Source organism: Mytilus californianus, unplaced genomic scaffold (assembly GCF_021869535.1).
Source record: "Mytilus californianus isolate M0D057914Y unplaced genomic scaffold, xbMytCali1.0.p SCAF_3, whole genome shotgun sequence".
NCBI lineage: Eukaryota > Metazoa > Mollusca > Bivalvia > Mytilida > Mytilidae > Mytilus > Mytilus californianus.
Genome location: NW_026262679.1, coordinates 116483959 through 116556047, shown reverse-complemented (window position 1 = coordinate 116556047; position 72089 = coordinate 116483959). Strand labels below are relative to the sequence as shown.

General features: G+C 32.5%; 2 protein-coding genes and 1 long non-coding RNA gene across 4 annotated transcripts; 2 read left to right on the top strand and 1 right to left on the bottom strand.

The window, feature by feature from the left end:
- The first annotated feature begins 37038 nt into the window (after positions 1-37038).
- LOC127735915 (uncharacterized) lies at positions 37039-41066 on the top strand. 2 transcript variants are annotated; one of them, XM_052246354.1, is made up of 2 exons: positions 37039-37157; positions 40085-41066. In XM_052246354.1, exon 2 carries the CDS (start codon positions 40092-40094, stop codon positions 41046-41048), a length of 957 nt encoding a protein of 318 aa, XP_052102314.1. In that variant the 5' UTR covers positions 37039-37157; positions 40085-40091; the 3' UTR covers positions 41049-41066. The 2 variants fall into 2 exon arrangements, with proteins under 2 accessions (XP_052102314.1, XP_052102313.1); XM_052246353.1 differs by lacking the exon at positions 37039-37157 and adding an exon at positions 37164-37444.
- Positions 41067-56971: 15905 nt separating this feature from the next.
- LOC127735914 (uncharacterized) lies at positions 56972-57796 on the top strand. The gene is made up of 2 exons (XR_007998655.1): positions 56972-57492; positions 57534-57796. It is a non-coding gene; the product is annotated as an uncharacterized LOC127735914 (long non-coding RNA).
- A 496-nt stretch (positions 57797-58292) lies between these two features.
- Positions 58293-68237, bottom strand: LOC127735913 (conoCAP-like). The gene is made up of 2 exons (XM_052246351.1): positions 67905-68237; positions 58293-58719 (listed from the first exon to the last, which is right to left on the bottom strand). The coding sequence occupies exons 1-2, from the start codon at positions 67995-67997 to the stop codon at positions 58300-58302; spliced, it is 513 nt and encodes a 170-aa protein (XP_052102311.1). The 5' UTR covers positions 67998-68237; the 3' UTR covers positions 58293-58299.
- Between the last annotated feature and the right edge of the window lie 3852 nt (positions 68238-72089).

The window sequence follows — 72089 nt, the reverse complement described above, 5'->3', positions numbered from 1 at the left end:
GGATAATTTGGCTCAGTATAACATATCAAAATAATATTTATATGAATATATGAAATGTATCTGTGTTACCCTACTTAAGTGAATGTGTGTAAACGTAATAAATAAATGTGCGCAAATGTTATGCACTGAAAGATATTTAACTTCGTATACATGCATATGATTCGTTCCAGTTTTTTTAAATCAACATGTAGCAAAGTTTCACATTTAATATTAAGATGTAAATAAACTCATCATAGATACCAGGATTGAAATTTTGTATTTGCGCAAGACGCGAGTTTTGTCTACAGAAGACTCATCAGTGACACTCGAATCAAAATAAATATCAGTGAAACAAGAATCTTATGCAATATTTCGTTAGCAAAATGCGTTTTCAAACTCTAATTAAATCAGTTATACTGGGTGGTTACTGAAGTAAATTAAACAATAATGACTGTTGACCTACATCTCGAAGAGTAACTTTACAATTAAGTGGTCCAAAAGCTAAATTATGGAGTTTATGATTAAATGTTACTTGAATGCTTAGATTTTTCAATATCACATTGCTGAAATTTTTCAAAAATCTAAGACGAAAGCATCAGCATAGGAAAACAAGAGGAGTTATATATTATTTATAGAGTTAGTAGTCTTAGAGCTCCAATAAAGGAAAAAAATCACCTTGAAACCTGGGACATTATATATTAGTATAAGTATGATAGTCCCATTTGAAACCTAGCATATTTTTATTTTTATATAACTTTATCCTTTTAAACATTTAAATACAAATATTAAAATTGGTTTGAACGTTGTTTTCAATTTAGACTTGTTTACATTTTTTCGTTTGGGCTTGTATTATATTTGCCTTCGGATTTATATGATCCGTTCATCCTATTACGACTCTTCAAAATTCAAGAGTCTATCCTAAATTTAGGTAAGTTATATGGCCTTCCAAATACCGTTTCGATTCCTAACATCACTGAAGAGACATAAATTGTCGAAATCCGGATATGGTGTACTAATTTTTGCACCTTTTGTTTGCGGTATACCATCTTTCCCGCAAGTTTATTGTTTTCTTTTTGGTATTAAGTTAATAGTTAAGATCCATTTTGTTACATCTAGTGATCCGTTTTTTTGGCAATTGCCAATTGAAGTCAGCAGGGTTTAAGAACATCCGTTGTTTGACCTGCTAGTCAAATGCATTTTGTTAAAATATACTTTTTCACTTTCATTGGTCTTTTAAAAAATGTTGTTTGTAATGTATTTAGACTCCTCTACCAAGAAATTTATTTTGCATGCACACGTATAAAAATTGCGGTTTTTATCCAACGCAATCATAAGTTTGAACGTTGTTTTCAATTTAGACTTGTTTATATTTTTTCGTTTGGGTTTGTATTATATTTGACTTCGGGTTTATATGATCCGTTCATTCTATTTTGACTCTTCAAAATTCAAGAGTCTATCCAAAAATGAGGTAAATTATATGGCCTTCCAAATACCGTTTCGATTCCTAACATCACTGAAGAGACATTAATTATCGAAATCCGGATATGGTGTACTAATTTTTGCACTTTTTGTTTGCGGTATACCGTCTTTTCCGCAAATTTATTGTTTTCTGTTTGGTATTATTTTAATAGTTAAGATCCATTTTGTTACATCTGGTGATCCGTTTATTTGGCAATCGCCAATGGCAGTCAGTAGGGTTTACGAACATCCGTTGTTCGACCTGCTAGTCAAATGCGTTTTGTTCAAATATACTTTTTCACTTTTTTGGTCTTTTGAAAAATGTTGTTTGTGCTGTATTTGGACCCCTCTACCAAGAAATTTGTTTTGCATGCACACGTATAAAAATTGCGGTTTTTATCCAACGCAATCATAGGTTTGAACGTTGTTTTCAATTTAGACTTGTTTGCAGATATTAAAATATATATTAATGTTATTTGTTTTTTGTTCTTTCTAACTATTTGTACTGTTTTCTGATGTTAGCAAAAACAACCAATTATGAAATATTTTGTTATTCAAAGTGTCAGCTTGTTAGTTATTGACATCGACATGACACGTGCTTCAATCAGTTTAGAATTTTCTTTGTTAAACAATTCCTATTTATGTTTCTTTGCTAAATATAAATGAAGTGAACATGTTTACCTTTACAAATTGTGACTTGGATTGAGAGTTGTCTCATTGGCACTCATACCACATCTTCTTATATCTATGTGTATATGCAGTGGCAACATTTTATTTCCTTACAATTACAAAAGATAGAATATTTGATGTATCTCTAAATATGTTAATCTCTTGTCAAATTAGTGTCAATTTATTCACTTTTGTAATATGTAACACAATGTGACGTCACATGATTAATTATGTCGTAATTGTCAACTTTTATGAATGATTTTCATCCACAGTATTTAGGGTCAGCGACCGACTTTCAAAGTCAAAAGTCATATTTCTTAGTAAGGTAAATGAAAGGATAATTCTTCAATGATAATTTTGCATCCTTGATGTTCCTGAAGTTTTTTTTCTTCATTAAGATAGTTGTATTAATTTGTTAAACTTTAAAATTTATATTCAATTATAGAAAGGAGGAAAAGAATAATACAAGAATAGATACAAAATATTCAAATACGTGTAAATATGTAGATTTATAAACGGAAATTAATTTCAATATGATTATATACACATATCATTTGGTATCTATGATGAGTTTGTTGGTAATGTTGTTTCTACCTAAATCTATTAACATTATCCAGTCAATATATACATAGTGTTAGATTTAGATCACAGAACGATGGACAAAATGTACTGTGAAGATCGGAATCAAATATACAGACTTATACTGCAACTAGAACACTTCCTGTTGTCTTTATCTACCAAATATAGAAACAAGGGGATATTTCGTGCAATGTCGATTCTATGTCACGTCACTTTTCTTCACAATCTGGGGTTCGTTTAGGGATGCAAAATAAGTTTTATTTTTGTGTTTACATTTTCATAAATACAAATGAATCAATTTCATGCCGAAGGATAACAAAAACAATTTGATGTCAATGTCAGAAAAATATCAACTTTTTTTGTGTTTGGCTTTAAACTGTTGAAGGTCTCCGTAAATTTCGTCCTTCGCCATGCAGTTTATAGTACATAAATAAGGAGATGTGGTATGATTGCCAATTAGACAATTATCCACCAAAGTTCAAATGAAGTGGATGTAAGCAATTATAGTCAACCGTACGGCCTCCAACAATGAGAAAACCCCCATTTCATATAATTGGCTATAAAAGGCACCGTCATGAAAAATATTAAACAATTCAATTGAGAAAACTAAAAGTCAAACATGTTTGTGAGCGCTCAACCCTCCCCTAACCTGGGAAAGTGGTGTTACAGCCCAACATAAGAACAAACTATAAAAATTAGTCGAAAAGGGTTTGATATATATTAAGCCTCATACAAAAAAGTTTATATTGTTTATACATTGACCTATTATTGTATGTATATAGACAGATTCTTTCATCAATTTATCCTTGGTTTTCATTAATAGTTTCCACGTTATACCCATTACATATAGAGTGGATACGATACCTATACAAGGCATGATGTGATTATGCATAAATAATATGTATTATTTTAAGAACTATTGACTGTTTCACGACTTTGATGTACCGTTACATAACATAGTAAGATTTTGTTAAAGATACAATCATCTCTCTATATATTTATTATAAATTTGCATAGTTACCTACAACTAACATTACATTTGAATAACATTTTCAATGCATTGCACCTATACAGAAAAGTTAGCAATATAACAACATAATTTAAGGTATAAATTGCCATGTCTTGGTGACACCGTATTCATGCATCTCGTCCACTACGTGTCAAACCCTCACTTGAAAATAAAGCATCACATTTGCACATATAGCTATTGAAAAAGTCCAGTTCCCAATAAAGCGTGTATTGCATAAATGTGAAGGATGTATATTGCATTTAAAATAGCGTTTGATGCATCAGAAATAGCGTATGGTTTTAAAATTTTTGTTCGTTTTATATCGAATTTTTGAATTTGCAATTCTCTCAAACATGTTATATTGTAGGCCATTTTGAAAGGTGCGAATCGAGTAGAATTTAAATGGAAAAGAGCATATGATGTATGGGATGTGGTGTATGGTGTAATGGTTTTATGGTGTTTTGTGTATGGTTCACGATGTATGGTGTAATAGTGTATTGGGTAAATGGGAAGTTTGCATCATTCAAGGAGAGTTGTAGATGACTATAATGCACATTAAGTATGAAATGAAACAAAAAAGTGTATTTACTAGTATTAGAAATGAGAATTTTACAAAGACATATGGATACCCCACTACTTAATAGTCCACTCCATACATTTAAAGAAATGTCGTTACTGTGACGGATGTTGACATGTCGTTATGAAGTTTACAAAATGTTCTGATATAGAATTTCCCATATTTATGTATATAAGAGCGTTTTTGTTGTTGTTGGGAACGATTTATTGTAGTGTTAATTGTATACTATAATCTATGTACATGTATGTCCCCTACATAAAATGACTCTCTCTCTCTCTCTCTCTACCTAATTCTATATCCTCTACGTTACACAACACGTTTTTTTTGTTTTTACGGCCGTAAATTAATTTTGATTTTCATGTGGAACATCATTCATGAAATAACAAAGAAGTACATTGTAGTTTGAATCAAGTGAAACTATAAAAAAGTAAAACAAAAAATACCAAAATCCAACGTAAGTTCAAAAAGGGGAAGTCCATAAAAACTGACAAAATCAAACGTTATGAATCAACGGAACGAGTGAAAAACAACTGTAATATTCTTGACTTAGTACAGGTATTTTCCGAAGAAAATGATGGGTTAAACTTAGTTTATAGCCATCTTAATCTCTTGCTTGTATGACAGTTGTTTATTGTTCAGTTATATTGAAAAAAATAAAAATAAAACGAACTTCCTTAACATTTAAACTTAAATATAAGTAATAAATCTTTATTTGAAAAATGTTTTAAATTATTTTGAATGGATGTGTGTATTTTGTTTTTGGATATTTTAAAATCGGTTATTTTGATTTATTTTGAAATGGTGAATCACGGTCTTAAATGCTCCAAGATAATATCTTAACAGTTCAGAATCCTAAAGGAATATTGGTTATTTCGTTGATAGAATTTCCATTGTTTATAAATGTTATTAAACATTCAATCACAACGTTATGGCAAAAACGTTATTGAAAAAAATAATACCCCAAATGTTTTAGATTTCAAAATGGCACTAGAAAGTCTGAGAAGATACATGGATTGACGAGACGTACTACAACGAAAGGACAATGTGCAATTGATCAAATTAATAATCATCTTGAATTTAAAAGAGGGTGGTAAAGCTGGGCGCTTGCAAGGAAAAAACGTGAAATAAGACATAATTTCACATTGAACGTGAAATAATTTCTGTCATGAACGTTGCACGAAAAATAAAGACTTTCATGTGAACCTTTTGTAACTGATTCGCTGTATTCCTGTTTATATAAACTCTCTGTTTTACTTGATATTCCCGATTATGTATACATATCCATGATATAATACATGGTTTACGGCTTTTACAAAAGTATATAACGATCTTCTTAACTTTTAAAATGCAAATATCCCGCCGACACGAAAGCTCCAAAATAGAAGTGATAACATCAAATGCCTTTTCACTTTGTCAAAAAAACAAAATTTCTATTTTTTTCTTGACGATCCCTGCAAAGTGTTTGAACTTCATATGAAAAATACCGAACACGCAAAATAAGTATTTGAAAACCACGATGCACGTACAATTAAATAAGCAGAACACATTGAACGAGGCACCTGTTTTGCACGACTAAACGTCAAATAAAAAAAATAAAAACACGTTGAACGTGAAATAAAAAACGGCGATCACGTTGCACGAAAATAACCCTTTACCACCCTCTTAAAACAGTGTTTTCATTCACTGTTCGGAACGCGTTATTTGTACTCCGGGAAACAGCCACCGATATTACAATGTGAGTCGATATATATATATATATATATATATATATACAAGTCTAAATTGAAAACAACGTTCAAACCTATGATTGCGTTGGATAAAAACTGCAATTTTTATACGTGTGCATGTAAAACTAATTTCTTGGTAGAGGGGTCTTAATACAGCACAAACAACCCAAAAGACCAAAAAAATATATATATATACATAACTCCGCTACATGCTCACACTAGCGGATGTAATTTTATTTCGAAACAACTATTATTCTGAAAATTGAAATGTTAAGATTTATGTAACTGTTCGGAAGTTTTTCAAATTATTCATTTTACTATACACTTTCGTGATACGTGTTTGGTCCTAAATGTTAAAAATGATACATGTCTTCCAAATGAGACGGTGTGTTCTCTAACTTATCATATACTAACAAGTTATGTAAATGCATTTTTGACGCCGATCCCAATATGACCTCCAGTGGAAAATTTTCCAAAAACAGAGGCGTATTATAGACACTGCTAACATAGATATGCGGTGTGTGACTTCTATTTATTTAGTTAATAGTTTTGTGCATTAGTAATATGTGCGCTTTGTATATATAAATACTATGTATGCCAAGAAAGAAGGGGTTTTAAACTTTTGATTCTATAACTACGAAAGTTAGTGTCCCTAGGGCATGAAGATTACTGATGTCCGTTCATCCGTCCATTAGTTCGAAATTGATTGTTATCTAAAATACTACAGTTCTCGTCAGATTTGAAATCAAATTTATGTCAAGGGCTAACATCGGCTATATAAAAGAAGAAGAATTAAAACATAAGGGTTAACTGATCGTAAATTCAAAGGCAAAGTAAGCCAAAGGTTTCCATCAGCAATATTTCGAATAATTCAAAAATCAGGTCCGCTCAATTATTTACCCCTATCACTCCTATATTATTATTCGGAGTTTGGTTAAATTTATTCAGCAAGTATTATGTTTTAAATAATATCAAAATCAGTGGTAATAGAATATTTTATGTTACTAATGTATAAAGTTTGAATCAGCTATAACTAAGACGAGTTGGAAAGTCAGCGTCGTTCTTTTTCTTTTTTTTTTTTTGAGGGGGGGATTTTGTATGAAGAAATGAAAATAAAGAATCGGGCCTGCATTTCTGATTGTTTGAATGTATAGGCGGGGTCATTCATTTAACTACTCCGTATCAATCTTGTTACTCTAGCTTCTTCGCTTGTCAAAATAATCATTCAGTGATTTATAACTTAAGACTTCATATGTAGGCAAAACATGTGATCGATCCTATTTGTCTCTTTGAGCAAATACAATTTTATAAACTAGAATCATATTTAAACATGTCATACGAATGCAACTATTTCATTGGCAAATTCAAAGTGTAACAAAAGCGTAAGTAATCTGGTTGTCTCACTAAATCTATCGACAATAATGTCAATGTATCATTGATTTATATCCATATTTTCAAGGTTATGCTGCTTTAGAAGCTTCTAATATATTACTTTTCAATACATACATTTGTAATTAAGAATCATTTCTTTCTAGTCTTAGTTCAATAATGTAAGCTTAATGTGTACTGTAACTGTCTTTAAATTAACTGCATGTCACATAAGTAAATAAAGGCAACAGCATACCGCTGTTAAAAAGTCATAAATCGATTGAGAGAAAACAAATCCGGATTACAAACTAAAACCGAGGGAAACACATCAACTATAAGAGGAAAACAACGGAACAACAGAAACACTGAAGCGCAACAAAAACAAACGCCAACATACATAGAAACGAAATATTTGATAACAACAGCCATATTCCTGACTTGGTACAGGAGATTTTAAGACAAAATGGTGGGTTGAACCAGGTTTTATGGCTTGCAAAACATTCCGCTTATATGGCAATGTTAAAAGATATCGCCAAAATGACAACACTACGTGACGGAAATACAGCACAAACAAACGCAAGAATACTCAGCACAGAGAAACGCACAAATAAATAATATAATAGTAGTTACAACATGTAAACCGCAGAATAACAACGAACATCTTCCATTAATGACAGCACAGGACATCACAAACAGTGACGTATTTTTGTAACGAATATATAATCTTGAAATTCATACAATTATGTTCACAATACTAGTCCAAACAATTATCATGACTATGTCGGTATTGAAAGGCTATTTTAAATAAATGCTTTGACGACGTCATAATTATTTGGACTAACACAAAGACTTTATCCATGGAAAATGGAAATTAACTCGACTTTACTGATATATGTCCACTAAAAAATGTACAATAGTATACTTTTTTATAAATAAGATCATTCCTGTATCGAATAGATCTGTCTGGTTACTAGCACTACCATTATAGCCTTTCTTTACACAAAACAATGGTAGCATTTTGGGGAAATTACCTAAGATTCGATTTTATAAGTCTCAAGGACACTGTGAATCTGCAAAACCTCCACTTTGAAACGTGTCGGAAAATGCCTGTACCAAGTCAGGAATATGACAGTTGTTTTCCATTCTTTCCGATTGTTGATTATTCTAATATTTGGTTTAGTCTGTTTTTATGGACGTTTTTTATTTGTCTTGGAGTCCGGTATTTTTGTTAATACATTTTGATTATATAAGTAAAACATATACAATTCAATTAATTGAAATGTGATTGTTTTTAAAGTATGTTACAATAGTGACCTTTCAGTCAGATTAAGGTGACATTTTTATTTCCCACTTTCATTATGATCAAGAGTTCCATTTCAATTATCTGAGTTGCAAGCATGGGACTCAAATATGCACATGTTTGTTATTACTTTTACCAAAATCCATTCTTTAATGTCAAATAAGATAAGAATATTTGCTTAACCAGAAACAGTCATTTTCTTTTGATTTAAAAAAATGAAAACTGTTTATTTACCATTATCAGGTAACTACTATAATATATATATATAGTAAATGTTAAATGTTTTGAAATATTTTTTTGTCACATTCTGTTGAGAGATTGTTTATCGTTAATATGTTTGTAATTTGCTTTTTATAAACTGCTTATCAACGTCTAAATTGTTTGATGAGCATACAAATGATTAGCATATATATGTTACAGGCATTTTGTAACATGAATGAATTTTCAGGCAATTTATAGAATGCCTAACCTTGACAGGCATTTTATAAAATGACTAAAAATACCTAGTCATTTTTTAAATGAATGAAATTTTAAAAAACAATTCAACAAATTACCTGTTCAGTTTCAGGAAATTTGAAGAAAAGGGATATAGAAAATACTAAATGGTTCGTTAAAATTAACAACTTGGAAATTTGGTATGTCCATATAATTAGTTCTTTTTAGTGAAAGTAAGTTAAGTATGTACTCACTCTGATGATAGTGATTTTACGATCTTCTTGTCACGATGACAGAACAAATTGTTCTTACAATAGAACAAAATTTATAATCGAATTTTTAGAAAATCTAGATTCAAAACAGAAGTGTGCAAAATGAAGCCAAGAAAGTAGAATTTGTTTTGATTGACTGATTGTTGTTTGTTTGCTTTAAGTGGCAAATATTTCATGCATGTATAGGACGAGAACAAATTAATAATATGTTAAATAGGTCAGGTGTGCAATATATTGATCCGCATAAAGTACAGGAGTTTTGATTGGCCCTTGAAATGAAGGTATGCTGGATAGGGAAGAAAATGGTGCCTTCAAGTAGGCAACCTATGGAACGATGAAAGAGTTCTTAACATGCAGAGAGCATATTACAATCCTTACATAAGGGCATTCCATTTGCCCATTCAGAAAAAAATAAAACATCCTGCACATCTATACGGATTATATTAATATGATTGGTTTCACCATACAAGGCTGTGCATGATTGTGATGCAAAGTGAAAAATGAGTTTCTCCACCTCTACTGCCTTAAGATAATTATTTGGTCTTTACAGTCTGATGAATTAAGGGGACAGTAGTTTACCGGTGATAAAATCGAGATAGCCGTGAAACAAAACCTGAGGAAATCAAATGAACCCCATAAGAAGCGAGACCGTTTTCGTTAAAAGGGTTAATTTCACCTCCTATGTATGCATCATCCGCCATGCAAAGATCTGCATCAACCTGTTGAATTCTCTAATAAGCCAAACGATCTAAGTCACCCGAATCATGTTAATCATCTAAGGGGACACATGAAAAAGAAGATGTGCATATATATGCTGTTAGCAAAACCTCATGTTTTTCGAACAATAAGTGTTTTATTAGAAAAAGTATTTACAGAGCTGAATGTGTCGTGGTCCGGTTTTCACTCAATGTGGTTGTAGTGCTAAGACCAGATGTAACGCCAAACAATGTATTTGCCAAAATTCAGGACAAATGAGAAACAGAACCTGCCTTTAAATAATTCTATTAAAAACAAAACAATAAATTATCGATTTATGTGCTTGTTGGAATTTAAAAAACTCAGTAAATTTTATTTCAAATTTTTAAAACTCTTTAAATGCAAGCGTTAAAATGCAGTAATTATTAGATAAAATGCAATCTGTTGTTTAATACTTTAAATGGCTCAGTTTTTGTGAACATGTCATTCTATGAAATAATTTCAGGCATTTGGCATTTTTTAAATGCATCTAAATTTTTCCATGAATTTCTTGAAATCCCTTTCAATTTTTCCAGGTATTTTATAATTGAAAAATAAGTCAATACATAAAATACCTGAATCTTTTCAAGCATTTTACAAAATGCTAAAATTTAGAAAATTTCTGTAACATATATAATGATAATATGTTCTGGTTATCTTGTTCTAACGAGTCTACATCGAAATATTTAGTAAAGTCGAACAAATTGATCGTCATGCCCCAGAACTAACGTAAACGTTATTTTGCCAATCATTTCATCAATAGTTGTCATGAAGAGATCCCATTTCGACCCTCTACCTTTGGCTTTCAAATGTTTGGGTATGAGCGTTCCTAATGTAGGTAAATCCAGAAAAGAGCTTCGAACGTACACAACTGATAAAGTGTTTTACATGTATTTAATTATTTATGTACATGGAAATTTGTCTTAAATAAGGGAGGGAAAAAGATTTAATCATTCGTACGAAAATTGCATCTGACTGAATAAATGTAGTGCTTTACAAGTAAAGTAAATATTTGTTTTCATATATGTTTACCAATGATTAATGAATAGAGCTTAATTAATACTTAATGAATGTCATTATAACAACAGTACAATACAAAGATACTTTGTGCTCGTAATTTGAAGGTGGAATATTGAAACAAAATAGGAATATGCTATTTTAAATAGAAATCAGCCTTAAAACTTGATCGTTGTAAAATTTCTGATTCTCCAAAGCACGTTTAAAAGATTTGTTTAGACTGGGGCGATTTAGGGGTTGATATATTACATGTATGTAGACACCTGTCATATTTTAAGACCGTATATTAACCCATAGATGTCTTTTTGATGTGAGTGTGTGCGTATGTGTGTGTGTTTAGGTTAGTATATCATTGGCATAAAAAATTCTCTTTAAATCTATTACAGGTCGACAGATTCTTTTTGTTTTATTTCCCTTCTCTTTGTGGAAATTATAGATGTCTAAAATGTACCAAGCAACACTCTCTCCTTCAAACTAAATATCAATATTAAAAAATAATTTACGAAAACGTCTTACCTTTACTTTGTTTCTTTTACACACGTGATTACAAAGGCTAAATGAAGAAAACCATGTAACTTAAGATTGAAATATTGTGTAGTGAATAAATAATCATACATTAAGTAAAAAAATATGGTCATTACCTCGTATTACGTTTGTTTAACGTAATTTATCGCAACTAAAAATATTATACACTTTGCTTAATATATCATCCTTGACGTAAACAACAAATGTATATATTTTTATTTATATTATGTTGTTTATATGACTAGGATTTTTATAATTTTACAGAAAAATCATGAAAAAATGCAATTACTTGTTGTATCTTTGATATCTTTAGGATAAAGATGTTGATGTTGATGGTAATGATTCTATCTTTATATTTTGTTATTTGTTTTTGAATAAAGGACTAAATAAATAAATAAATAAATTTTATGTTTAGAAGTTAACATCATAAGCCAAAGCTTATGTTCCTTAGGGGTATAAAAATCCCGTATATACACAGTACGATAAACAACATAAGATAAAAGAAAATTATTTACACACGTAAATACATTTTCTATTATCATTTACAACAAATGCTTAACATCGTGTTCAGAAATTAATTTAACATTTATCTTTAAACTGTTTCAGCGATTTGCAATTTTTCATTTCTAAAGAAGAATTTTTCCATATATTGCACCAGATTACACTACTGTCTTTTTTCATAAAATTGAAATCTGTTCTCTAAAAAAGAAGGTGCAAATCTATTTTAAGATTTGAAAATCTTTCTAATATTATTTTTTTTTTCTCAATATTAATCCATGTTTAATGGTCATGGTATCATTACATCGGCTTCTAAAATAGCCTTTGATGGCCTCTTTATATAATTTGTCAATTTTATATATACATAAATTAATATCACATGCGCTATAGTGTGTTACAAATAATCAAATATTGGTAAAATAAATGTATTAAAATAAAAAAAACAATGCCTACGTGCATGTAGGTAGATACTTCAGTCTTGTAAGAGCTATTCAGATCAAAATTAGCGTGTCAGATTAAATTTGGTTTACTAGTGTGGCATTATTATATAGAAGAAATAGATTCAAAATTAATTATAAACATGGAAAAATAACAAAGCTAAAATATACATCCAAGACTTATTTTTTTTTTATTTGATCCTTTTTATCTTAAATCGCGATCAGATGGCTCCGCTAATTTACGTTATTTTAAACTGTTTGACATTACAGCAGATTCTGACAGTTCTAGCTAATAACATATTTGGATAGTTCTATCCTTTAACGGATTCTAAAAGTTCTAACCTAGACCAATTTAACTCTAAAACTGTTCTAGAACTAGTACTGTCTAGACCATATTTTTACAAATTATTTTGACAGTTGTTCTATAAAGAGAGGTATAATTGATCCAAATTATAACACTACAATGCCTGTTTAAAAACTATAGCATTTTACAGTTATTTCGCAAACAATTTCATAAAAATTTATGTAACATCCATTCTCTTATTTTGTAACAATACTTCATGCATTAGAAATATCGATGGCAGGTCCCTTATAAGTCCATTAGCAAATGAATAAAGTCCATTATAATAAGTCAAAATACAAATGGATATATCCCGGTGTCAATATCAACATATGGACTCTACATACAACCATTCTTAGTGTATATCAATGAAATAATACCATTTATAATACACGTAAATACTCAATAGATATAAATTAATAAAAGTTTTAAGAAATGAGTTTTAGTAAAGGTGTATTTCAAATAGAAAATGCAAAAACAAGCAATTTGATAACTCGCAGAGTGTATTTTTCACGACCTAGAAAAAATGAAGGTTGCGGTTAATGTGGAAAAAAAAACGGTTATAATATTTTACGCGAAAATTATAGCTACATTACCCATTAACTAACTTTGGTGTTGAACTCACGATTGTCAATGTTACTATGAAATGTCCCTGTGCATTACAATTGGACCCTACTACACGTAACAACACCACCGACCGACTTCATGCCGGATAATCTTAAACTAAAAGTAGCCCAACAGTTCAACACACATCAAAACACAAATTATCATCTTTGACACATATAAAATCAAACTGGATTAGTGTGCTATAAAAAAAGGAAGGCCACGAATCATCATTCCAGCCTAAGATCAGTATATCCGGGTGTTCCATTAACGTAACCGAACCGTCCCTGCCACAACCCCTTGCAATTGTATCCCAGGTTGACGGATACAATGTAATGTATACCAAAGTCAGACGAAAACTGTTCAAGTCAAGATGTAGGGACAAACATTGGACAGTGAAAATCGCATGGTGTTGAAATGTAGGAATACTATAGATTGGAAAAGAGTAGACCTGAGTATGTCTTGCGTGAATACTCTAGATTGGCGAAGAGTAGATATACTCTATGTTGGTGAAAGAATACCTGATTATCTCCTGCCATGAATACTTACGATTGGTGAAGAGAAGACTCAAGTAGCTCCTGTCGTTGGGAATACTCTAGATTGGTGAAGAGCAGACCTAAGCATTTCCTGTCGTGAATACTGTAGATTGGTGAAGAGTAGACATAAGTATCTCCCGTCGAGTATACTCTAGATTGGTAAAAAGTTGACCCGAGTAACTTTCGTCGTGAATACTCTAGATTGGTGAAGAATAGACATGCGAATCTCCCGCCGTGAATACTTTGACTGGTGACGAGTAGACCTGAGTATCTCCTGCCCTGGATACTCCAAATTGGTGAAGAGTTAAGCTGAGTATATCTTGTCGTGAATACTCTAGATTGGTATGTCGTGAACTGGGAACCGTGTCAAAGCAACGTTTCAAAAACTTACACACGTGAATGAAAACATTAATTGTGGAGAATCAAAATTTCGACACGAATACAGACGCTATTTCAGCAGATTGTATGCAGTAATTGTGCTCTACATTGCATAAGAAATATCTCCTCAGTTGTGACCTGCATGAACTGATCCGCAAACGAATGTCTGTCTCACAAATTGATATATCATCATTGTTTCACTAGCTTGTATCTGATCTCTGTATTTGATGTCTTCTTTTATAAGTCATTATATTTTGTTTGTAACTTTTCACCGAATATGTGCCATATGACCATTACTTTATCAACTGGTATTAACTGTGCATGTTTGATCAACTGAAATTCAACCCGTTATTCAAAATTCTAAAACGGACATGGTAGAACTTAATCTACATATAATTGCATCAAGAGGAGTAACTCGAAAACCACTTTCATCTTTCAGTTTAAGTCCTTGTCAAGTTGCGCCATGTGAATATATGTTCCCGAAAAACAAAGATAATAAATTGTATCATGTGTCCTTTGAGAATGAGAATGAAAGCAACCCAAAAACATTAACTAAAAAGACCACGTCTTCCACAAAAGACAGTTGTCTAAATATTAGTTAACCGTCGGAAGGACAGAATATCGAATACTTAAAACGCTATTCGGTTAACCGAACATTTATAAATTTTGATAGTTTCGATATAAACGTATATTGAACTCATAAAAACAATACTAATAATAGAATACCAATAATAACATCGTTGAACTCAATCAATCAGATCAATTATACAGTACATTATTGACTTTATTTACATTGAATACATTCTTATTTCACGGATGTCATTCGGTTTATCGAGAAAAAAGATCGAAAAAGAATACCTAACGGTGTTCAAGTATTACGATTGGATCGTGAAAGCTCTGGTATAAGATCGTGAATTCAATCTTATCGAGAAGACATATGCAAGGTCAATTAATAATCTGATATAATGAATTATACGGACAAATTTGCCAAAAGAATAAAACTGTCTGTCAAAATGGTTTAACATGATGATCAGTATCTGAGAAAAATCAAGGTTCAAAAGTAAACCGTTCTTACAAAACTACAAAAGGCAGATTGCTCCTCGACATTTCAATGACATTAAACATGTAAACAAACAAGATTGTTTTCATAATTCGAATGACTAAACAACTTTTCTTTGAAAAATGTCATTCCATTTTAATGATTCAAATGGTTCTTACAGTTAATTTGTGTTAGTGTAATCAGAAATTTTGCAAAAATGGAAATATTTACAATATTTGAAACTGATTTTTTGGATCGTGAAAGATCGTGTACCGCTTTTTGAAAATCGTGAAAAGGATCGTGAAAGTTCTGATGCTACGATAACGCAGCCAGAAAGTAAACAATAAATTAGCCAATATTGTCATACGATGTATATATGAACGATTCTCCTTATTACTGAAGGTAACATCCCTTAAACAAAACAAAAAAAAAAAAAAAAAAAATAACGTACACATGCATATATTTCCAGGGCGGATGTATTAAGTATTACAGATACATATATACTTTTATTTTTTCAAAAATTTACGCTCCTGAAGTCCTTTTATTTTGGAGATCTACTTATCTAGACACGTTTTTAGTTATTTTAGTAACTTTGAAGGAAAAGTGTTGAATTAAAAAAAAGTGAAACAAAATGAAAGCATTAATGTCCATTCTTATCAAAATAATTCCACGCTTCAACTAGTTGCAGGTTTATCAATTGGTAAAAAAAATATTGTTTTTGATTATTAAGCCTGGTCCGGCGCGGGACGTTTGCGCTTTTTGACAGGACATTTGCGCTTAAATGTTAAGGACATTTGCACTTTTTAAAAAAGGACATTTGCGCTTTATCAATAGGACATTTGCGCTTTCTCAACATTACATAACAATCTTTTAATATAAAAAAAAACACAAAACATTCATACATTTATATACAGCTAAAAGCATCAATTTTTCCCTTCATGCTTGTGTCAGATGAAAACGACAACACTCCAAGATGGTTGATGGGAGAAAATCCTTATAACAACCATGACTCTTTCTAAAATTCAAAACGTACAGCAGGTGGTTTAAAGATTAAGATTCGGTCTTCACAAATTGAAACAATCTTAGATAAACTATGATGGTACAGTTCATCAAACTATCCATGCAACAGAATAACCACAAGTGGAACATAATTTCCAATTTTAATCCACTAATAAGGAAGCTAATTGAAAAATTTCGGTCAAAATTTAATTGTTTCATCCATAAAAGTTTCGTTTTTTCTATCGTTTACCGAGAAACCGGTGCATGACACTTGCGCGCATTACCATTACATTTGCGCGAAAAAATCATTACGTTTGCGCACAGCTTTTGACTACATTTGCGCGAATTCTTTTAGAGGTAAATAAGGTAGATTATACTTATCCAATAATTATTTTCGAGCAAGATAAGTCAGTTGTATTACGCTTACGCACTCAGTCCTGGAACAATATACAGATAAAAATGAAGAAAATAGTAAATCTTAAGATTAAAAGTACTAACACGTCGTAACATGCTCAAAAATATACGTAGTACGCTTGGATTCTGCTGGATGCCCAAAGTCTTGAAGGAAAATGGGAATCCGGCGAAATACCTTTGCAATTATTTATGCTGCATCTCTACATGAAATATCCCCTGTGTTTTGTCTATACGGAAAATAATTCCATTGTACACAAATCCCCCCCAATTTGTTTCTGTCAAACGAAACTCCATGTGTGTGTCTTGGTGTAATATTACAAACTGAATTTCATTATTCATAAAATTGTCACTCGGTGAAATAAGGAAACAGAATGATATTTACTCTGAAATATTCGCAAATGTAAGCAAAGGCTTCGCGCAAACGTAAACAGAAATTAATCCCATAATGCGCGCAAATGAAATGCGCCCCCAGAAACGTATACTATATTCTTTATAATATGTCTGTTTTACCCGATATTTTTTTTTCTGAATTTCTCGTTTGTTCGGATGAACTTTCAAAGAATATGTCAACATTTATATAGGTAAAAAGCGCAAATGTCTTGTCAATTTTGTCAAGATGTATCAAAGTTAAAAGTGCAATTGTCCTTTAGTGTTACAGGTTTAAAAAAAACGCACAAACGTCCTGCGTCTGTCTAGTCACGCATTGTCTTTCACGATCGAGATAATGCGTTGCCCGATCTTTCACGATAAATTTTTATGAAAAATCAACAACATTCGGTGTTTTTAAAAACAAAATGAACGGTTTCAAGGGGAAAAAAACTTTTATTTTATTGTATTATCGGTCACACCAAAGATTCAGTTTCAAATATATCATTATATATTGGAATGTTGTCATTATAGGTACAAAACGTGCTCTTTTTTTAATAAATCCCATAGACTTGTGTTGCTCCTTTTGTGTTTTCTCCTAAAGTGTTGCATATTTTATTTATCTTATTGCACAGTATTATTGAGAAAGTTGAATCATTTTGACAGACATAATTTTTTTCGGATTTGTTCCGCGTTTTGAAAATACAACAGATTTTTCACAGATTTTGAAGTAAAATTTTAATTAATTACATTCACGATCCGATCGCAATGCTTGACCACCGTTAGGTATTCTTTCACGATCATTTTTCTCGATAAACCGATTGACAGCCGTGTATTTTACATTAGTTAATTAGCACGAAGACACTTTTTCATGTATCAGCTTGGAACAAAAACTAAGTAAACATAATTTGTAAAGGTTTGCATAAAAAACCAACGTGCATTGAACAGTTGTAAGATGATCAATACAGAATGTTATAGGAAAAGGTGTGACGATAAAATTTAATACATCATATTACATAAGGTATAAAACCACTTATTCATAGCCCCATTGCTTTCTATGTTAAATTCTGCAATTTCAAGCATTAATGGCTACTTTGTCTTAAGTTCAAATAAAGTGGCAGTTATTTCATGTCAAAACTGTACCTTATCCTGACTTGTGCTGAAAAAATCAACATACCTTTAATTGCATTTTAGAGCGTACTGGTTCCCGGAAGTTTGATTGTACAAAAACAGGAACTTCTGATATGAACAACAGGCCAAATGAGCCCTCCTATTAAAATTTCATATACTTCTTTATTACAACAAGGGTTCTACAGTGATCCCAAGTCCCCAAGCGTTCATTTGATACTAAAACTACCCAAATATTCCCACTATTGACAAAAATACAGCTATGCGTAGGAACTATTTTGTTTAAAATATGTACTACTTTCTTGTATGTTCTTTCCGACCGGGCCTGAATTAGTGGTTCTATACCATAACAATACACCGTGATAATGTACGGCATGCATTTCTTTGATTGGTTGAATGATTTATCGTTGTTTGCGTAACGTCCAGTGGAAAATAGTTCGTGCATGTTGATGATGAGAACAAATAAACAATTAATTCAACAGGTATGTACTGCAATAAGAGTCGATCGGAATAAAGGGTCGGACATTTGGATTGCACCTGGAAAATAAGGGTATGTTTGAAAGGGACCGAAATTAAGCCTTGTATTATGCCACTCACGGACCCCTCAAAGAGTTGCTACAAGGGTTATTAACGTCCGAAGAGCGCTTCCTCTACACGATGCATCGGATTTAATATCCCAATTCAGAAAGACGTAGCTGCAAATGCATACATCCCACACAGACAAAAGAACGCCCCACTTTTGCAAGTGTTTTACAGCAGGTCGGCAGAAGACCAAAAGCTACCAAATTTCGATACCCCTGTCAGCCTTGTTGTACATTTTGTTACTTTTCTATTTAAGTATTAATTTCAATTGTAAAAATATTTCTCACTAATTGAATCCTATTGTAAATTAAAATATCTATAATCCAATATATGTAAGAGTTATTTACAGAATATGTTTTTAGTAAAGTTTGCGTCATTTTGGTCAGTTGCATGAGAATGTTTACATTTTGTTCATTATTTAAGACACTATTTCTAATTAACGAACCAATGTTATTGCATGACATTCAAACATCTACTATACATGTATTTATATAGATAAAATAGCGCCCTCCTTGAGATCTTCGCTCAATGACAAAATCGGGAAAAGGACAAGTTAAGTACGGCAGAATATTTATATACTGGCTTTCCATAAACTCAGCATTCTCAAATACCCACTCTAGATGTTAGTTTTGCTATACATGAAGGAAAACATCAAAAATTACATGTTGTATGAATCCATTCTATGATGCGAACAAGTACTATCAATGGAAAACCTACTTGCACTATTTCATACGACATACATTAATGTATTAATGCACACATATAAATATTTTCATTGTTAACTTTGAACCCGTATAGTGTCAAATGGTTCAGAATCCAGAACTATATTTAAGAGGACAATGCACTCGTCAATAATTTCACTCGAGCAAGGTCCGGCCCAGAACTTTTTCGTAGAAAAGAGCCGAGGAGTACCGAAAGAGTGTACGGTTGACATGAAAAAATACGTAGAGTGGTAGTTTTGAAATGTGTAGAAGTAGTTATTATGTCACCTTGACTGTGATGTTGAGCTGGAAATTTGGTGGGGTGTTCAACCCACGAAGGTATTTGTACGGATAAAAGGGGCAGAAAACAGCTATTTAATATTTTGCCTGGATTGATCGAAGATTTGAACAAATGATATAATTCTATTAATACCTAATTTTCCGTATCAATCAGGTTTCTGTCTACACCAAAAAGGCCATAATTTCATAAATGTGTATACATCGTGTAATTGCAGACCGATATTCATTTCGATATTGGTCTGTTTATACACATTGAAAGAATAACAGATGGGATATCAGTGTGATGGTCTTCTTACTAGGGGTATAAAAACTTCATTAAAGATGGCAATCGGAAACACAGATTCTTTAGTATCTGCCATTGTAATAGCCGGTGAAAACAGTGTGAAGTTGAATTAGTATAAAACAGCAGATTAGAAAATTCCTATTTTACATTGAGAACATTGTGAGTTATACAGAAGATGAGATTTGTAATTGTCCTAATTTATATATACAGTCAATACACGCCCGCAAAATTTTAAAGATCATCCCCGCGACCAGAGAAACACTTACCTTTCCGGAGCACCTGAGATCAACCCCAGTTTTTGGTGGGGTTCGTGTTGCTTAGTCTTTAGTTTTCTACGTTGTGTCATCTGTACTATTATTTTTCTGTTTGTCTTTTTAGAGCACCTGAGATCACCCCCATTTTTTGGTGGGGTTCGTGTTGCTTAGTCTTTAGTTTTCTATGTTGTGTCATCTGTACTATTATTTTTCTGTTTTGTCTTTTTAGAGCACCTGAGATCACCCCAGTTTTTGGTGGGGTTCGTGTTGCTTAGTCTTTAGTTTTCTATGTTGTGTCATCTGTATTATTATTTGTCTGTTTGTCTTTTTATTTTTGGCCATGGCGTTGTCAGTTTGTTTTCGATCTATGAGTTTGACTGTCCCTCTGGTATCTTTCGTCCCTCTTTTAGAATTTCAGAGAGGTCACTTTTTAATGAACAGGTTTTCTCTTAATAGATGTGAAAAGCGAAAAGTCTAAACAGTACAGAATTTACCGCAATGAATAATTGTAGTGATACAAGTTTCGGTATTTTTTTTATGTCACATACGCACACTTTCGGTACTCCACGGCATTTCCATACGGCTAAGTTCTGGAACAGACCTGGCTCAAATGAAGGGTATTGACCGGGTACATTGCCAACTTAAATATCTTTTTGAGATCCTGAACCTATCGGACAAAGCAAGAGATCAAATATTTAACTGTACGTATTTCTTCATGACAACCGCGTACACTTTCGCGACTCCTCGGCATTTCCCTACCCCAAAGTTCTGGACTGGTCCTAGCTCAAATGAAAGGTATTGACCGAGTGAATTGCCAACTTGAATATCAATTTGGGATCCAGAACCTTTTGGGCTCTGCAGGGCAAAGTTCTGGACCAAGCCTGACTCAAATAAAAGGTAACTGATCGAGCGCATTGCCCACTTAAATATTGTTCTGGGATCCTGAACCTTTTAGACACTTTTTAAGAAACTAAATGACTGATTTACCAGAGACGAACGATATAGCTTACGGCTTAATAGCATTGGCTTTGAGCAAGTAAACTAACCTATTCATTTAGCTGTAGACGTGATATTGTACCGTCCCCTTCTTATCTTAAATGTTGACAAGTTTGGTTTATTAAATATTAAAAATAAAATGATATATTTTGCATTGGTATATAGAATTTTATATTAATATGACGTTGTTACCAAAAGCAAATTTGTTGCTTGTAGATATATCGTCTAATTTAAGGGTTCTCTAGCTTGTTGAATCTTATAATGATCTTTAGTGGTCGCTAAAATTTGTCGCTAGCTTGATTGAGTCTCTGGAATTGGTCGCTAACGTTAGTCTGGTTGCCAGAAATAGGGAAAGCGGTAAATAAAATTGATGAGCTAAAAACTATAAGCACATCATTAGTAGTGAGAATATTGGATTTTAAAACAACTTTTCATGACATAAGATAAAACAATTCTGAGATAGAGAGCATTGAGGGCATCAGCCATGTGTTTGACGAAGTATATAACACGTTCACGTAGATTTAAATATCATGATACAAGACTTCTAAAATGTACACATTAAATTAAAAGTGATATAAATATTTTGTGTCTTAGTTGTTGTGGTGATTGAACTACCTTAAATTCCAACGATTGTTGAATCATAATGATTTAATTTGTTTGGTTGAAACAAAAACTGACGATATAAATAGCATTGATTTACCAGGTTATAATTTCAAATGAAAAATAGAGATAAATAGATCAGGGGGAATAACTTAAGGATACAGATTATCAAATAAAATTAAAATATCAACAACTGACAGTCAGTTTGTTCTTCGGTTCAAATTATCGTCAGACTTATTTAATATTGACGATGATTTAGTTTTTTTGCATAGTAGCTATTCCTCCTGAATACACGAATTACTCATCTCAAGATGCTTACAGTCAGTTAGAAAATGAATACATCAATTTCCCGATCATACAGAAGCACAACATACCAATATGTATATATCTTTAACTTTTATTACTTTTAATATTTCCACTTCATTTGGATTTTCAATAATCTACACGAATGCATCTGTCAATTCCTCATATACGGACCATGTGTCCCAAGCTGATTTCCTACCCTTCCCAGAAAAAAACACTGATACTGTGTCACAACCGGTGAAGGCATGAACCTGTGGTAAGACTTTCGATTTCAAATGTCCTAGAGCAAGGCTTAATCCATGAACTGAAATATATCGGAAGTTTTTTCCAGTGCCAAAACCTATCCACAACAGTTCAATCTGCAGTATGTTGAAACAAGACATAAACAATACAACAACATCTGTGTCTGTTGAAACAAGACATAGACAATACAACAACATCTGTATCAACTGTTCTAATCAATATTCTGGTGTGACCTTTTTCTAGGCAGCATCTAAGGCAAGCAACAACATTCTGGTATCTGCCTCCTCGTGTGAACATGAGGTCAATAATTCATAGCTCTGTTCTGCAGTATTTCCAATGGCGTTGTCCTTATCAGTTACTACGATCTCATTTTCTATGCCAGCTTTAATTATTTTATCAGCGAAAAAAAAGACGAACTCAACTTTATCATCTTCTAGACCATCTTATATTCGAATACCTTTACCACGTTTTCTAAGAGTAGACGCTTTTAAGATGTTGTCAACATACGTGTTAAATCACAATGTCAATTTTTTGTCCATCTTTTCCAATATTCAGAATATGCAGATCCACCAAGAATAATTGAAGACACTACAGGTTGAACATCTGTTAGAGGCGACAAATTATCTAAACATTTTGACAGAAGGTCAGCTTTTGTTCCTAGACGGATTTTACCATTTTGACTAATCGATGTGTCCATCTCTTGATTGACAAGCAATATATTGGCACTCATACCACATCTTCCTATATCAATATACAGTCTTGAAAATAAAGAACAATTACTTTTCAAATACAGTAGCTTGTGATCTATAGTAGAAGTTTCCTTGCATGAGGTGGTGTTTGAAAAAGTGGTAATAGCTTGTTCCTCTTGATTTTATCAAAGACAGACGTTGTTCAATCGACAAGGCATTAGCCTCATGAATAGACCTTACAAATATTAATACTGTCAATTTAAATTGCAGGGTTACGTACCATAATTTAAAATGAGGAGATTCTTTGATCTTTCCAAACACCACTTTTCGAATTCTAAGATTACCTCATCATCATTCAAAGAATCTGTGTAATGTCGGTAAGCGTTTGACAATAAAATGTAAGATGTACATTCTGTAACTTAATATGCTCTACGTATTTTTGTAACATGAGACGCCTTCAGGAATGAATGTGCTGTACTGGGTGATGTAAGCTGGGCATTTACTAAAACAATAGTTCATTCAAGATCGTCAAGCCAACTATCAAGGGCTTTGAACGCAGCAATTTCCATGAGTGTACCGTCGAACATCATGGCAAAGTTTTCTTCACCATACATACGGTACCTGTTTCATTGTATTAGTGTTATTACTGTGAAAATTGGTTGGTCAAAAGCAACAACGGTAGTTTGACCTGGATTTAGCTTTTAGCGCTTCGAATAAGTTCAATACATGTCCTTTCATTGCTCGTAAAACAGAGGTTGAAGGGCAGACATTGCGGGTAGTTTATTCCCCATCTGGTAACGATGAAACATAATAGGCGGACTATGAAATGTTTGTCTGAATTTTAGCCTTAACACTTGAATTTTTCGCAACATCTTTGAGCCCATTTGACTTCCCCTTTTAATGCATATGGGAATAAAGACATATCAATATCTCCTTCCACTAATGGTATATCTGGTTTGCTGAATCTCATTGCAGCTGTTGGAAGATTCGAATAACTCTTTGGTAAAAGGCATTTTAAAATAGCTTCAGAATGGTCAAATCTTTGCAAAACTCCTTGAACATTCTATTGAATATGTTGGAATAAAGATATAAAGGTACCATGAAATGAATCTTTTGATGATATACTGCTTTGATTGTGGTCAATGTTGTCTACAGCAGACGAAGTGAAAAGATTTTGCAGTATATTGGTAGGGCAAACAATACCTTCCTGAATATAACGACAGGCATCAGAAGCCATCGAAGTATAAATTTCTAACACTCTGTCGTAGGAAACAGATACTCTAAGTTTGAAAAAAGTGTCTACTAGATCACATCTTCTAGTCTTACAGTAGATCATGATTCCCAAATAAGCACAAACTGGGGGTGCATGGCCTTTCATGTGACGGTTGGATTGTTTGTTTGTACAACTATACATCAGAAGGTGTGCTATTGTTAATTTCGACTGAGAATATGAACGATCCTGAATGTTGGGATCAAACTGAATCATACTGACCAAAGAAAACAATGACTGGCGTACGGAAGCTTTTTAAGGATTTTTATAGATGGCTTCATACTAAAAAAAATTTCATTAGCACTATAACTAACACTGTGCAAAGTTTCATGCTTTTACTATAAAGTGGTCAATTATACCTATATGTTGGACTTAGCCTCTTGACTATTGGCGGCCATTTTGAATTTGGCGGTCATTATGGAACTCCATATTCAAAAATGTTTGTTAGCTTCATAACCAGCACTGTGCATATTTTCGTGCTTTTACCATAAAGTTATCAATCATTACAATATATAGGTCTTAGCCTCTTGAATGTTGGTGACCATTTTGAATTTGGCGGGCATAATGGATTTTTTTTTTAGGTGACTCCATATCCAAAAATGTTGATAAGCATCATAACTAACGCTGTGCAAAGTTTCATGCTTTTACCATAAAGTGATCATTTGTGCCAAAATGTTGGACTTAGCCGCTGTACTATTTGTTCTGTTAACCCTGTGAAACTCTGGTTGTACTTCATCGCTCGACACTGAATGTCAGTAAGTTTCATTTTCAATCACCATTTTGTCTTTCTAATTTGATGAAATCTTCGGCTATCCTTAATCTGCTGGTATCTAATATCTGTTGGTCTTCTTTTATTTTGTCAAAACCCTTTTTCAAATACTCTGTCATTTTTTAACTTCATCAAAGATTTAACTGGTACCTTCATCATTTGATTCTAAATCTGACACTCTGGTTTTACCATCAATGATATCTTTTTCAGCCGTTATAACCCGAGCTATTATGGGTCGTTCATTTGATTAAGTGTTGAAGTGTTTTTGCCTGTATCTTTTTCAATACTTGATAGTCTTATGTCTATTTTATTTAAAAGAGTTAATACATCGTTCATAATAGTATAATACATTTCTGCTTTCATTTGAATTTCAGCCGTCGTTTTTTTCATTTCTTGATTTTTTATCTTTTCTGCTGGTCATTGTGTAGGTGTTCGTTTAGACCCTCATTTTAAAAACTGAACTCTATATATCTAATGACGATCAAATTGGAAAGGAATGCAGGACGGGAGAACTTCATTAAATAGATATAAGATGTGGTATGGGTGCCAATGAGACAACTCTCCATACAAGTCACAATTTATAAAAGTAAACCATTATAGGTCAAAGTACGGTCTTCAACACGGAGTCTTGGCTCACACCGCACAGCAAGCTATAAGGGCCCCAAAAATTACTAGTGTAAAACTATTCAAACGGGAAAACCAACGGTCTAATCTATACAAAAAACGAGAAACGAGAACCACAACAACAAACGACAACTGAACATCAGATTCCTGACTTAGGACAGGTGCAAACAATTGCAGCGGGTTTAAACGTTTTAATGGTACCAAACCTTCACCCTTATCTGAAACAATAGTGTAACATCAAAACATAGAAAGACACTCTATAAAATATAAATTGAAATGTCTTAACTCAATCAAAAGACATATTAACACAAGTGAACATACACTGAACTTCATTTAGCTGTTCGAATGGGGGTTGAAGGTGCACTAGGACCCCAATTTAACACAACATATGCAGTTCTATAAATTTCTATATAATCTATGTTATTCACTAAATTCTCGATGATTTCGGAGGAGGAAAATTATGCACCTCCATCTTGTCATGCGCACATGAATTTACCAGAACTTTGAATAGACCAAAACAGGTACTTCATACCTGAGAAACAGGAAATATCTGCCCTCCATTTTAAAATTCATTCATACATTTTTTTATGATTCAAAATTATCAGTCAAAAGATTTCTGCAAGGATATCTAGTCCTTCGCCTTGCATTTGATACCTAAATTACCAAAATATATGTTACATACTTTGATAGTCGCGCCTTTTCATAGAAACTATTTTGTTTTATATATGAACTACTTTCCGGATTTTTCCTTTTGATCGTTCCCGAGTTGGTGATGTTACACGCCCTAAACATACGTTTATACTCCCTGCCAAGTTATCTAACATATATCTCGATGTACCCCGTGGTAGTCTAAATGTTTGTATTGTTTTCACAGTAGGCCGTCTTAAGCTTACAGTGAAGTGAGAGTTTTTGCTCCGTGTTGAAGGCCTCACCGTGTCTGCCTTTTTATGATTTTTTGCTGTGCTTGGCTGATTTTGTGTCATGGCCAATTGGATACCCAATATCCTTTCTTTCCTATTTGTATTCTATGTAACAAAAATGATATTGGTGATGAATTTCATTATATATTATACTTAGTAATGTAAATACTAAGTTCATTTATATGTTTTGGGTTAAGCATGACGTCCATTTTCACTGAACTAGTACACATTTTTGTTTAGCGGCCAGCTGAAGCCCGCATCCGGGTGCGGGATTTTCTCGCTGTGTTGAAGACACATTGGTGGCCTTCGGCTGTTTTCTGCTCTTCGGTCAGGGTGTTGTCTCTTTGACACATTCCCCCATTTCCATTCTCAATTTTAAATACTTTGAAGAAAACAGAAGACTTTGCATGTCACATAATTAAAATAAAAATGCAAAAAATTTAAACACAAGCAGATTATTTCTTCAAAAAACAAATTAGAAATGATTAAAAATTGTAAATTTATAAAGATTATCGACACAGGTGTATGTTCTCCTGGCAGAAATTGTACTTCATATATTGTATAAGCCGTTTTTTTTTTCAGTCAAAATGTAAATATTGTACATTCATGTCTTCTCTGATTTACACTTCTTCCATTTTTAGACTTTAATATCACAGGAAGGCAGTAATAAAAAGAAAAATGTATCTTGAATTGTTACATTTAATAAATTGTTGTATCTGGTGCAGAAAAATTGGAACCGTTGTTGTTATTACATGTACAAAACACAAATTCCAATTTCTGCATTACTGAGGATTGATCCTAAAGAAATAAAAATAACATGCAAAGCTTTGTCCTCTTTTTTATTTAAACTTTTATGTGACGAACTGTCGACTGGACAGATTATTCAGAAAAATCATATTAAGCTTTTAATGGGTCCCTATGTTTATGTGCCAATAAATGAAGTGTAAATATTTGCAAAATATTTATGTATTAATTTCAATTGTTGGAGAGTGTGCATTGTTGAAGATGCACATAGACCTAAGTGAGCGACACAGGCTCTTTAGAGCTTTCAATTTTTTTAAGCCCCTTCACATACACAGATTTTTCATATGAGTCCTTACGGATTGCACAAACTCACGGATCCTTACGATTTGGTCACTTTTGCGATGGATGCAAGAGTTATTACGAGCTATTTACGATTACCATAGATTATTACGAGTTACAACGATGTATTTACGACAAAATTTCACGATTTGTTACGAGTCTTCACGGATAACTACGAGCAACTTACGGGCAATTTACGAGTTTTTTTGCGGATTGTTACGAGTATATTGTGATAGTTTGGATTTTTATCATATTGATCATTTATTATGTTTTATAGGTTATTCCGAGACACCATTGTACCTTGTAGCATGTGCCTATTATGTATTCTTCTATCAGTACTCACTGTTCACTAGAGTGTATAGGTTCTTGTATTCTGATTGGTTTACAAAGCCCTGCCCCCAGTTTGGTGGTAGTTATGAAGTAATAAAGGCTTGATGTCTTTTGTTGTGATCTTGATGTATTTGTATGTTTTAATGCACTTTGTGCTCAAAGACTTTATATTGTGTTTGATTAGTAGTTCCATAAGTTCTATGGATTAGTATAGTGATGGAGTTCATTCTTGAACAGGACATCATGACTTTATATGGTAAGTTTCCTTTTGTACTCTTTGAGGTGCCTTGGATGAACTGGATCCTTAACTTTGAAATGTATGTGCATTACATTCATTTTGGTAAGATTCCCAGCCCAATGAAAGAGTGTGCTTTGAGTGGTGCTTGAATCTGATTTATTTGAGAGATTTTATTATAAATGTTGGAAAGGAAGATTTAGTCAATTTTTATGAATGACCTTGACCTTTTGTCATCCAGCCATGAAATGACAGTGGTATATCCAATGTTATGTCATTCACAGTACAATTGTACTTGTACTTAATGTTTTCAGTATTGAAATAAGATCGAGTATTCATAATTGTAAATTCGAGATGAAAAATAAAGATTAGAAATAGTTTAAATATGAATTGTATAATGTCTTTAAGGATATTAAAGTCAGATTACTTATTATTGTCATATATTGTTTACCGAACCATATTTGATGTGAACCTCTGTTACCATTACTGTAGAAGTATGAAGATCATTACTATGAAGATTATGTAGACTGTCGATGTTAGTTTTTAAATTCAGTTCCACAGATTGGATAGTTCATGTATACTTAAAATAGCATAATATATATCTTGTTCATGTAAGACAGGGAAGAACATTTGATACTATGTAGAGTTATCTACCCTTGATATATATGTTATGGTTATTTATAAAATATGAATTTACACATCTATTTAGTTAATTCAAATAGTGTTATATAACCTTGACATTATAGTTATATATTTAATTGTCAAAGCTGATGATTTTATGTGAATGAATATTTGCTAGTGCTAATTATCGTCATGTCACCTTGTGTATTGATATTATGGAATCATGTTCCCTAAATTTATGTTGTTCTGCAAGAATGTTATAGTAACTATAACACAGTATGAAATAATTATAGATTGATCTGTTTTATATGTATCTTTTTATATTTTGTAGGGTTTATAATTATATGATTACACCATTGTTGAATAAAGAACCCTAGATAAAGATGAAATGGACTTGTTGTTATTTGATTGTCCAGAAATTCACCTTTTACAATATTACGGAATGTTATTATGCATCGAAGCTTTTACGTGATAGGAACGACCTGTGTACGTGTTGTAACGAATAGTTACGAGTATTTACGAGTCCTTACGATTTTACAGCTTTTGTACCTTCGCGGGTCCGTGACTGAATTAAAGTACCTACGCCTTATTTTTACCTGGATTTTTATTATTCGTATTGTTATCTGATAAAGTCATGCTGATTATAAGGTGCACAGTTTTCTCTGCTTTCAAAATCTTTCTGTTTGAACCCGTCCTGGTGTTCTTGCTACAACCGGAATCTACATGTGACATATACTTTAGTATCTGTATCGGATTCGACCCGGAACTTGTTAATTATTTGGAAAACAAAAGGCCTAGAATGGTGTAATTTTTAATCAACACTATTGCCATATATTAGTTATTATATAAAACTGAATTCTTTTATTCGACGTTTTTATGTCATGTCGGCTTACAAATTGGACCTCGTTATTTTAGTAGTATAGATACGTATCATTTCGTAATGTACACGTTACTACACGTTAAGGTGGCTGGGTGGTATAAATATCTAATATAGGATTTGGCTAATACTTTTTATAAATCAAATTTATCATATATTAAGTGGAAAATAAAAATAAAAAAATGGGTTCACCGTCTAGTTAAATTTTTTTGAAGGGTTCAAGTTTATTGGTTTTCATTCAAGATTACTATAGAAATGATAGGGAAATGAATGCATAGCCATCTTTTTTGAAGAATTTCTCATGAAACCTAATATAGGATTTTTTAATGTTTGTGTTTTTTCTGTTGCTTAAATAGTCTTTTTAAATAATAAAAAATAAAATCAACAAGTCACCGTCTAGTTAAGACAAAAAATGTAGATCATTAAAAATAATGAGTATTATTTCAAAAAGGGAGATAACTCTGTCTTTTACACATTTTTCTAATTTTGAGACCAGATATAGAAAGACCTGGTTATACAAACTTGTTATACCTTCTATACATGTAAGACTATATATAATATATATAACATTTCCAAACAGTTGGTTTGCATATTGGTTGCCATGGCAACCAGCAGTCAAAATGGAAAATCACTAATTTTTGGGATTTTTTTTAATTTTCAGTTCAAATTCAATACCAAACAATTTGAAAAATGAGCAGGCAGTATCTATTACAATAGGGGTGTGTTTGTTTTTAGAACCTGCATATTTATATGGACTGTGGGATCCTTGAGGCAAATAGTTCTTAGTTTGTCTGCCCTTTCACTTGTTTAATACCACTGGTTTCAGTTTATAATTTTAGTATCTCTTGCTTGATTGTAATAAAACTTGCCTTTTTTATGAAACTTAGAGACTCACTCAGACACCTGACTTAAACTGATTTTTCAGTTTACAAGACAATCCCCCATCTGCAATAAATATCCCACCTCAGGGACCTCTTACATTAGTATTCCAATTTTGATGAAACTTTGCAAGGTATTTTTATTTTATTGGTGTTCTGTACATAAATCAGGCTGTTTTGACATGTTTGAATTGCCTATATTTGTCATTTGGTTTTATAGCTTGCCAAACGGTATGGAGTTGGCTCATTGTTAAAGGCCATAGGGGGGCATATACATGTATCTCTTAACTTCTATCTCTTTTGGTCTCTGGTGGCAAGTTTTCTCAGTGGCAATAATGCCCCGTATATCCCACCTTTTTATATATATTTGAAATTTTAAACACAATGCTGACAAATATAGCACACAGGACAGCTTCTATGTTTGTTGTATAATGGAATTATTACAGGAGCATATCTAAGTTTGACATAGACAAATTCTTCTTTCATTTCCTAGTACTTGTTTATGTATAAAAATTAATACATGAGATAGTTGAACCTGATACACCCGCCATATAATACTTTTTTATATCTGTCAATTTATCCGTTTTATGCTTTTGAAATTACATACATAAAAAATTTCAGGTTTAATAGTGTGTTATTAGATTTGTATTAAATAGAAAATGTGTCTATAAGACACAGGATGTCCTGCCATTAAATGTAGGTCACAGTAATCAAATTGTTGATGACCTGTGTGGTATCATAAAAGAATACTGTAGTGATGATATATCACAATAGGTTTCTGTGAAATGAACCTAAACACAAGACTTAACGGTAACCAAAGACACAAAAGCAATAAATGTAGGTCAAAGTGACTCAAGTAATGTATAGTACTACTAGTATACAAGATGTCTGTGGAGAAAAAAATATCACTGATATATTACCATTAGTTTCTATGAAATAGAGATAAATGCAAAACTTTACTGGAAAGGGATGTACATACTTATGAACTGACAAAGGTATAATAGTATCAATCTATATAATCCATCCACATTTGTGGCAGGGCATAATAAAATCCAATCTTGGTAACTTTTTCAAATAAATATAAATAACAACATGCATTATTGTGACAAAAGTACTCATTTATGATCAAATTTCAGTTCCCATAAATTACTTATTAAGATTCAATAAATTCCCCCAAAAAATTAACTAATTTAAAAGTGTTGAATTGCATGGTTTGATTAGTAGCAGGCCAATTTCACAGGTTTATTCTATTCATATAACCTTATGATTTTCTTTTCAAAGTGTGCCAATTTTTAAAAATCCTGTTCTGTATAATCAGTTATGAAAATACCTGTCACACCCCCCCCCCCCCCCCCCCCCCCTTTTCCTCCCTCTTACAATTAATTTAAGTGCACACATGTTTTTTATGCTAAAACAGTGTTTTTGAGATTTATAAAGTTCTCAACAGTAAATTATTTTGATAAGTGTGCCTTTTTCATTTCATATACTCCCTTTATTTTCTTTGGTAGGATAGTAAGTTCACCAAATACAATGAACATGTGTATGACAATTGGGACTAACATTACAAGCAAGTTTTCCGCTAAAAATTGAAAAATATATTGCATTAGCATACATTGTACTTCTTAACATTTGCAAAAACAATCTATTTCCTATAGCTTCTGTATTAATTTTTATGTGTAAATATGCATTATTGCCTAAATTGACCAAATAACTTTTTTCAATCATGATGATGATGGGTGTGTTTAACGACTTTGACTGGCTATACAGCCCTTGCACTGTCATTTTTTTTTTCTATTCAATTATACATGGCCAAGCACGTTTTATACTCATGTTGAAGAATTAAAAAACCTTAAAAATTTTAAATTGGTAGAAAAAAAAAAACATTTTTATGTCATGCATCATGCATGTAAAGCCACCTTCTTTTGATAATCTTTTATTTTTCAGGCACACATTAATTAAAAATTTTGAATAATTGTAATAAATCTTGAATCCTTGATACACTGAATGATTCTTCAATTGCTTTACATACATGCTACATAATATATTAGGGCATTTAACATTGTTAAATAAATTAATGTAAAAAATAAACTACCCAAGGCAGGCTAAGCTACATGATTAAAATGGATATATCAGTATTGTCTTTTTAAAATAAAGATTGTATATTTACTTTGTCAACTCTTTTATAATTCCCTACTCTAACCTGTCTAAGGTCATGCAAAGTCTATAAAAAATGTCTATTCAGTTTGAAAATAAAATTATTTCATTATTTTAAAGAGGTGGATTTAGGGGAGGTACATATATGGTTAATTCATAGCCTTTTTACATGTCCCACTTCAACCGTTGCCTAGTTTGGGAAGCCTTTTGCCCCTTTTTTTCGAAATCCTGGAAACATATTTGTAACATTTTGTTACCTGCATTTCTTTCAGACAATACCTGGTAAATGAAAATATAAAAAAACATACTAGACTTGCACTTTCTCAATTAAATTTTTACAGGCCTTTTAAAGCTGACTATGTGGTATGGACTTTGCTCATTGTCGAATGCGGTGCAGTGACCTATTGTTGTTAATTTCTGTGTCATTTGTTCTTTTGTTTTATTGGATATCATACCACATCTTTTTTTTTATATAATGTTCTACTTTTAGGCAAAAATATATATTAAAATCATAGAATATCTACCAGCTCTAACTCAAAATATGGATGTTCACTTCCCATATGTTAAAAATACAAAACATGTACATTCATTTGTATGTAATAACATGAATAAAGAAATTATAAAAGTAACGAATCAATGAAATAACCTGAATAACCTTTTACATTTTGCCACTGTGGAAATAATTATAAGAACTATTACATGTACCCCCCTTTTTCAATTCTAACTAATTTATAAGCATAGCCTGATTTGAATTTATCTAACTTTTTAATTCTGTCCATGAAAAGTGTACTGTTCTAGCAAAACACATACTGATATATCTTTATTAATTAAGACATTTGACATAGAATTTAAAAAAGAGAACAAAATTTTAATACAACAGTAAATTGTTTGAAATATATAGTTCAGTATGCACCTCACATTATCCATGTTATCGTTAAATAATCAACACAGTATGATATGTGCCAAGTTTTACATGAATAATCTACAGGAGGGACCCAGATTTTTTGAAAAAGAGGGTGGTGGGGTTACTGATGGATGGACAGACAGACAGACAGACAGAGTGCAAACCAAAAGTCCCATTCGACTTCGTCAGTAGGGGACTAATAATCTAAACTAACAACAGGGTAAATGAAAATTCTGTTTGCCATAGAAACTCCTGCCTTTTTCCCCGAAAAATCAAATAGTCATTAGTATTAATTAACTTATGGTGTCTGATGTAGACAACATTCTGTATGTATGTGCCTGTCCCAAGTCAGGAGCCTGTTATTCAGTGGTTGTCGTTTGTTGATGTGTCACATTTTTGTTATTGGTTCATTTTTTGTACATAAATTAGGCCGTTAGTTTTCTCGTTTGAATTGTTTTACATTTGTCACTCCGGGGCCTTTTATAGCTGACTTTATATATGCGGTATGGGCATTGCTCATTGTTGAAGGTCATTTGGTCTTTTGGAGAGTTGTCTCATTGGCAATCATACCATATCTTCTTTTTTATATATAACACAACTGCCAAGTTGCAAATAAATGGTGATTTAGTCAACACACCATGGATTACATTATACTATCGATCTTAGTTGTAAGATTAACCATGGTAATGTGCAACGACTCCTGGACCCTAAGTGGTCTGTAAATAATGTGTCATAACATTTACCACAAGTACATTGTACATTGAGCATCACTCATTTTAGTGTGGGTATTGCTGTGTTTTTGCTTATTCCAACCAGTCCCTGTCCCAAGTCGTGAAATTCTAGTCTTTTTTAGTCTTGTATGTATTTTAATTTTTGGTTCATTTATATGTTTTGGCGTTAAGTGTGACGTCCATTTTCCCTGGACAATACATTTTTGTTTAGGGGCTAGCTGGACCCTGCCTCCAGGGGCTGATTTTCTCGCTGTGTTGAAGACCCATTATACCCATAGTGGCCACAGGTCATCTTCTCCTATTTGGTTGGATTGCTGTCCTGACATGTAATTTTCCCCGTTTCCATTCTCAATTTTATATAATTTATAAAACACATTAATGTTTGTCCCTGTTTTTTGCTTTTTTTTCCATTTCCGTTAAAAAAATAACTTTCAAATGATTTCACGGTCGTGAATCATTCTTGTGCTGGGATCATTCGAACACGATGTAAAAATTATATATCTTCAATAAACGAAGGATCGCATCGCTAGAAACTTAAAAAAATACTTACATTTATGTTCATTGTTTGTTTACAAAATATTACATACATTTTACGCATATTTCCGGGTACTTTTCTAGTGTAAAACAAGTGTGAAACTGCTTCATAAGCTACTAAAATGAAGATCGTTTTCTAACATTTTCGATCTTTGTTTCAGTATTCATGAAAAGCAGCCCACGTGTTCAATTATTGTGATTTATCTTGTGTTTATCTTCTCACGCCGGCAAGAACATGCCATTACCACAAAACGGAAGTGCATTTACAACAATGAAAATAACAATAAATTTTTTTGTAAAATTCTAGAATTACAGTTTTCGATAACAACATTCTTTTGTTATATATTTAAATCAAATAGATTATTTATAATAATCAAAATAAATTATTATTGACAATTACGACAATAGGATGACTTGCGATATCGATGCGCAACTTCCTGCGCAGTTGGCGCGAAAATTTGAACCCGCGAGCCCCCTTAAGTGCCCGTAATAACTCGTGTAACATTCCGTACAGCCATCGTAAAACGACCCGAATGAAATCATAAGCAACACGTAAGCACCCTTGATAATCCGTAAATAATCCATATACAAATCAATTACTAACCGTAACAAATCATTAAAAAAATGTATCGAGTCATTTACAGATAGTAACGTGTTGTTGCGAGCTAGTTACGATACCCACAGATTGTGACGAGATATTTACGGAAAAATCAATTCGTGGACATTCGTTAGAAGATTGTTGACATGTCAAACAATTTGCCTTTGATTTCACGAATCTTTAAGAGTTTCTGCGAGTTGTGACGAGATATACTTACGGATACCAAGGAGATATTTACGGATGCTGCGATTGCCTACGAGTTGGCGATCCGTATGGACTCGTAAGAAAAATCCGTTTATGTGAAGAGAGTATTACACAAGTTCCGTTACATATTAAAGGCAGTAATAGATACTGTTCATTCAGAAATTATTGCAAGGTTTTTATTAATGCGAATAGTGCAATTCGGTGATTATCGCAATAATAAGAACTCGCATTTTGATATCTGGTACAAAAATCTGTATGCAGATTTTCCGGAAATCGCAATAATTAATCTCGCATTTTAGTCCATCCTTTAAAAAACGCAATAATAAATGTACGCAATAATATTTGAATTAACAGTAACTACATGTTTTCTAACTTTAATACGAAAATAAAAAGTACAATTTCTGCATTACCAGGACTTATTACGGTGTGTCTTCTTCTAGACTATCCTCTATATATCACAGGAATAAAAAGAAAAATGTATTTTGATATTGTTACATGTGCCAAACAAAAAGGTTCAATTTCTGCATTACCAAAGATAAATCCTAAAGAGATGAAAATACCACACAAAGCTTCGTCCTCTTTTATCATTTGAACCTCTTGTGGCGAACTGTCTTCTGGACAGATTTATTTGAAAAACCACAAGCTTTTAATGGGTTCACTTGTTTAAGCTTAATAATACGTGCCAGCAAATGAAGTGTAAATATTTACATAATATTTTAGTATTAATTTCAATTGTGAAAATAATCCCCACTAATTGAATTCTATTGTAAATCAAAATATTTATAATCATACATATCTTTCATCAAAATCTGAGAGCATTTATTTACATATTTAATCATATTTGTTACTTGAGACCCCCAGGTTTTCTGATCTATGACATTTTAAAAACCCCGAACATTGATATTAAAAGGCAACCTTCCAGAACTAATTACGTTAAAGAAGATTTCACATATAAGTAATACACAGATATCAGTGATTTAAGTAAACTTGGCGAAGCTTGACAATGGGACATTTTATGTTGGTGTTTTCCGATATTATCTTTCTTGTCAAATGATTGTTTTTAAATGTTTGTTTGACTTTTAAAAGGTGAGATATGGCGCTCCATTTATAATACATATGTACACAAGTCAATGTATGGGTGACTTAAGGATTATATGTAAATAATAATACGCCGATAAGATTAGCTCGGTGGCTTGGAGATTAACTTAAGTTGTATAGTGATTTTGTCAAATTTGTCAATCAATATTAATATAGCAACAAGGAATGATATTCTATGCAGTAGGCTCCTGATAAGAATTGGCAGTTTTAGAACTTAACATTTTCTAATGGAACTTCAAGCACTTTGATAAGAATAAAAGTGAAGAATTCACAAGGTATGTAGTCTTTAGTAATCTTGTACTCTTTAAGAGTAAAACTATGTTTGTGTATTAATTGTCCATATATGTAGTGGATCATTTTATAATTTTATGTGTTTTTAAGACTGACTCGTTGATGTTAAGCCAATATCTGAACTACAGTATCTTATTAAGAGGGAGAATAGATATATGTACCAAAGGGACAATCAAAAGAAAACTTCACGCCATGTTCCGGATCCACTCGGTGTATATGGTGAGGCTAACGTATTGTTTGGCTGACCTGGTCGTTTTTAAAATACAGGACAACAAATTTGAAACGTTACTGTAGATATCTGACGAAACTGAATTACTTGGAATTTGAAAAATGATTCACAGTTTCTCAAATTTAAAAATTTGTGACCAACTGTTTGCGTCAATGTTTTGGAAATGTGTACCTTATTGTTTAAGTGTGTGTTGGCCCTTTTAACTTTTTTGATTCGAGCGTCACTAATGAGTCTTTTGTAGACGAAACGCGCGTCTTGTGTGGAAAATTTTAATCCTGGTATCTATGATGAGTTTATGTGCACATCAGATTCATTATGTTATGAAAATGATTTATTTTGATAGAACATTTAAGAGACTAATAAATTGCATGTGTCTCTGTACTTTATTATGGTTTACATACATACCAGTTACCCAGATCATAAAGGGTCAAATTGTAATCATCCCTTGCCCCTAACCTTACTTGATAACCCTCTAAGTCGCACAATACTTCAACTCAAATATAAGGAAATACTTATGCTTAATGTAAGTTACCAACACCAATAGTGAGGAAGTTATACATTCTTTAAATCATATGGAAAGAGTGAATGAATTAGACCGTGACCAAGAACAGTTAGAACAACATAGGAAAGATCTCTAGAAATAATCTACAGTCAATAAAAATCTTTGGCAGAGCAGGTACAATACATAGGATATGTCAGGAACCTGGGACCTAAAACAATGTAATTTTCTCCATTGGCATAAAAGTGCAAAAACCTATAATGCATACTAAAAAAAACGTCGGTGTTCTATGCTTTTTCAAAGAAACGAAATTGTTATATATGTCTTATAACTTTATGATTAGAGTATATTCTTAACATTTAAAAAGAAATACAAAAAATGTATGTTCCGCCTTAACACGTCCGCCCCAATCTATTTATCTACGGATTTAATGTGTATATAATTACGGCTTAATGCGTCCATAATCAAACATGTTTTAATCCTTAACAAGCGACGAGTAGACATACATTACGATTTTTTATTGTCCGCGAAATGTTTTCTTCACATCACTGAGTTCCGTCTATTGACATCATTTGTACCTTGGTTCGCATTTAATTAAAACCGAAATTATATACTAGTAATTTGTATCATATTGTCTTGCTTTGCTAGTCTTATTAAACTATTTTTTCTGACTTTTAAAAAGAACTGATTATATGTCTTAGTAATGTATTAAATCTCTTTTATTCATCTTTTTCATTTATGATTTGAAAGCACCAGTTTTGAAAGAGTATGGAAACTATTGCTTAATATGCAATCAAAATTGTGTGTATTTAATAAAGAACCTCTCACATAAAAATTAAATGGGCTTATTCATCAAACATGTCAAAGGGTAAATATACACGTCTATATGAATCAAACTTTTTCAAAATGTATTAATACGATTTTGTACAGCTTTGCAATAACTAATGATTTCATTGACCAAACATGATGGTTGACAAAATAGCTTACAAAATAAGAAAGTCTATCAGCTTATTTAGCAGAAATAACAGTATATTTACAAGTAAGTCGTGACGTTTTCTATGTTGAATTTGTCATCATGTAGTACAAATAAGATTAATTAAAGATAGCTGTTGAATGAAGGTGTGATTGAATCTGAAGAACAATAATGAATTTCTTTCAAAAAATGAATACGAACAACGTTCAAATCAAAAATTACAATTTCATGAAAGTATTATGCATTTTTTTTTTCAACTAAAATGAAGTAAATTGGTTGCTGGTGTCCTTCGATGCAAAAGTTTACAAATAATGTTAATTTTTTCAATACTGTCCTCGATTTGTCGTTAACATCAATTTACAGCAATAAGTAACATTTGAGTTTTGGTTTATTTTGACTCTCCCCTGTGCCATTAACGCTTCGAATTTTACACTGTGAGCGGCGACACAAGTAAATTAACCTTGCGTATTATACCTGGACAATAATATCGTCAGTTCTAACATTATTTTTTTGTCAGATTAATTTGAAAACAAGAATGTGTCCATAGTACACGGATGCCTCACTCGCACTCTCATTTTCTATGTTCAGTGGACCGTGAAATTGGGGTCAAAACTCTAATTTGGCATTAAAATTAGAAAGATCATATCATAGGGAACATGTGTACTAAGTTTTTAAACTACGTTGACCAAAAACTTTAACTTGAAGCGGGACAGACGGACGGACGAACGAACGGACGAACGAACGAACGAACGAACGGACGCACAGACCGAAAAACATAATGCCCCTCTACTATCGTAGGTGGGGCATAAAAATGAAAAAAACCTTTGTTACTAGAACTGTAACTTCACATTTGATGATTGACGTTTAGAAATTGATTTGTTTATTTTTATTTGTTCATTCATCTTTCGCCTTTTTTTTTCCAGTGAAATAATGCCGGGCGATATATCAGGCCCAGACCTACAACTAGCTAGACCAAAGACTAGTCCAGCAGCTATAACTAGAACAGGAAGAAGAGGAAAATCAAAACAGGATGAAACAACTCCAGAATATCATGTTGAATTACTTGAATACGAATGGCCGGATTTACCACCGATTCCGCATATGAAAGATGCAATAACAAGAGAGAAAGTAAGCAAGGGTATAAGTTACCTTTTACCAATTGATAAAGGTAAAAACTCGATTGATAATAAATACAGAACGGACCTCAGAGCCATGTTTCAAGAGCCGTATGCTAATGACGACCATGGATACAATGATAGCAAGGTCAAACTTAGTGCGCATGTACATTTTGATACAAACGCCGTTGACACAAAATGGTCAAAATCTTTACTGAAGCAAATACCTGTAGAAGTCAATTCAGATTCTGATAAATTTAGGAAAATGTATGCACGTTCAGCGCCAATTGGGCGCTCAAAAACAATGGGTTTGGATACGGATAAAATAAGAACTCGATCGTGCCGTTATCTGCCAATGAAAACGGTTCAACATCCAGAAGCTATGGAACTCCGACAGGAAGTAGAAAAAATAATCCGAACTGTGTATAGTGATAATGATGATAGCGATATTGAGACGGAGGTGGGTGAAGTCGACGCCTCTCGTCACGTCAGGCGGTTCTCACTTTATCCTAGACGAACTTCTGAGTATATACCACGTTTAAATACAGATACTGAAAGTTTCATGTCTATAAAGCCACCACGTTTAAAACTAACTGCGGATAAATTTAATAGTTACGAACAATTGAAGTTGACGAAACCACCTAAAGCAGTGATACCGGAACTATTTATATGTAAATACATTAAAAAAGAACGTGCTCAAGAAATTTGGGAATGGTTACATTACGGAGAAGAAATGTCAGAATTTGAATATTTTCTATCTGTATGTGGGTAAATAAATGCATTTTTCTTACATTAGTTTTGTTGTCGACGAATATTTTAGCATGTGTACGCAAAGTAATACAGCATGTACCAACTTATATCCATGGATTGAAAGAGCACATATGATAGTTAGTCATTGAGTACAATGTAAAGATCGAAAGGGCCAAGTACATGTAGCATGTTAACTTGAAGAATACAAATCTCTTACTTTTTGTGGAAAAGGGTGCTACAATTTCTCTACATGACATATGTAGTCTTGCAAGGGAAAGTAAAACATTCTTTAAAATAATAGATAGCAAAGAACAGTGGTATACCCACACTATTTATATAAATATGATTTATATAACAAACAAGTATAAGAATTGTCCTTTATTTAATTTTTACTAATCAGACTGAAATACAATGGTGGTTCCGACTGATTGGTATCATTGTTCAAACATCCTGGAGTATGATATTCACTCTTAAGTGCAGCGACCAATATAAGAGTATAAGATGGCATACTTAAATATTATATTATTGGCTTACTTATAACCGTGTTATTGAATTGTGTTTTTTTTTTCAACAATCTATGAGATAAAAGGGGAGAATTTAGCACCCATAAACATTGCTGTGTTAAACCAGTTTTCGTATTATAGTAAACTCTACTTGATTGTAGACATGTGTGTCTTCATGCGAACTAGTATGTGAGGAAGCCTATAAAAATCCAGTCAATATAAAAATAAGGAGATATGGTTTGATTTTCAATGAGACAACTATCCACCAAAGTTAAAATGAAGTGGATATAAGCAATTATAGGCAACCGTACGGCCTTCAACAATGAGAAAAACCCATATCGTATTGTCGGCTATAAAAGGCCCGACATGAAAAATATGAAAAAATTCAACTGAGAAAACTAACTTCCTAATTTATAACAAAACCATTTACGAAAAACAAATATGACAGACATGAACTAACGACAACCACTGAACTACAGGCAAGCCTGTCAATAAAGTACACAGTATAATGTCTAATTCCCATCACACAAATTTTGTATCCTGCTTATGGTAGATTGTCCACTGAACGTTTTGTATCCTTACTTTCCTACTGACGTCCGTCCATTTTTCTTCTTCATTCCATCCTGCGTTTTGAATGCGTGTTGTCTTTAATACAAAATTATCTCAATATTGGTATCCTAAGCTGTGATTTGGCATTCTTTTGCACAAATATTGCTGAACACCGTTTTTTCACTGCTTTGATTAATAAAAAAAGTTGTTGAAGGTTATATAATATGGAAGCTAGTCCATGTTAAGTCTGAAATAATTGTTATGTTGCTGTTAGATGTCATGTTTCTCTGTTGGATTTATATTTACATGTAACTTATCATTTCTGTTCTCCGGTATAACTGCATATAAACAAAGGCGTACTTTTCAAGATATTTAGTGTATTTATATCTAGTACCGTCTTATTAGTATGCACACCTAGTTCTTCATTTGTTTATTTACAATAATGACCGATGTTGCATGTTAAACGTCAAGTGGCAGTTCAGAACGAAAACAAATTTACAATTATCACGATCTGTAAAGTCGGTGTTTTTGAAAAAGAGGCTGTAGGAGCGAGCACATTATGACCCTGCTTTCGAAATTATTTCCTTGTTCAAGTTAGTGGTCATTCTGTTGGTAGCTGCACTGTGCGTGTCTTTAATTGTCTGTTTCAATTTTACGACATATGTTGTAGATATGTTAAAGGTTTGTGTGTGTGTGTGATGGGGGGAGGAGCAGGCTATTTTGACTTTGTGTTGGATGATGTGTCTTTTAGAGGAGTCGTTGTTGATTTTGGTCTCTTATACTGTCCAGTATTTTAGAGGAGTCGTTGTTGATTTGGTCTGTTATACTGTCTAGTATTTTAGAGGCGTAGTTGTTGATTTGGTCTGTTATACTGTCCAGTATTTTAGAGGAGTCGTTGTTGATTTGGTCTGATATACTGTCCAGTATTTTAGATGAGTCGTTGTTGATTTGGTCTGTTATGCTGTCCAGTATTTTTTGTGATTTCTGTTATTCTGATTATGTATTGTTCTGAACATGGATTATCCTATGTGCTGTATTATCTGTCATATATCATAATGTACTACAAAATCAGTAAAACATTATCTTGTGATTTGTCTTGACACAGCTTTAGTATTTAGTATAGCTATTATTATTATTATTATTATTATTACTATTATTATTATTATTATTATTATTATTATTATATGTAAACATGCAAAACCAATTTGTTCTTTCCTTCTCTTTCATCTAAACCCTCGTATATAATTTAGACTTGTATTTATATATATATATATATATATAAACAAGTCTAAATTGAAAATAAAAACCGCAATTTTTATACGTGTGCATGCAAAACAAATTTCTTGATAGAGGGGTCTAAATACAGCACAAACAACATTTTCCAAAAGACCAAAAAAGTGAAAAAGTATATTTTAACAAAACGCATTTGACTAACAGGTCGAACAACAGATGTTCTTAAACCCTGCTGACTGCCATTGGCGATTGCCAAATAAACGGATCACAAGATGTTACAAAATAGATCTTTTAAAATTTATAAATTTAATACCAAACAGAAAACAATAATTGCGGAAAAGATGGTATAACGCAAACAAAAGGTGAAAAAATTAGTACACCACATCCGGATTTCGACAAAAATATCAGTATTCATCTCAAAAGCTAACAAAACCTTTAAACAGACTTATTAAGAAGGGATATATTTACGATACTGTTGTCAGGTCATTAAAGATTGCATATTTTGGCTTTAATATTGATTCACTTATAGGGTCTTTGCATCGGAATTAATCATATTTATTCTAAAACCAGTTGTTGGCATGACACGGGTTATGTTCTTCTCATATATTTTATGATGGTATAATACTAAACCCCTAACAGGAGGGATTGTGCCTGATATTCATATGATGAAGACATAATCTTTCAATCAGTTTAATTGAGGTCTGGAGCTGGCATGTCAGTAACTGCTAGTAGTCTGTTGTTATTTATGTATTATTGTCATTTTGTTTATTTTCTTTTGTTTCCTATTCTGACATCGGACTCGGACTACTCTTAAACTGAGTTTTACTGTGCGTACTGTTGTGCGTTTGTTTTTTCTACATTGGCTAGAGGTATAGGGGGAGGGTTGAGATCTCAAAAAACATGTTTAACCCCGCCGCATTTTTGCGCCTGTCCCAAGTCAGGAGCCTCTGGCCTTTGTAAGTCTTGTATCATTTTTAATTTTAGTTTCTTGTGTATAATTTGGAGTTTAGTATGACGTCCATTATCACTGAACTAGTATACATATTTGTTTAGGGGCCAGCTGAAGGACGCCTCCGGTGCGGGAGTTTCTCGCTGCATTGAAGACCCATTGGTGGCCTTCGGCTGTTGTCTGCTCTGTGGTCGGGTTGTTGTCTCTTTGATACATTCCCCATTTCCATTCTCAATTTTACTCTTCAGTGATGTTAGGGATCAAAACGGTATTTGGAAGGCCATATAATTTACCTCAATTTGGGATAGACTCTTGAATTTTGAAGAGTCAAAATATTAGAAATAGGATGAACGGATCATATAAACCCAAAATATAAACAAGTCTAAATTGAAAACAAAGTTCAAACCTATGATTGCGTTGGATAAAAACCGCAATTTTTATACGTGTGCATGCAAAACAAATTTCTTGGTAGAGGGGTCTAAATACAGCACAAACAACATTTTCCAAAAGACCAAATGAGTGAAAAAGTATATTTTAACAAAACGCATTTGACTAGTAGGTCGAGCAACTGATGTTCTTAAACCCTGCTGACTGCCATTGGCGATTGCCAAATAAACGGATCACAAGATGTAACAAAATAGATCTTATTATTAAATTATTACCAAACAGAAAACAAAAAAACTTGCGGAAAAGATGGTATACCGCAAACATGAGGTGCAAAAATGTGTACACCATATCCGGATTTCGACAATTAATGTGTCTTCAGTGATGTTAGGAATCGAAACGGTATTTGGAAGGCCATATAATTTACCTCAATTTAGGATAGACTCTTGAATTTTGATAGAGTCAAAATAGGATGAACGGATCATATAAACCCGAAGGCAAATATAATACAAGCCCAAACGAAAAAATATAAACAAGTCTAAATTGAAAACAACGTTCAAACCTATGATTGCGTTGGATAAAAACCGCAATTTTTATACGTGTGCATGCAAAACAAATTTGTTGGTAGAGGGGTCTAAATACAGCACAAACAACATTTTCCAAAAGACCAAATGAGTGAAAAAGTATATTTTAACAAAACGCATTTGACTAGCAGGTCGAACAAATGATGTTCTTAAACCCTGCTGACTGCCATTGGCGATTGCCAAATAAACGGATCACAAGATGTAACAAAATAGATCTTATTATTAAATTATTACCAAACAGAAAACAATAAACTTGCGGAAAAGATGGTATACCGCAAACATGAGGTGCAAAAATGTGTACACCATATCCGGATTTCGACAATTAATGTGTCTTCAGTGATGTTAGGAATCGAAACGGTATTTGGAAGGCCATATAATTTACCTCAATTTAGGATAGACTCTTGAATTTTGAAAGAGTCAAAATAAGATGAACGGATCATATAAACCCGAAGGCAAATATAATACAAGCTTTTTATCCAACGCAATCATAGGTTTGAACGTTGTTTTCAATTTAGACTTGTATATATATATATATATGCATACAAGTAGGTTTTTGAAGATAAAAACATATTTTTAAGAATGATATTAGTTCAAATTAAGTAATTTTCAAATCTGTCTTGACGCACTAATATATCTTGTATATATATATATATATATATATATATATATATATATATATATATATATATATATATGTGTATCAATGTTTTCATTTAGTCAAGCCAGAAAACAGAGCTATACTAGGACATTAATGTAGCGGTGAAATATATCATGCATTTGTTAATTCTTCTAATCTGTTTTAATACTAATTTCTTTTAAATATGTAATGTTATGAAAGTAGTTTTAAAAACAACTAAGATATTTTATTATAACTTGAAAATAAAAGAACGAAAGAATATTAAGTCGATAAACGTAGTTTGATATTGTACAGCCTAAATCTTCTCATCTCTCTTACAGTATAAGTGTATCTTCCATACTTTTTTCTTCTTAAAGAAGAAGGCTTCTCAATGATTTGCAGCTAATACATTTGAAAATAGATTTTTAAAAGACCATTAAATTAGATAAGAACACATTTGTTAAAAAAGATTGTGTGGAAGTGTAGTGTTGAGAGTCGAAAAAGTGCTAACTGTCCACCCAAATTGAAAAGATCAATTACATAAATCATTTAAAGAATGTTAACACTCCGAAAAATTAATTCCATTTTTTTTCAGATTCTTTGAATTCTTACAAAAGTTAACAATATGTTCTTTGATAGTAGTAAGGGAACTAGTTTTAAAAACTGAAATATGAGTTGTATATCTTTCAATAAATGAACATATTGATCACATGTGATCTGTCCTATATCGATCCGCGAGTTACTGTTGATTACCCAGATCTTTTTTCAGAAACAATGCGTCATCAATATGGATTAGAGACGCACTACTGCTAGCTATATATTTATGTGGTTTTACTGAATTGTTTAACGCTTCAGAATCTATATTTGTAACTACTAAGAATTCAAGCACATTATCATATAAGTAATTCTTACACTGAGTTTCAAATACTGTTTCACAAAGTTATGATGGGACTTCCATACACATAATTTTTTAAGTAGATTTTACTGTTTGTACTATGAATATTGTAGGACCCAATATTTCCACACCTCTAACGAGATCTGTTCGAATCTAACTTATATATCGAAACAATATATATATACATCACTGAAGAGACTTTAATTATCGAAATCCGGATATGGTGTACAAATTTTTGCACCTCATGTTTGCGGTATACCATTATTTCCGCAAGTTTATTGTTTTCTGTTTGGTAATAAATTAATAGTAAGATCCATTTTGTTACATCTGTTGATCCGTTTATTTGGCAATCGCCAATGGCAGTCAGCAGGGTTTAAGAAAAGGTTTTTGTACATAATATCCGGATATATATATATATATATTTCGATTCCTAACATCACTGAAGGGACGATAATTGTCGAAATCCGGATAATGGTGTACAAATTTTTGTACCTCATGTTTGCGGTATACCATCTTTTCCGCAAGTTTATTGTTTTCTGTTTGGTATCAAATTAATAATTAAGATCCATTTTTACATCTGGTGATCCGTTTATTTGGCAATCGCCATGGCAGTCAGCAGGTTTAAGAACATCCGTTGTTCGACCTGCTAGTCAAATGCGTTTTGTTAAAATATACTTTTTCACATTTTTTGGTCTTTTGGAAAATGTTGTTTGTGCTGTATTTAGACCCCTTTACCAAGAAATTTGTTTTGCATGCACACGTATAAAAATTGTGGTTTTTATCCAACGCAATCATAGGTTTGAACGTTGTTTTCAATTTAGACTTGTATATATATATATATATAATTTTTGCATCTCATGTTTGCGGTATACCATCTTTTCCGCAAGTTTATTGTTTTCTGTTTGGTAATAATTTAATAATAAAATCTATTTTGCTAAAACCTGTTATCCGTTTATTTGGCAATCGCCAATGGCAGTCAGCAGGGTTTAAGAACATCAGTTGTTCGACCTGCTAGTCAAATGCGTTTTGTTAAAATATACTTTTTCACTCATTTGGTCTTTTGGAAAATGTTGTTTGTGCTGTATTTAGACCCCTCTACCAAGAAATTTGTTTTGCATGCACACGTATAAAAATTGCGGTTTTTATCCAACGCAATCATAGGTTTGAACGTTGTTTTCAATTTAGACTTGTATATATATATATACAAGTCTAAATTGAAAAAAATATATATATTCAATTTAGACTACACATTTTTATTTAGGGGCCAGCTGAAGACCACCTCCGGGTGCGGGATTTTCTTGCTGCGTTGAAGACCAATTGGTGACCTTCGGCTGTTATCTGCTCTTTGGCCGGGTTGTTGTCTCTTTGACATATTCCCCATTTCAATTCTCAATTTTATATATATAACAAGACGGACAATCTTACTGTTGGATACTGTATGACACTCGGATTTAGATTTCAGATGCGTTTAGAATGAATTTGTGCAGGATGCATTTTGATTACTTCGAGTCCCTTTTTTCAGTTATCATTTTAATTTTGCAGTCGCCGTTTTATTCCTAACAATTTTTCTTTTCCTTTTTTTTTTGTTGGTCTGGTTTGTTTTGGTTTTTTTTTTTTTTTTTGGGGGGGGGGGGGGTCGATTGGGGATGGAGGAATTTATAATTAACTGTACTTTTTTGTGTTTAAGTTTTATGTTAGTCATGGAAAACTGTTAGTAAAGGAAATTTTCAATAATAACTCACGCTCTTGGTGCGCGTGAATTGTCTCCACTTCTACACTTTACGAGAAGAAGTTAAACTGGACACTTTGTCAGAATGGGTCAAAACAGTTAGGTCTCTGATAAAACGTCGAGTTTATAAGTTGTAAGTTGAAAAAACTGTGTGAAGCTTCACGATAAATATGTTGATGTTCCTGCAGACAAAGCTTCAAATAATATTGTCTTTGTATGTAAATCGTTATACTACGAGTGTCTTGTAAAAGAATTAGGAATAAACGAGCACTCAGGTAATCCCACATACAAAAACATATCATTTGACAAGGAAGAGATTTTGTCGAAATCAATCATAAGTCCTTAATGGCTTCAATGAACATTACATCGAACAGCAAATCTGAAGACTTACCTTGTTTGTATTGGATATCTAAGCTTCACAAAATTCCGTATAAACAACGGTATATTACCGGCTCATCTGCATGTTCTACAAAGGAATTGTCAATTAGATACCTACGATTTTCTTTAATTACCATTGATGACGACCTATAATGTTATCAATTATTCCATGGGACGGATTTCTTCCTTATATAATCTGAAACAAGTCAGGAATATGACCACGGATTTCACCTATGTATCATAAGTGTCCTTTTATTCCGGTCCGAGAACACTTAATCTATGTATAAGCTGAACTTGGGATATGAGCTAGCTTTTATTCCAGATAATTATAAATAAGGAGATGTGGTATGATTGCCAATGAGACAGCTATCCACCAAAGTTTAAATGAAGTGGATGTAAGCAATTATAGGCAACCGTACTGCCTTCAACAATGAGAAAAACCCATACCCATATAGTCTGATATAAAAGGCCCAACATGAAAAATATGAAACAATTCATTTGAGAAAACTAACCGGCCTAATTTAAACAAAACAAAACAATTCACGAAAAGCAAATATGACAGACATGAACCAACGACAACCACTGAACTACAGGCTCCTGGCTTGGGACAGACACATAAAGAATGTGGCGGGGTTAAACATGTTTGTGAGCGCTCAAACCTCTCCCTAACCCGGAACAGTAGTGTTACAGCACAACACAATAACAAGCTATAAAAATAAGTTGAAAAAGGCTTAAATCATAGGATCGATACAAAGCAGAATAAAAACATCAAACAAAAACAAAAACACAGACCAGACACGGCAGGGTATTTACCCATTCCTCATCCCTAACAAAAAAGGTATAGATATGAGAGTACTCGCAGTTACTGGCAGTTAGATCAAAGCCAATAACAACTAATAAAAAAATCATGTATCTAAGACTAAAATATCAATCAGAACACATCCAACATCCAATGAATTTAGTGTAACGACGTCATTAACAGTCAGAGAAAAACACGACCTTGTGCAATGCCAAAAAAATAGGTATCGCCAGATTGTAGTACCGTGAAAGTAAATATGCGTATAACAACAATATTTAGAATGGTTTTAATTTACTAATAATAAAATCAGTATTTATACCAAATAAAACAACATTCAAAGACTTAATTACAGTGTTGAATTGGTAACCTTTTAGAATAAGTTTATTTAAAGGAATACGTTTACCCGGATCGTTACGGTATCTAAATTTCCGGGTTCAGTTACCAACATCATATAGGATATGCTATTCCGTTTGAAATAAGTTTTCTTCAGGTACAGCCAAACTTGCAAACCAAATCTTTGTATCAGTGGAAGAATTTAGTAAAGGTTTTAAGTAATTAAGAAATAATTTGTGGTAACGAAATCCTTGACTTAATAATTTACGAGTAATACATAGATTACGCTCATTGAAATCCAAAAGTCACTACAGACACGGGCATAGCGAACGAGTTGGGATATACAAACACCGTAAGGCGGTGACAATGGAACATCACCGTCCAAAAAAGGAAAATTAACAATAGGAAAAGAAAAATCATCCCTTTTGTCGTAAATTTTTGTGTAGAGACTGGTGTAACACTGAAATATCTAAGTCTAGGAAGGACAGTTATTGCTGATAATATTTGATTTATTTAAAGTAAGTTCCTTTTGGTAAATTTCAGCAGTATATTTAGAGAACTCTTGATTATTCAACGAAAAATTATCATCAAGATAACGGAAAGTGTTGTTAAATTTATCAATTAATTGGATTTAAGACGGTTCTTTACTGAGTTTGGCCATAAACCGTGATTCATAACAGTATAGAAACAAGTCTGCTATTAAAGGGACACAATTGGTTTCCATTGGAATACCTACAACCTGTCGAAACGTACATAAATGTTGTCAAGGAGAAAATTTACGGCTTTAATCATCTCATCACACCTCCAGTAAGTATATCTAGCACATCTATCTTTTTCATTTGAGAAATAGGCTTTATATGAGTTGCAGCAAATAAATTTGCAATCAGATTTATCACACCGCATTGTTGGCTGCTTTGTCTGCCGATACGAACACACAACACTTTGCAGGTACTTGAATTTTGTTTTTAATCCTAATAATGGGCGTATTAGTTACTCTTTTATTATTTCTAATTTTTTTTTCGAAAATATGATATGCGAATATCAACAATATTCAGAAATTTATTTAGATAGGAATCGAGAGACTTTTTGTCAGATTTCTTGCGTTTATGATTTTAAAGTATAGATTCTAGGTACTGACGTTGTGTTATTATCTTAATTACGTGTTATACTGTTCTTTTTATTTGTCCTTGTACATTTTTAACCTTTACTATTTAGTCCTTTTTTGGTAATATTTATTTTGGCGTGGATCGGTACTTATACATCCCGCCATTGTGTTATTGTGATATGGTCAATTTTGTATTCTTGTCTTTCATTTTTGCTTATGTGCTTTGTCTATAGAGTGTTTATATGCTTTTTTTCTTTGTTGAAATAGTTATTTGTTTTTATAGGAATTAAGATTGTAGCACAATGTTGACTGCTGTACCCTCATTTTTGACATTTTTACCTATTATGTCTGTTTGTTTTGCTCACACATTATTGTCAATATAATGGAATTATATGCGACTTTCATACAAGTGAGAGGTTTTAAATTAGCGAGCCATAAAACCAGGTTTAATCCACCATTTTCTACATAAGGAAATGCCTATACAAACTCAGGTATATGATAGATGTTTTCTATTCGTTTGATGTGTTTGAGCTTTTGATTTTGCCATTTTATAAAGGACTTTCCGGGTTTTTTTTATTTCCCTTGGAGTTCGGTATTTTTATTATTCTACCTTTTACACCATTTTTTACAACAGGATGAAAGAGCATCTTTAATAACCTGAGGGAACTCTTTCCAATATATTTTCGACGGTGGACGATATTTTGGTCCTTTTTTAGAAAGTTTATAACCTCTCGATCTTGAACGATGTTGAGGTCCCCTGTAATAACATGGCCATTGGGATCATACTTAAACTTCGGTGTTACACAGTTTCATGTTGAAAGAGCATTATTTGCTATACTGACGTCTGACGTATAATTAAAAATTAAACTTCTAGGTTTTTTATACGAATGAGAAATTACACGTGGCTCAATGTTATCAAAATTTAGCACATACTTACAACTTCTCGTCCAATCAAATTGCTTGAATTTGCCCTCTAATTTTCATAGTACATACTTTTTCCGTGTACTAAGTATCTACGCACGAATGACCACAAGGGTAAGATTTCATTGTATCGTAATCAAGATATTAAAACAAAAATTGCCACTGGCTATTTTAAATTAAATGCTGTGTTCCAAATTAAATAACATAGTTTGTAATTAGTTTTTACATTGATTTTTAAATACCTTTAGATCTAAAAAAAAAGTGTTTGACGATTGCAAGTTTCTTTCATTTAAATAAAGAGTAACAAATATGGTTCTTTATACCTTGATTAGAGAACAACGCCATCTTAAAATTATGATTTATCATCCATGCAATTACTTTGAACACAAACAAGTGTGTACTATGAAACCTTGTAAAGGGAAATTAAGGCAACTTGATCTATTTCGTCATGAATTGATTGATTGGTTGATTATTGGTTGCTTAATGTCCAGTGGCAAATATTTCATGCATGTTCAGGACGATGTCATGAATTGAAAACCCGTAATAATGTCTGAAGAGAATGTGCCACCTATATATATATATACGTATATACATGTTCTGATACATCTTTTAGTTTTTACTTCGAAAAAAAAATATAAACCCTAGTATCTTTGATCTATTGGTAGTTGCTTTTTAATGACTAGTCGCTAGACTATCTATGGGGACATACCAAGGGCGGATCAGGCCTTTTTTAAAAGGGGTTTCCAACCCAAGATAAGGGGGGGGGGTTCCAACCATACGTCCCCATTCAAAAGCATTGATCGTCCAAAAAAGGGGGTTTTCCAATTCCCGTAACCCCCTCCCTGGATCCGCCACTGCATACTATCTATATGTTTCAAATTTATTATAGCTTTAGTTTTACTGTGAAATTGAAAAATGTTTTCAAGACATTTAAAGCTTCCACTGCAATTTAATTATTGCCTGCTTTTGGTCAATTTATTTTGTCATCTTACCATGTAAAGAAGTACATGTATAGTAAAACACCGCTTTATACCAATAAATATACTTACACCAGCAGCTACCATCTTTTCATTCTGGAGTCGAGGGCCTTTTGAAATCACATAATTTACATTGATACTAGTGAGTAGATTTACAAAACTTCGTTAATGAGCTGCGTTTTACAAACACCTGTGATACAAGTAGTCAGCCAAAATAAACTATCAATAGACCAATTAAAATATTACTCGAGTTGTAAATATGTGCTAAATTGGATAGTCTCTGAAAAGGTATATACTATGAAATTAAGAGCTCGGGGCAAGCCCCTCGCTCTAAATTTCATAGTATATACCTTTCCATAGACTAACCTAGACATGGAGGTATAAAGTTTTGAACGGTAGAATAAAATTCAATACTTCTATTAATGTAATTTATTTTTACATGTTTTAGAAAATACTTTTTATGATCTTCAGATTTGTCAATTTGCTAATTGGCATTTGACCCAGTTTGTATAATAATTGATGTCTACCATTGTTTTTAAATATAGATAAAAAATCATCAAGTGTAAAATTAGAACGATGTTTATTTCGTTGATAGCGGTTAATGCGATTGCCAAGAGACTTATGATTGCGTTGTCTTTTATCAACAAAAGTTACCTTGGTCCATGAAATTACCAATTTCTAACTACATTTTATGTAAATTTTTAATTACAATTGAACCATATGGGATTTACAAGACATTAACATTCATGTTTATTTTTTGCCTTTTCGTTCACTTATTTATATGGTTTATATGGTTATATTTTAGTTGTAGCATTTATTTTCTCAATGGTGCATTTTATAGCCATACCTTAACAATATTGTTTATCTATTTACATCATTAGATATTTATGAATTTTCACTTGAAATATGAAACAATTCTGTTTTCATTCTTATGACTCCTTTTCTTTTTCAAAGATTCTTCATGTTCTGTAATGTTCGTTTCAGCCCACGTAAGAAATCGTACACATTAACATAGCTTTCCGACTGAATAGATGAACATATATTTCAATTGTTTATCCTTTTCATTTATACCGTATTTATACAAGTATTCCAATATATATTATGAAAACCAATCTGTTCAAATCATATGAAGTTGTGGTGTGTTTGCCAATTAGGCACATATACACCAGGAACAAGAGGACGAGGATACAAACAACTCTATGGTTGATTAATGCATGTCTATTCGAATATTCTGTTTACCATTTATTCATGTACAGGGGTCGGCAAAGTTCCTGAATAGTAAATGCATCTAAAAAAATTGTAATGCTCCTTTTTGCAAACGTCAGTATGGTTCCGGTTATGAAAGCTGAGTAAAAAATTTGTCTAACCTAGCTTGTCCAGCCATATATCAAACTGCATGGCCCTATGTAACCACTTGTGTTATCTTAAGAGGGTGTCCAAAGCTATAGCCAAACCCATTATCTAAGCTGTACTGCACAGCTATCATAGAGGAATGAACTCAATGCTGCTCAAAGTTCTCAAGACAGGGCTCGTATCGATCTTTTGAAGTAAGCCAATTGCAACTGATTTGACAGTTTGTTCTTATATTATGCGGTTTTACCACTGTCCACACTGTCCAAGGTTAAGGGAGGGTCGAGCGCTCACAAACATATTTACCCCCCCCCCCCCATCCACCGACCCACCCCAATTCTATATGTGCCTGTCATAAGTCAGGAGTCTGTCATATTTGTTTTTCGTAAACTGTTTTGTTATTAAATAGGCCGTTAGTTTACTCTTGTGAATTGTTTCACATTTTTCATGTCGATGCCTTTTGTAGCCGACTATACGGTATGGGTTTTTACTCATTGTTGAAGGTTATACGGTAACCTATATATATATATATATATATATATATATATATATATTTATAGCTATAGCTGCTTACATTCACATAGTTTGAACTCTAGTGGATACATGTAGTTGTCTCATTGGCAATCATACCACATCTCTTTATTTTTATAAAGATCTACAATTACACCACCAATTACCAAAATAGCGAGGAAAAAGATAAAATATGACAAACGACAACTTCTTACGAGATTCCCGTCTTGGGACTTGTGATTGAAAATGTGACCGGGCCGGGGTAAACTATTTTTTTAGATCACACTCCTATCCAATGTATATACAAAAAAAAAACACCAAAAACAAGAATGTGTCCATAGTATACGGATGCCCCACTCGAACTATCATTTTCTATGTTCAGTGGACCGTGAAACTGGGGTCAAAACTCTAATTTGGCATTAAAATTAGAAAGATCATATCATAGGGAACATGTGTACTATGTTTCAAGTTGAATGGACTTCCAACTTCATCAAAAACTACCTTGACCAAAAACTTTAACCTGTAGCGGGACAGACGGACGGACGAACGGACGCACAGACCGAAAAACATATTGCCCCTTAACTATCGTAGGTGGGGCATAACAAATTAAATTATACCGTATCAAAGAATGCTTGCAGGTTCTGAAAGCAAGCTATTAACCTGCTGATAAGAAATCAATCCGTCTTGGCGTCATGAACTGAACTAGTATTCTGCGGAAGGATAAGTAGTTTCTGCTCCATCGTAACACCCAACAATAATGTACTAAAACACGACTTTTAGCCTTTTATGCATAGTTGTCTTTTGTTTTAACTTGAAGACAATCTATTTGGGATCTGATTTGACGCATATTCTAAAGAGTGGATATATTTCTGTCGATAAGGGATATATACATTTATCTTAAAATCACCTCCTATACATTTCTAGGAATATGATTGGTTAAAAGCAACCGCGTGGAGACCGTGTATATTCCATATTGGGTAAGTAAGGTTCCATATTGGGTTAGTAGGCGGTTAGTAGTGGTGTTACGTCCCTTTATAAAAACAACACGGTGTTGAGGAAAAATCTTAAAGGTTTCAACAGACGGAGAAATTGATGATGAACGATTGAAATAAATTCATAAAACACATTTAAAGCTAACAAGTTGTTATTGTTGGCATTTGTTTTTGTATAGACCAATGGAAGTAGGTTCTTAATACTAACGGTGTTGATGACTTGATCACTTTGATAGGCTACTAGTCTAAATACCACATGTTAAGATAGTCGGTAAGATAAATTCGTTACATAGTGTGCTACTGACGTAATACGATATATATGGGGTCAGTAAATTCAATATGGGGTTCGAGCTTCGCTCTCACCCCATATGGAATGGTCGCTAGCACACAATGTAACTAATAACATTGTACGGGTAAAGGTAAACAACTGACTGTAATATCATCATTTTGTAATGTATTCTGAATTCAGAAATTGTATAGTCCCGTCTATTAAGTACAGTAATTTGTTAAAAATAATTGATCGGTCATCTTGACAAGGGGGTATGAGCCATATCTCGTGTTAACAAAAACGAAGATAAGAATTGTAAATAATGTTAAAATCAGGACACTCCAATATAATATAATTATTTCCGGGCTTTACTGGGGATATGGGCTCATATTCTCTGTCAGTGTCCTACATCCCTTCGACTAACGACTCAGGAGATACAAAACACCGGCAGGGAATATGAGCCCATATTTCCTGTGAAGATCCCGAATAACATAGAATATCTTATTGTACGTTGTTTTATGTGCATTTTGTCTAGACTCTTCTGATCGAATTTAAAAGGGAAATCCAGAAAATAAGTTTAACCTTCCCTTGTCTATTGTTAAAGACCGTAAGTTGATCTCTAGATGACTATTGGTTAAGTGATGTGTTTGGTGGCTGTCTCATTGACGTAAAGTATAACTCTTCTGTTATTCATACTGATTTAGTGTTTTACCATAAATACATGCCATGCGCAGTGACATCTGTATCTTATTGACCTATTGTACTTCATAGGAAATATATGTCAACAGTAAAACAAGTGTCTTTGGCAAATGCATTTGTAAACTGAATTCAAAACCAAAAAATATATAATAACTACTGCATCCTGTTACAACAGGGAAAGGTTGTTTATTTTTTCTCGTCCAATTCCAGTCGTCGTACGTGTACATGTTGTACATGTAATATTGAAATGTACATCATATAACTGAAACACATTTACGGCTCCCGAAATAAATCTAACATATTTGTACATTTCAATCCAAATTTATTTGATAATCAATGATTTACATTAGTGATTATAGATAAAAAGAAATCTATTAACATGAACTTTCACTAATGTGTAATATAATTCCACTGACTTGATCATTAAAAATTATATAAGTAAGCTCACTTTATCAAATATTTATCTCTAAATTAGAGAACCAGTAAAGATAGAACCAATCAGTTCCATTTCCATAACGACATGCCAGAAATGGTACAATTAACGGTCCATTTTAGACAGAAAGAGTCGTAAATTTGATCTACAACAAGATCTGTGGATAATTCCTTTTAAGGCAAGCGTCACTATATGTTTATAATGACGTTGTAGATACGACTATCGTCTCTTTTTAACTTAAAGGAAAAACAAATACTTGGTAAAAAAATAAAAAGTTATTAGATATTTACTTGGCTTTAGGTAAAAAAATAAAAAGTTATTAGATATTTACTTGGCTTTATCTGCATTATTTAGAATAGAAAAGTTACATCTGTCAACAATCCTTAGTGCTAGTATACAATAATTAAAACGGAAAAGAGGAATTTATTCCGTTTCCTTCTACAGTAAAATGGGAGAAAACAAGATTATTATTTATTCACTGCTGTGAACGTATGAAAATAAATGAATAATGAAAAATAAATAATAAAAATAAAGATATAAATAAAGATAAAAATAAAAATAAAGTACAGAGGAGATGTGGTAACTCAACGATAGAACCAAAAAACGTGGTTATCATTTTCATATCAAATCTAAGGGTATGTGTCGTCTGCTTAAAAAGCCGATTTAAATCTTTTAGTCATGTTTCATCTTCAAAATATAACAGGACAATTTTTAAGTTAGGCTAACAGCAACAATTAACAATAAAAGCAATCAAAAAACGACTTGGTATTTTGAGAGAAAAAAGGATTGAACAAAAATGCCAAACATCTAATATTATTATAATATTTACAAAAAAAGTGTTCGAGATGCATCCTTAGGCTGTCACTATCACTCAAGCACCAACGAAATCAATATAAATCTAATCATATCTCCAGAAGAAAACATAAATACTTTTTTATCTAACTTTTAGTTTTTATGTGATTTTTTCAACAATTTCAAAGCACAGAAGACAAAACATCGTCAAGAAAATCGTCTTAATTTGAAATTGTCCGTTGTTATTTAAAAGTGTTATTTTTTGCGCCTATTTTTAAAGGCTTTTGTCGTCTGCTACCGGTTGAAGTCGGTCAAGTAATGCAGAATATAGAGTTCTCTTTCCATATCCATTTCCACAACCACCCATGTTACAAAAAAGCCTTTTCTGTTGTGGTTGTCTTTGTTCGTCTCTTATCACAGGTACATCATATGATCGTTTCCCATTCCCACATCCAAAGAAACCATTGCAGAATGGACGCTTTTTAATCAATGACATCTGTTCTACCGAATCCTGAGGTTTCCTGCGTCGGAATCTATTTAAACAACCGACGGCTCCGTTACAAAATATTCTTTTTCCTGACGAGAGTTGTCGGTCATCAACTGCTAAGAGAGCGTCAAGGGAAGGTGTTTCTTGTTCTAATAAAAGTTCATCAACAATGTCTCGAAGCTTGCTTCTTGGTGGGTCTGTTAGTAACTAAAAAACAAGAGACGATCATAAGCATATACAATAATACAATTTTCTGAACGTAATTATGAGTTGAAAATATAATCATCACTTATTGTTTTATAATTATGATAAACACATAAAAAACGTTTAGTAACTATATGGGCATTTAAAAAAAAATGTTCTTCTCGTTCACCCGATTTCCCCTTGCATTTGAGGCTACAACAACACAGTGTTTTAGTCTCGGCTAAAATTCACCTCTATCGATTTTTTTCATTACTGGTTGTTAAAAAAATGACAATCCCTTTTGTTGAAGTCTTTCCAACACTGTATCTGTTTTGTCGGTTTCTACATATAGCATGATTTGAAATAACAATTCGAAAGCAAATCATTGTCTTATACGCAATCAACACATGTCTAAGAATGTCACCAAACAATGGAAATATTTTCGGAAATAAGAAATTTAAATTTCGCTCAATTGCTATATTCATACAAATACGTTGCTTTAAAACGTTTAGAGAACACTCATCAAACATGAACGATTCCAACAAATATAATAACTATAAAAGGGATTTGGTTACTTTACCAATTTTCCGGTTTTTACCTGCTGTTGTATATACGATATTGTAATCATTATAATCACAACATGGTATTATTTCAAAAATATTAGTAGCCTTACAGTAGTTTGTTCTGTCTAACTATATCCCATAAAAACATTCGAAACTGCGTATAAGTTCTACGCACCATCGGATTGGAATAAGGTAATTTATTGTCGATTGGTCGTTTTTCTGTAACATCAAAATCTAACTATTAAGTAATGATTCTATGTAAGTTTGAAAGTTCGAGTTAAAGGGGATTATGTACACACGCGTTACTCTTTCTAATTAAATTATACTAAAATAACCAACATACGTAGACGATAGCTCTCAAGTCCGAAACAACAACCCCTTCCCTCTTACCAAAAATTAAAAAAAAAATAGTGCAACATTATCGAAATAAACCAACAAGCTAAATTTGAATAAACTAGATATACATGATACATATCAAATGTATAAACACGTATGACCTTTCCAAATAATAAATATATAACAAGCGATAAGGAATGTTATTTTGCGTTCGGTTATCAGTAAAAAACGAAAGTCACGTGGGTAGAAATGTCTGTGGCAACAATACACCGGAATGCCCTCACGGTCATCCGATGTAAAAAGGGGAATCAATATTGAGTATAAAACACATGAAATACTGTCGAAAAAATAGAACATCAAGAAAATTAAGGTTAACTCCATAGGTGTCGTCAAATTGACCATTTCCATCCTTGTGGATTACGTTGTATAGTTTCAGCGTCCAATGATGTCACGATCTCTGTAAAGACCAATTAGTGCGTCCAAAAGCAATGGGTTTCCCATAATGCAGCATTACTACAGAATAGGTCCATGATTTAACCGTTATATAAAACCGCAATGTACTTATTGTTGGATAACACTGCCTTCTCGTGATAAAATGGCCATTATTTTTATCAGCAAATCAAAATATTACATTAAATAAGCCAAAGGGTTGACTGGAGTATATCAAAACCCTTACGAAAGAGGGACGTCTATTTGGTTGTGCTAGATGTATAAATACACAGCCACGTGAGGTCGGACTTGGAAAGTTAAATTTGAATCTCAAGTTTTAAATGTGTAGTAAATACTTTACATTTAAAATATTAGGATTCCTGTTTTAATGTTATGAATCATTATAATATCCTATGGCAGTTTATAATTACCACGAAAAATCCTAGAGCAATTTATAATTATAAAAAAACCTACTGGTTTAACACCCAAAGAGAATTTTTCAAAAAACATTCTAACTTATTTGATAATGGATATGAAATTTCTTTTCGAATATTTATTACGGTTTTCTCGAACCGATCGTCTCCCAACCTATCCAAACAAAAACATTAAAATACAAATACAAATGTTTTTTTTTTAGGACTTTTCACATTGTCTTGCCATTTTACAGCCAAAAAAATGTCACCTTTTATATCCCTCATTCTTTCATTTAAAATCTACAAACAAATAGTGATCGATGTTCATTTACTATCCATATATCCTTCCATGTGAAAACTACAAAAGTACTAAATCAACAACGGCAAAAGTTGAGTGAACAGTCGGATAACTAGTAAATGACCGACAACTCCAGATGAAGACTTTGAAACAACATAATTCCCGTATGATACCAGGAGTGCCATCTACTTAGCTTCACTCTACAGTTATGACCCGTCAGTTCTAAATTATAGATTTATCATTTCTATTTATTCCTAGTTATGATACGAGTTAACTGCATTATTAACAATGGAACTTAGATATATTGCCCTGTAAACATTTGAATATTAATTTTCATTGACTATTAGCCTGTCATTTATAGTCACAAGATTATAGGACTCATATCGTAGGTGAACCGCTACATCAATCTGAATGTAATATGTATTAGATACAATACAAAGGTAACAAAGAAACAGGCCGGTAACAAACGTTGCGGGATAGTTTGTCTGCACGAGTAGTCAGGTAAAGGTCCGAGGCGATAGCCGAGGACCTTGACCTGACTACAAGTGCAGAAGAACTATACGGCAGTTTGTTTCCGGTTTGTTTTTTTATTACCTTTGTTTTGTATCTGACTTGTACGACATTTCAAGAAATAAGTAGTACATTTTGTATTTAGAAGAGGTAGCAAAATTAAACAGGTTAGAAACTTAAATGGCCATATACCAGTTAATGTAAGTTACCGTTTAAACAATTTTTTTTCACTTCCCTTCAGCCGAGAGTTTTTTTCTCAAGAAATTCAAGAATCTGATAATTTTATAAAAAAAAACCAACCATGTCAAGTAAAAGATGAATGTTGTACACATTTGAGACTTTTTAAAATGCAATTTCGCTAGTAAGTAATGTATGAAAAACATTTCAGAGGTAAGCAAGCTAACATTTGATTTTTATTTGGGGAAAACGGAAAAGGGGGGGGGGGGGGGGGGGGTGGGGGTTAAAATAAATTTAAAATAAACAGGCTTGATCCTTTCTTTGTTGAAAAAATGCAGGATGTGCCATTCCATTCCCCCTTAAAAAATAATAAAAATCGTACGTTTGCTCCCAAATATATGAATTCATTATATATGTCATTGAATTCAATAACAATATAAATGTATAAAAAGAATGAATTTCCTTTTTCATTAGTGAATGAAATGTTATTAAAAAATGGATTTTGTCTTGTTATTAGATATATATTATAATATAGGCATATATTTATGATTTTTTTTTAAATTTTCATGCTTGTAGATTTTTATATGTCTTTAATAGTGTGGATCAGAATTAGACACGTGTCACAATATGATCCAATCGCAGCTTACCGTCCCTCAATTGGTGAAATAAGTTGAATGATTTTCTTCAAGATTCGCTACCTATTTGAACATGTATTACACGGAGACTTTTTATTTATAGGATCAATCGTGCATTGGTGAGTTGATAGGGATTTTATATTTTATTTAGATTTGATTTTTTTTATATATATTTCTTGTCTTTTTTATTGAAATATAAACGTCGGTACCAGCATTTCTTTACTTTCGGCATTGTCCAAAATACTATTCATGTCCATATATTGAAAAAAATACATTTACGGACCAACCATTTAGCTTCAAAAGGGGGTATGTTTTTCTGAGTAAGAAAATTATTTAGTTTTTCAACGCTATCACCCAAATATTTTTTTTCGAAATTAGCACTATTATATACGGTATTCGGAAAATCAGTAATCAGAACATTATTTTGTCATCTGCTTGACCACAATATATTTTTTCTCATAAAATTGGGGATCAGTATATTTTTTTAGGAAAAAACCATAACACCCCTTTTGAAGTTAAATGGTCAATCCCTTAGTGTACTGATATGAATAGTAATATACTGGAATTGTTTGAAAAAATCTTATGGTTATTGATGCCAACGTAAATATTTTAATAAAAAAGACAGGAAATATGTCGGTGAAACAAAAAGTTCAAATCTAACTGAAATTTAAAGTGCCCATGAACTCACTGATTCTATTCATAAAAAGTGTCCGTGTAACAACTAAAAAGTGTCCGTGTATCATCTAAAAAGTGTCCGTGTAACACCCGTTAATGTACTGTTTTTCTATAGCTCTGCTGGGGGCAAAGTCGTACAAGCTTAAAATGATATGTGGGTTATAATGTATACGTCAATGAGACAGCTACAAAACAACAAAAATAACTACAAAATAACTATTAGACATCAGCAGGGTAAATAAACTCATATGTCGCTCGTAGTAAAAATATTTAGCATAAAGGGCCAACCCATGGTAAAATCACAATAAATTCAAGCCCCCATGAATTATATCTTAATTATATCATATAAAAACCTACGAACTCTATACTATAGAAAAACGAGACTATATAAAAACCTACAAAAACTAGAGTATATAAAAACTTTGGACCACTTATCTATATAAACCCTACAAAAACTAGATTATATAAAAATCTGAGGACACTGATGTATATAAACCTACGAAGAATAAACCTAGGTTGAATATACTATATGAAATTTAAGTACACTGGACTATATCAAAACTTGGATTATACCCAAAAAGTCAAATCAGTTTAATGTTGTCCATTTCGAATAAAATGGGTTGCTGTCTCTTGACATTAATACATACATCCTTTTATTCCAACTTACAATCCGATTTAAATACTAATCATGTTTCCACGCTTCGCTTTTATCTGTATTCTCATTCTCATTCTAATAGATGTCTGTTTGTGTTTTAGGTTGCACGTAAACTTGACGTATAAACCATATCTCAATTTATTTAAACTTACAGAAATTAGAACAAAAGCCATGATATAGAAAACATGTTCAGATGTAAACCATACTTCAAACTTTATTGTTAATAGAATGTGTTCTTTCTTTTTTCTTGAACTTCGCAAATCTAATCAGGTAATCCTCAGCTTGTGTTGTATGCAATTGATTGTATAGCAACTGTTAAATTCAATACAGCATCCTTTTTTCATTATAGGGTTTGTTACTTTTAATCTCCTGCATATTTCATTCTTTATATAATTAAATACTTAATGAACACTCAAATAAATACTAAATATATATTTAAAGTTGCCATCTCACAACTCGTTACCATCTACACACTAAAGATATAAGTTTGCTTAGTTTAATTTAAAAAAGAGGCACAAGTAGTCTATACCAAGGAATCGCATGAACTCTTAACGGGACGAGACCGGTTTCGTAGACACGGTAAGAGTCTCCCGCTATGGATACACTCTCCGTAGTGCGAACCCAGTCTCAAAACAGAATTTAATTAATAATATGTGCAGGCTACAAGCAATGTAGGCAACTCCTCGATATGAACAAATTTGTAAAAAGAAAAAGTCGGATACTAAGTTCGATGTATCTGTATTTGGACCATACGCGTATGGTCATGACCATATGCGTACATTTATATACCTATATGGTCCGGGTAATTAACATCATGAACGATGAAAAGTTACTTTGACTGTTAATTGCGCACAGTATGACCCTTCAAGGTGTCATGAATTAAAAATTTCTAAAAACAAATACTAGTATATGATTATCATTGTTACATGATGTAATAAAGTAAATTCTAATATGACGTGCTTCGTTCGCTTTGTAAACAACACCGTGATAAAATTCTCGATATATCTATACTTAGCGCAGACTCAGAGATATACATAATAATGGATGTTACAATATACCTCCCTCGTAAATCCACATGTATTGGAACCTATTTGCAAATGCTATGCCGATTTTATTGTTTTAAAAATTGCAATTTAAAAAAGACTACAGAGCTTTTATTCTTATTCGGATGCATAACAAAAAGAATAAATGCACAAGAGCTCGGAGAAATCTACAAAATCAAAATAAAATAAAATTCCGCGAAAGTCCATTAATGCTTTTGGCGCATTTAAGTCACTTCAAAACATGACGTCATACAAATGAAAACGCTAAAGCTGAAGGTTTTTCCGTTATGTGAACCATCGAAATTCGTATAATATTACATTAAAATGGACTTTTGAGGTAGGTGTTGTTTTATTTTCTATTTTATTGCATTATTCGCATATTTACTGATTTCAGCAAGTCAACATGGCGGTTCCTTAGTTACGAAATGTCAACTTTGGATTTGCCGGTAGCTTACGAGAAAAACATGTAAATTAAAAATGGCAAATGTTGGGTTTGAGAATTAAAAGAATTAAGCACATTTTTTCTAGCGGTTGTTTACGAAATAATTCATGCAAGCTACAGATTTATTAGAATGTTTTAGCTTTATCTAACAGGGAGTAAAAAAGAACAGCCACACACACGGCATACCCACCCTCGCTTCAGTTTTTTAATGTCCGTATTTGTCCTATTAGAATCGAAATAATTCATGAAAGCCATAGATTTGTTGTAAATTTACACATGGCCTGGGCCATGTGTAAATTTCCAACAAATCTATGGCTTTCATGAATTATTTCTAAATTTACCTACACGTTAAAATTGTAGGAAGGTAATTATCGATTTTCCTCACGAAACACAATATGTCGAATTTGAAAAATAACTCCAAGAAATATCTAAATGAACTGTAAAATAAGAAGTCAACTGTTTGACTCACAGACACTTCGGGCATTGAACCCTCATTGTTCTTTATTTTATGTGTTAAAATTCTTTATTAGTAATTCAAAATTTCTAAAATATTTCAAATTATTTTTTCTTTTTCCATACGATCTAACAATACCAGTAGTTTATACGTGCTGTCCTTCTATTCGTATGTGGAAAATAAGAAAAGAGAGGCATCATGTATAAACTACTGTTATTGTGAGATGAACAGGAGCAAGAATACATCGATTAAGTGAAAATAAGTAGAAGTTTGAAGATTTTTTTTCTATGAAAACTAACCTAAAACACCAGCGGAAAAAAAGACAAAATCTCAATGCCTCAAACGACTGTTGTTTCACCTATGACCTAAAAGTTTACAGAATAAAGGCGCTATATGGATTGACTCTATCGAAGGCAATTTAACATATACACCAAGTTTCAGACAATATGTCAAAGATAAAGGATTTCAGTTAGTAACTTGTGCCGATTTTGGATCGGAGAACGAGCTGCGTGTTCCTGCGAAAGAAATAAGAATTTCTTCTAAAATGCCTGTATCGTATGGTCTAAATACTCATATGATCCGGATGGTAGTCACCAAACGAGTGTACTAAAATGGTCCAACCATATGAGTATCATACGCGAATGATCCAAAACACATATGATACGGAACATATACACATCTCATATTTTACGGTTTAAAAAAAGTGTGTGTCATATTTGAAGTCAGTTTGTCAATATTACTTGAATTTCTGAAATGATCTTAGTATACTCTGAAAGCATTAGGTTGATTTTGTTAGCGGATCTACTTTCTCTTTAAGGTACATTTTGAATTTGCCAAACCATATGGACAGGTGTTCTTTTAATATGGTTATCATTTAAAAGGAGGCGCATGTACATTGTATACCCAAGAGAACATGTAATTACACCACAAAACTAAGTGATACATTTATAAATGTAGTATTCTATTCTCGTAAATTAGATGATATCAAAGAAATTATCCGAAATAATCAGAATAAAGCTGATAATTGGTATTTTAATACTTAATTAATTAATTGAATTGTTCCGTAACTCGAGGACATAATTTTATAAAATTTACTAGATTCGTATCGTATAAGGAATTAGTTTCATATTAAAGTTCCATGAGGACGTTACTATACACAAGAGTAATATTATATTTTGAATAAAATGTAACAATTTAAACTAATCCACATTTAGTTTTCAGCTGTTTGTTTGTAATTCAAATATTATTTTCAACGAGAACAGAATCCAATTGGGACAGGTTTTTTCTTTTTCTTTTTCGTCGCAAATAGTGACATGTATTTCCATAATTAAAACAGCAATGCATATACAATATATGTACCTTGTCGGAAAATATAAATATATATATATATATATTTCCGACAATGTACATTATATTGTAATTATCCTGTAATATACACCCGGCACTTTAAGGTTCAGTTGTTTAAATCCAAATAGTTTCAAAGAAATCGACAGACTGTAAATGCGGACATCGAAGAAGTCTTCAAAATGAAGTGGTACACAAAAAGAAATATTCACATTACCGTTTGCTCAACATGGGAGTGGAGCAGCAGGAGAGTTTTGTACAAGTACAAATAAAGCAAAAATATATTTGTGCACCTGCTATTTGTACAAAAGTTGGCTGATTGCACGAAAAACAATAATATACTATTTTGAGTTCACAACATCGATACTTTTGTCTCTCATTCTTTACGTTCAATTCAGTAAGTTGTTGTATTCATTGTTTTAAAAGAACTTATCTCTATCTATATGGTAGAAACAATGCTCGTTTAATAAGCAAACACTTATTTCTAGTGAGAAAAAAAAATCGGAAGTTTTAGATATTCTAGATAAAAACGGTTTGAGCCCCGATTTTGAACTTTTTTTTTTTTTCATTTTAAGAGCTTGAATTTTTATGTTCTTACTCTTTTAAGGTTTAAATATTCATAAAAAGAAGTTGTAAATCAAAATACAAATTATAAGGACAACACGATATTCATTAGAAACAATATCTCCCCAATATGATTTAAAAATACAAGTGTAACCGTTTATAAATAGAAAAAATAAGAATAGTTAGACATCTTCCAGTCATCTTTTGTGTGTCTATTTGGGCAGGATGCAGGTTTTTTTGTTGTTGGAAGAAATGATCTTTGAACCGACTCTGATAAAAACAAATATTTTTTCAATAACAAACAGGAATTCTATTTTTTTTTTTTTTTTTATTAATTTTTATATTTTAGAAATAATTTACCAAATTAAATGAATTATATAATTGTTTATACAAAAAAAATTAAATAGTTTAAACATCGACGCGTTCCTATAACGACCCTTTATTCCTGAAACATGTATTGTGTGCTAAGATAGCATTGCAATTTTCTACTTTTTTTCTTTACAAGCCAAATCATTTAAAAGACTGGAAAATCCTTTGACTACTACTTTACACAAAATGGACGATTTTAGTGTCAGGAACGAAAAGTTTTCCTGGAAATAAAAGAATTTCAATACAAAAAAATTAACTGTTTTAAAATAAATAAAAAATAAATAATTTGCTTGTTTATTTACCGTTTTTAACAATTCTTCGTCTGTTACATCGTCTGCCAAGCATACCAAAATCATTGATAGCAAATAAATACTCCCAAAAACTAATTTCTCCATTGTGTTTGTAGTTCGTCTGTGTTTTCTCGTCAAATCTCGTCGGTTCTATGGTGTGTAACAAAGTGCCTGGCGGTGGTAGATTAGGATGCCGTCTCACTTTATTGGTCTTGAAAATGAAATGAAAGCTAAATGAGCAAACTATATAGAACTGAAATATAAACTTATTTAAAATTTATGATGAGAATTCCCTCGTAGTGCAGGCGGCTGTTCGAATGACTTGAAACATGATTATCACCATTTTATACCATTTACTATAAAGTGTTAATTTGTTGCTACCTACGGTAATTGAAGTTTTGTCTAATGTTACAGTTTTAAATCAATATGGTTCATTAAATATTTTAATAATCCATATTTGGAAAACGGATACAACTAGTGAGTATGTTAAAAAGAACCCAAAAGTAAAAGTACGAATTACGGTTCCGCGATGTTCAGCATAATATGGATAACTTTTGGAAATTCACCAAAAGGCTTTTTTTCTTCTTTAAATTCTTTTTCTTTTTAATGTCTACTATACTATGCTTTAAACAAGTTAGTTATAATTAAAGAGTATCATAAAGATGGTCGGACTCGATGGTAAAACTTTTTATTCACGATGACTGCATGATTATTCTGATTTTTTTTTATTTAAAAAGATATGATTCCTCTTAAGTACTGATTTACTTACCTGTCGTGTCAAAAAACTGATAAAATTTCCATTTTAAAAAATATATATCGTTTAGACGAAGGTTCAAAAATAAAAGACTAAAGAATATGTGGGATATAAATTCCGTATGGCGCATGCATACAATTTGTAGGTGCGTTAATAATATCTGTTTTTGTCTTAATCAAGAATCTTACTACCTCTTATCCCCGGGCATTGTCAGATCTAACTATGACAACATCAATTGAATCACACTAAAGACGAAAAAGGAATAATTTAATTTTGTTGTATGTTATGTTGGAGTTTTATAAGATAATTCCTGTAGAACAAGCATTTCGTTGTGGTGTTGAAACTTATCGGTGGCAAATGAATAAATGGATGGGACAAGAAGTACTATCGAGGGAATTTGATTTGAGAAGAATAATTCTTATTTTCAATAATGGGACACACCGATTTCCATTTACATATGGAATATCATTGGCAATTACAATAAATAACATCTCTCCTACATGTAACTTGTTGTTTGTCATCTGTCTTTTTAGACAGCCATTGAAAGATGTCATCTAAGAACGCCATACATCAATTCGGAATATCTCTATGTTTTAAGAAACACTTATTGACACCTTTTATTAAAGATAATTGTCTTTATTTTATAATCTGATTTGTAGCCCAGACTTGGAATATTGTTTTGTCTATCCGTCAAGATTTTATTGCTTTCACGGGTTTCTGAGGATGCAATTCTCTTTCGCTTATATAATATAATTAATGAATAGGTTTCATTTGTGCTCAATTTGAAAATAATTATAAAATGCGAGGGTGTGTAAAGGATGAAACTATGTTTAAAGGAAAAGAGGGGATACAAAAACAAAACGGAATTTCCAAAAAAACGGCAGTAAAAAAGAAAAGAAAAAATGAATGGGAATGGAATTCGACTGAAATTACAGAATTTTCTTGGGTCAAGAAATCAAAATGAAAATTTTAACATTTCAGATTAAACATTGAAAATTGGAGATAACAGTACGTACTAGCATTTGTAAGAAAAAATGAACAGAAATCCAAGAGATATAGAAATCCTTCTCCTTCATTTTACTGTTACACGTGTACCTGGAGTGGCATGGTGTCAGAATAACGGGCTACTATAAGAGAATAACAATGACCGAAATCAAGTGATTGAAAGGTGATATTCGATAATCTAGTATTACGTGAATGTTTGTCTGTTTGTGACATTCACTGAATTCGTCTTGTAGTATGTGATTGGACATTGGTTATCTCCAATATAATTATTGTCTGAGATCTCGAGTTTGAAAGTCTTTTAATGTTCCACTGACATTTCAACCAACGACGAAAACCTGGATCTTCATTTACTCTACTGGATACACAAATTATACAAGTGTCCTTACAGGATAAATAAAGACCGGGCTTCAGAGTTACTATGAAACTACCTACTCTTTTTTTTTTTGGGGGGGGGGGGGGGGGGACCAGATATGGATACTAAAAAATTCAAAAGAACTGCTATGTTCTGACAATTCAAGTCCTCTCCTCAAGTAACAGTATCGCAACATTTAACTTTACTACTCTTTACACTTGCATTCCTTATTCTAAGCTTAAAGGACAGATTGAAAGAATAAGTCCAACTTTGTTTCATTAAATAGAATGCCAACGCAGATACCAAAGTCATGTTTAAGAAATGGACAAATTATATTTTGTACAAATAGAAACACTGATTCGAACAAAAAGGTGTTACCCTCTCACTGAATCTGACTCGTCAAAGTGCTTTTCGCTATAAATATGTTACCCTCTCACTGAATCTGACTCATCAAAGTGCTTTTCGCTATAAAGATGTTACCTTCTCACTGAATCTGTCTCATCAAAGTGCTTTTCGCTATAAAGATGTTACCCTCTCACTGAATCTGTCTCATCAACGTGCTTTTCGCTATAAAGATGTTACCCTCTCACTGATGGTAATTATATTGACTGGATCTAACCCAATAAACCTAACACAGATACCGTACTTAAGTCTGCCTAATATCTAAAATTGAGAATGGAAATGGGGAATGTGTCAAAGAGACAACAACCCGACCACAGAACAGACAATCTGTTCGATTAAAAACTAAACTTGGCGACAAAATAGTTGATTTCTATTTTCCCATTGTAAAGTTCCTCTTTCTGTGAAGCAACATTCCAGATATCTCCCAGACGATACGATATTCAAGGGCTTGCGTTTCCTATCTAAGACTAACAATCCTCAACTTACAACGCCTCTCCGTAGACAAAAAGAGGACTACTGGATTCGACAATTTGGAACTGCGACACCATATGGTTGCAATGACAAAATTGATGGTAAAGGTATTCTATCTAGTCCTTCCTGTAGCTCGGTGAATGTGATAAATATTTTCAGCTCTACTCCTCGACGTAGAAGCAGTTATTGTCATCGTCATTATACATCACCTACTTTGCATGATGTCTCTATTAATGACTTGCTGCCATTTATACAAAAGCCGATAGGTATTCATCACATTCGCACGAAATTTTATTCATTACCCCTTTCAAAACTTCATTCTCTGTTCAATTTATGTTTGGAAACCACTGTTACAAACCCTCATTCAAACCAATACAAACTTACAGCTATCATTTCGGATATTGCAAGTCACAGACTTTTCAAACCAGTTCGGAATTGGAAAAGATGAAAAAGAGAAAAGATCTTTTCTTAAACTTTCCTTTGCCAACAAAGGTCTCGATGGCGTCAATTTGGGTAGGCAATATCCTTCATCATAAATTAGTTCAGTCGAAAATACCTCCTTATTTTAAAGATCAGTCTGTACCAATAATTTCTTACACCTATACCAAACCAACTGCAACTAAAATTTTCAATTACAAACACGTTTTGCAGGATCTCAACATTGACGACTTCAAGTCTAAACCTCCCGATTGCACCTGTGCTAGTTCCCAATTCACATATAATCCGGCTGGCCACGTTATTACCGGAGACCTCAACATTGTCAATAACACTTCCCTGCGAAATTTGTTATCCAAAGGTCCGAAATATCGTGAGCCTAAATCCATCAATTGAAAATATAACTTTAAAATACTGATGGATTCAGTCGAGGATTATGCCAGGCAATGGGCTAAACGCGAGGAAGAAGACGTAGATACTCTTTCCGAATGGATTAAGGTTGTAAGGTCATTGATACAAATCCGAATTAAGAAACTAAATGGGTCTTTCAATACCCACGCTACGTCAATTTTTAAAGACCCAAATGTTGCAAAACACTTGTCCTACCTCCATGACAAATATGTTGTTGTCCCCGCAGATAAAGCCCCAAACAACATCGTTTTTGTGTGTAAATATCATTACATAAACTGCTTGATAAATGAATTAGGTATTGACAATTCATTTGGAAACTCAACATATACCCTCACGACACTTACCAAAGAGGAAATCCTGGATAATC

Coding starts and splice junctions, on each gene's coding strand:
- LOC127735915 (XM_052246354.1), top strand. CDS start 40,092: ATGCCGGGCGATATATCAGGCCCAGACCTACAACTAGCTAGACCAAAG.
- LOC127735913 (XM_052246351.1), bottom strand. CDS start 67,997: ATGGAGAAATTAGTTTTTGGGAGTATTTATTTGCTATCAATGATTTTG. Junction 58,720..67,904: donor ACGAAGAATTGTTAAAAACG/GTAAATAAACAA, acceptor CTTGTTTTTTAG/TTACTAACAGACCCACCAAG.